This window comes from Rutidosis leptorrhynchoides, chromosome 2 (genome assembly GCF_046630445.1).
Source record: "Rutidosis leptorrhynchoides isolate AG116_Rl617_1_P2 chromosome 2, CSIRO_AGI_Rlap_v1, whole genome shotgun sequence".
Taxonomy (NCBI): Eukaryota; Viridiplantae; Streptophyta; class Magnoliopsida; order Asterales; family Asteraceae; genus Rutidosis; species Rutidosis leptorrhynchoides.
In genome coordinates, this window is record NC_092334.1 from 345,614,011 (window position 1) to 345,686,099 (window position 72,089).

General features: G+C 36.2%; 5 protein-coding genes across 5 annotated transcripts; 1 reads left to right on the plus strand and 4 right to left on the minus strand.

Moving 5' to 3' along the window:
- Positions 1–11,979: 11,979 nt before the first annotated feature.
- On the minus strand, positions 11,980–17,416 carry LOC139891948 (protease Do-like 8, chloroplastic). Its single transcript, XM_071874973.1, has 13 exons — positions 17,087–17,416; positions 15,878–15,999; positions 15,713–15,795; positions 15,488–15,586; positions 15,312–15,378; positions 14,934–15,009; positions 14,752–14,818; positions 14,421–14,638; positions 14,221–14,288; positions 14,066–14,145; positions 13,211–13,297; positions 13,005–13,112; positions 11,980–12,298 (listed from the first exon to the last, which is right to left on the minus strand). The coding sequence occupies exons 1-13, from the start codon at positions 17,278–17,280 to the stop codon at positions 12,173–12,175; spliced, it is 1,395 nt and encodes a 464-aa protein (XP_071731074.1). The 5' UTR covers positions 17,281–17,416; the 3' UTR covers positions 11,980–12,172.
- A 673-nt stretch (positions 17,417–18,089) lies between these two features.
- LOC139888892 (uncharacterized) lies at positions 18,090–19,556 on the minus strand. Its single transcript, XM_071871873.1, has 2 exons — positions 19,115–19,556; positions 18,090–18,586 (listed from the first exon to the last, which is right to left on the minus strand). Exons 1-2 carry the CDS (start codon positions 19,554–19,556, stop codon positions 18,090–18,092), a joined length of 939 nt encoding a protein of 312 aa, XP_071727974.1.
- Positions 19,557–20,029: 473 nt separating this feature from the next.
- LOC139888893 (uncharacterized) lies at positions 20,030–20,674 on the minus strand. The gene has a single exon (XM_071871875.1). The coding sequence runs from the start codon at positions 20,672–20,674 to the stop codon at positions 20,030–20,032; it is 645 nt and encodes a 214-aa protein (XP_071727976.1).
- A 37,241-nt stretch (positions 20,675–57,915) lies between these two features.
- Positions 57,916–58,874, plus strand: LOC139888894 (non-specific lipid-transfer protein AP10-like). The gene is made up of 2 exons (XM_071871876.1): positions 57,916–58,211; positions 58,793–58,874. The coding sequence occupies exons 1-2, from the start codon at positions 57,916–57,918 to the stop codon at positions 58,872–58,874; spliced, it is 378 nt and encodes a 125-aa protein (XP_071727977.1).
- Positions 58,875–64,401: 5,527 nt separating this feature from the next.
- On the minus strand, positions 64,402–67,097 carry LOC139888895 (uncharacterized). The gene is made up of 3 exons (XM_071871877.1): positions 66,771–67,097; positions 65,861–66,653; positions 64,402–65,474 (listed from the first exon to the last, which is right to left on the minus strand). The coding sequence occupies exons 1-3, from the start codon at positions 67,095–67,097 to the stop codon at positions 64,402–64,404; spliced, it is 2,193 nt and encodes a 730-aa protein (XP_071727978.1).
- Between the last annotated feature and the right edge of the window lie 4,992 nt (positions 67,098–72,089).

The window sequence follows — 72,089 nt, forward strand, 5'->3', positions numbered from 1 at the left end:
AAGGGTCACATACATTTATTCATGCTTGCTATTCGTAGAAGCATACTGTTGGTGTAAAACAATTGACGTCGGTTAAGAGGTCATCTTTTTATCGTGAATGCAACTTCTTTTATTACAGCATGTAGTACTTAACCTTGTAATGATCCTGTTGTTGATGATTCGTACACGATGGTTTTGTATGGGGCATCACATTTGGTATCAGAGCATCGATTGTAGGGAATTAGGTTGCATTAGTGAGTCTAAGACCGACCCGAGTAGGATTCACTAATAGGACTAATCTACAACTTGCTAGTATACTTGTTTTCGCTGAACTTACTGCATGCTGCTGCTTACTTTTATTGCTACATGCCATACGCTACTACCTGATTTCACTACCGTATGATATTACTTACTTTCGATTGCATGCTACTTCCGTACGATTTGTTATTATTGCCATACTACTTATTGTTATACATGATTTAAACGGTTGGCCTAATACGTGTTTGCTTTATGACTTACTGACATGGAAAATTTATTTTTCCTTGTTCAGATGTCGGATGTTCCACCTGCTATCGTTTTGGGCAGTTTAGACTCACCAGCCACCCCACCTGCTGCTGCTGCTGACACACCGATCCCGCTACCCACGAGTGACCCCGACGCTTCATCTTCCGGGACTAGCAGCCAGGCGCCTGCACCAGTGGCTACTATTGACATATACGTGGACCCTATGGAGATTCCAGCTCCGTCTGCTCCAGGACCCTCGGAGCCATAGCCCCGCATTGGTGGTGTTGTGATTCCCGTGGAGTTCAGGGAAGGGCCATTCTGTAACCATATGCGCATGCCGTGCCGACGCGCTGCTAATGGACGTTTAGTGCCGATTCCGCCAGGCAGACACAGAGAGATGTTGGCCGCCTTCGAACTGCCAGTTCAGCCACCCGTGCCACCACCACATGATTCGGATGACTCATCATCTGCTGATTCTTCATCAGATGATTCTTCATCAGACTCCAGTGATGACGAGGACCCTGCTGATTTACCTATTCAGCCACCCTCCACCCCGCCGAAGAAGCGGTATCGCTTCGACGGTACCATCATTTCGGGGATCAACGGAGGACGAGCCTTCATTGACACATTTGGTCAGCGTCGTAGGGTTACTGCTCGTAAGCGGCTTGTGTCGTACCCTGCCGACCCACAAGTGCGTAAGACACCCCGTTACGTACTGACTATTTCTGGAGCCGGAACGTCTGCACCCCGTTTCGTGTGGTCTGCACCACCCGCACCCCCGGCACCACCCGCACCACCTGAACCGCCTGCCCCACCATCTCCCTCTAACGAGGAACTGAGGAGGGAGGTGGGAATCCTCCGAGCTCGGGTTACTGAGCTCGAGGAGTAGTTGGCTCAGGTTTTAGACATTCTACACCCACCTTCACCGTAGGACCTTTTGTATTAGATTTCATGATGTAATCTAGTTGTAGTTTCATATTTCACTTATGTATTATACAAATCTATCATGATGTATGAAACTTATTATTAATGAATGGAAACTTTGCGATGTTACTTTTTGCACAAGTGTTCTATTTACGTTACTGTATGGTGTTTTGCGGTACTTGTATCAACTTGTGTTACTTAATTAACATGTGTTGTGCCGTTTACATGTTGGTTGTTATATACTATATATTGAATGCTGGATTTTGACTTGAGTCAAAATGTTTGTATAGAACACCATGGCTAACGGTCGATCCACACCTACTGCTGCTCAAATTGAAGAGATGATCCAAGAACGTGTAGCCGCAGCCATTGCGGAAATGCAACCCCAAGCTCCACCGCCACTGCCACCACCACCGGTTATTCAACCCGTTCGAAATGGGTGTACTTACAAGGAATTCCAGAGCTGTAAACCACTTAACTTCAGCGGTACTGAGGGACCGGTTGGTCTCACCAGATGGTTCGAGAAACTTGAATCAGTATTCCGAGTTAGCAACTGTTCGGAGGACAGCAAAACCAAATTTACTTCTTGCACGCTATCTGACAGCGCGCTCACATGGTGGAACACAATGGCACAGGCACAAGGAATTGATGAGGCGTATGCTACGCCATGGGAGGAATTTAAGTGTGCCATGATTGAGGAGTATTGTCCGAGAACCGAAATCCAAAAGATGGAAATGGAATTCATGCAGTTAAAGGCCGTTGGGAACGACCTTGATGGTTACAACAGGAGATTTTTGGAACTAGCCCTGATGTGTCCGACAATGGTCACCCCATAATTCAATCGAATGGAAAGGTACTTCTAGGGACTCCCTAAGAGCATTAAGGGAAATGTTACCTCATCCAAGCCACCGAATGTTCCCGAAGCGATGCGCATGGCGCATACTTTGATGAATCAAATAACCATTGATGAATCGGAGAAAACTAAGACTGAAACGGGTACTAGTGAGAAGCGCAAATGGGATAACCACAACAACAACAACAGGGGAAGAAATTATGAACAGAACCCGTCGAAATGACATGAGGGTTTCAGAGGAAACAACAATGGTGGAAACCCCAACCCCAACAACAATACCAACTCAAACCCGAACTACAAGGGAACCCTACCTCAATGCAAGAGGTGTTACAAACACCACACTGGGTATTGCAATGTTGTCTGCGAGAAGTGCCAACGGTCTGGGCATGTTGGAAAAGACTGCAAGGTCACCACTTTGAATGGGAAGCCGAACCCCACAGGGCCAAGGAAGTGTTACGAATGCGGGCAGACAGGCCATTTCATAAATGCGTGTCCAAATAAGCGAAAAGATGGCGGACCACCGCGCGCTAGAGCTTTCAATGTTAATGCAAGGGACGCACGCGAAAACCCCGACTTGGTGACAGGTATATTCAAAATCAACAATCTTTTAGCTTCTGTCTTGTTTGATACTGGTGCGGATAGAAATTATGTATGTAGACATTTTTGCGATAAGATTAATTGGTCATTAGTCCCATTAAAAGAGAGTATGCTTGTCGAAGTTGCCAATGGAAAACTTGAAAAGGTTGACCATATTAGTCATGGAGCTATTATCAACATAGCTGGTGCAGATTTAGAAATTGATTTGATACCTATCAAACTGAGAAGTTTTGACGTGATCGTCGGTATGGATTGGTTGAGCAAGATAAGGGCCGATATTATCTGTGGAGATAAAGCACTTCGCATACCACAAGGAGATGGTGAACCACTGGTGATCTATGGAGAGAGATGTACCTCGAAGTTAAACCTCATTAGTTGCGTGAAAGCGCAAAAGATTATGAAGAAGGGACGTTTTGCTGTCCTAGCACATGTGAAAACGGTAGAAACTGAGGTGGAGAGCGTGAACGACGTTCGCATTGTGAACGAATTTTACGATGTCTTCCCAGAAGAATTTCCTGGATTACCGCCGCAGAGAGCAGTAGAGTTTCAGATTGATTTAGTGCCGTGCACCTTATAGACTCGCACCTTCCGAGATGCAAGAATTACAGAGTCAACTACAAGAACTACTTGACCGTGGATTTATCCAACCAAGTTTCTCACCTTGAGGCGCACCTGTGTTGTTTGTGAAGAAGAAGGATGGATCCTTCCGTATGTGTATCGACTACCGTGAACTCAACAAATTGACTATCAAGAATCGGTATCCTCTTCCACGAATTGACGATCTTTTTGATCAACTACAAGGATCGAGTGTCTACTCAAAGATCGATTTGCGATCCGGTTATCACCAGTTGAGGGTGAAGGAAAGTGACGTGATGAAAACTGCGTTCAGGACCCGTTATGGTCATTATGAGTTTCTCGTGATGCCATTCGGTTTGACAAATGCAACTGCCGTGTTCATGGACCTTATGAATCGAGTCTGCAAGCCGTACTTGGATAAGTTTGTTATCGTATTCATAGATGATATCCTCATCTACTCAAAGAGCGAAGAAGAACATGAGCAACACCTCCGACTAGTACTTGAACTCTTGAGACAAGAGCAACTTTACGCCAAATTCTCCAAGTGTGAATTTTGGTTGAAGGAAGTACAATTTCTGGGTCATGTTGTGAGCGACCAGGGTATCAAAGTTGATCCCACCAAGATTGAAGCCATCAGCAAGTGGGAGACCCCCACTACTCCGACGCATATTCGCCAATTCCTAGGTCTCGCCAGTTACTACCGAAGGTTCATTGAAGGATTTTCTCTGATTGCGCGTCCTCTGACCGCACTGACTCACAAGGGCAAGAAGTTCATTTGGGAACCCGCACACGAATCATCATTTCAAACTTTGAAGAAGAAGTTAACCACCGTACCTATCCTATCACTTCCTGAGGGCAGTGACGACTTTGTTGTTTATTGTGATGCATCGAAAAGTGGTTTTGGTTGTGTAATGATGCAACGATCAAAAGTTATTGCCTATGCCTCCCGCCAATTGAAGATTCACGAGCGGAACTACACTACTCACGATCTTGAACTTGGAGCCGTTGTCTTTGCACTCAAATTGTGGAGACACTATTTGTATGGAACTAAGAGCACTATCTTCACCGATCACAAGAGTCTCCAACATATATTCGATCAGAAGCAACTGAATATGAGACAGCGTCGATGGATCGAGACGCTCAACGACTACGATTGTGAACTCCGTTATCATCCTGGCAAGGCCAATGTTGTAGCTGACACTTTAAGCCGAAAGGAGAGGACGGCACCTCTTCGTGTTAGGGCTCTGAACATCACCATTCATTCGAACCTCAACAGTCAGATCAGAGTAGCCCAAGATGAGGCTCTCAAGGAGGAGAATATATCTCACGAACATTTGAACATACTTGTCTCTCGATTCAAGGTTAGGGAGTCTGGACTCCGATGTTATGCCGGAAGAATTTGGGTACCACTTTATGGAGATCTACGGAACCTTATACTTAATGAAGCACACAAATTGAGATATTCGATTCACCCCGGAGCAGGCAAAATGTACCACGACCTTAAATAACAGTATTGGTGGCCGAATCTTAAGAAGGACGTTGCGACTTATGTTGGGAAGTGTTTGACTTGCTCGAAGGTTAAAGCCGAGCATCAGAGACCTTCTAGTTTACTGCAACAACCGGAGATCCCACAATGGAAGTGGGAAAGGATCACAATGGATTTTATCACCAAGCTGCCAAAGACGGTGGGCGGATACGATACCATTTGGGTTATTGTTGACCGCCTCACCAAATCTGCGCACTTCCTAGCGATGAAGGAAACAGATACGATGGAAAGACTTGCTCAACTATACATCAAGGAGGTTGTATCTCGTCACGGTGTACATTTATCGATCATCTCAGATCGCGATCCCCGTTTTGCTTCTAGATTTTGGCGTTCTTTGCAAGAAGCCATGGGAACTCGTCTTGACATGAGTACTGCTTATCACCCTCAGACTGACGGGCAAAGTGAACGAACGATTCAGACCTTGGAAGACATGTTGCGTGCATGTGTTATTGATTTTGGAAAAGCCTGGGAAAGGCATTTGCCACTAGCCGAATTCTCGTACAACAACAGTTATCACTCGAGCATTAATGCTGCACCTTTTGAAGCATTGTATGGCCGCAAGTGCCGATCTCCTATTTGTTGGGCCGAAGTAGGCGAAAAGCAAATCACCGGACCCGAGGTAGTCCATGAAACAACGGAGAAGATTGCTTAGATTCAAGCTAGACTTAAGACTGCCCGCGATCGCCAAAAGAGTTATGCTGATCTTAAACGTAAAGACTTTGAATTCAACGTTGGTGACCGTGTAATGTTGAAGGTTGCACCTTGGAAGGGTGTGATTTGCTTTGGAAAATGTGGAAAGCTAAACCCGCGATACATTGGTCCTTTCAAAATTTTGGAACGTGTTGGACCCGTTGCTTACCGTTTGGATCTACCAGCACAATTGAGCTCAGTTCATCCTACCTTCCACGTGTCAAACTTGAAGAAGTGCCTTGCGGCACCGGAACTTATCATACCACTGGAAGAACTTACAATTGACGACAAACTCCACTTTGTGGAAAAACCAGTTGAAATTATGGATCGTGAGATCAAAACTTTGAAACGTAACAAGATTCCGATCGTTCGAGTGCGATGGAATGCCAAACGAGGACCTGAGTTTACTTGGGAGCGAGAGGATCAAATGATGCTGAAGTATCCTCACCTTTTCCCGACTCCTCCATCTACTTCAGCTAAAATTTCGGGATGAAATTTTCTTTAACAGGTGGGTAATGTAACGACCCTGGATTTTCCAACGTTTATTTATTAATAATTATTATTATTAATACGTGTGATTAAATGAATGTATGTTATTACATTTACATGTTACCATGACTAAACGTACTTGACTTTAATTTCCCGAAACGTCTTTGTGACACCCGAGACTTACACGAATAATATTTTTAAATATTATTTACATTCATGATTTATTTTATTAATCATTTTAATTAACTAAGGTTATTAGTTAGTTACTTGGGCTTTAATTAGTTTAACTTGTGAATTAATGGAACTTGGGCTTGTTTAGTGTAATGGACTCATGAATTTAGATTTGTAAGCCCACCCTACATCACACATGGACTTAACTAGCCCATTCTTCTTCATGTAAGTACCACTTAGGAATTTAACTAGTTAGTTTTACTTGAAGGAATCTTGTTAGCTCATAATCCCCATGAAACCCCATCTATTAACCACCCTTTTGAACTTTAACATGCTAGTAACCATTAAACCTTACCCTCCCTCCATTTTTCTGCTGGAAAACCATAGCCGAAGGCTCCCATATGGAGTGTTTTGTTTTCATTTTTCATCACTTCATTCACTAGCATTCTCTCATTCAAAACACGCACACAAATTCCTCTCAACTTTTCTCTTCTTTTTCTCTCTAAATTGTAAGTACCAAGAACTTTCTTCTCTTCTTTTTCTTTGGCCAAAACCGTGGCCTTACACCACAAAATCATCATCATCATTTGTTGTTTGCTACTTGTTCTTGATTATTATTTAGTTACATGTATTTGTTAGTTACTTTACTTACTAGTTTCCAAGAACCAAACTTTCTAGTTTGATTCTTCATTTTATCTTGTTATAACAAGAACAACAAGAACATAAACTTACTAGTTATGTTCTACATATACTTTCTTAAAGGATTGCAAGTTCATGTGTTGATTAAAATCATACTTGTGATTCATGAAGTAAACTTTAAAGTTTACTTTCTTAAAGATCAAACTTTGGTTTGAATCTTTAAAGTATGAACAACCATGAACAAATTACTTGTTTACTTAGTTTACTTCTTCATTTTATACACTTTAATTTCATGTTTGTTGTTGTTGTTGGTCAAGTACTACAAGTTAGTCTTGATCTCATACTTTCTTGAAACTTAAAGTTAACTTTAAAGATTCAAGAACATGGAAGTGTAACTCTTTATTTATAACTTTACATACTTGTGTTGGATTTAACTTAATAACCTTAGATCTAGACTTTTGGGTCTTGGATCTTCAAGATCTAACTAAGAACTATGTTCTACATCTTAAGATCTTGATTAGTTAGTTTATTTTCAAGTTTATAGTTCCATATTACTTTTACATTTCAAGTATGTGTTAGATCTAAGACTTTGATGTAACTTTGGTTCATCAAAACACTTGCAACACTTAAGTGAGTTGTGCTTCATGTCTTAGACTTGCACTTGGGTTATGATGGTCAAACCATGGTAAAGATGATGTAAACACATCAATGAGTTGTACACTTGAAGCTATAGGCATCAAGGATGAGAACCATGATGAACATCAAGCACCAAACTCACCGGAACCCATTATTTTTCTGCTTTCTGTCTTCTACCTACTGTTTTCTGGTTTCTGTAACAGACCAGTAGACCTGGGCTGTTGTGATTATGATTTTCAAATATCTCTGTTCGAGTATATAACTTTTCATATAGGACTCGTCTTAATCCGAGTTACGGTTTAGGATTTATGGCCCTCCGATCGTCACTATGTCCTTTTAACGTTGTGCAGAAATTTCTGACCTACTCGCACTTAGACCGTCGCCACGGTCAAACGAAGACGAGTTTGCCTCTGTAAATTTTACCACACTTAAAGGACTCATATACGGAGCCATGGCCACTGGTCTCACCTTAATTAAGTAAGGGTAGAGGCCGTGGTGACTGATCGAAATCAGCCTTTGTTTTAAACTACTTTCATAAACGAAACTTACTTTACACCTTTTGTTAAATGATGAATGATGATGACCTTTAAGACCTTATTTACATACTTTTAAACCTATTCGGACGATTTACTGACTTAGTACTATTTGACTTAGGTTGAGGACCCGTTTGGACGACCTTCATTACTTGTTTACTTTCCGAGTCGTACTTTACCGCTACTTTATCATTGTGAGTTATAGCATTCCCTTTTTACTTTAACTTATTTTGGGAACTGAGAATACATGCGAATTTTATGTTTTATATACTAGGCACGAGTACTTAAACTTATATATGTGTGGGTTATATAACGGCAGAAATATTCCCTTTAGCTCGGTAACGTTTAGTCATTGGTTTTTGAACCGGTGAACGCGAATCTTAGATATGGATCCATAGGATTTGACATCCCCACTCGGGCTAGTCGCGCTAGCATTTAACGTGTGTTTAATACTTCGTAAACATACGCACTTGCCAAGTGTACTTTCAGGGGGTATAAACGTTAAGTTAGTTACCAAGTGCCCACGGTTAACATATACTTTATCATACTGTTTTGAAACGCTCTTTGTAGCACTGAAATCTCGTGGCCTACCTTACATACTGTTATACTTAAACTATAGCTCACCAACCTTTGTGTTGACGTTTTTAAGCATGTTTTTCTCAGGTGCTTAAGGTTATTTGCTTCCGCTGTCGTGCTAGTCTTGCCGTAGACACCCGCTGCTCTAGTGTTATCACCAAATGAACTGTTTAACTGCATTCAAACTTTAATACATTTGAACTATGTTTTGTAACGACCTAAGGGTCACATACATTTATTCATGCTTGCTATTCGTAGAAGCATACTGTTGGTGTAAAACAATTGACGTCGGTTAAGACGTCATCTTTTTATCGTGAATGCAACTTCTTTTATTACAGCATGTAGTACTTAACCTTGTAATGATCCTGTTGTTGATGATTCGTACACGATAGTTTTGTACGGGGCATCACACAAGTGCTCCTACCCATCTAGTCTAACAACTAGCTAGCTTCACAGTCACAATACCTGTAAAAAGGTAAACAACAAGAGGGGTAAGCATAAAGCTTAGTGAATGCAATAATTATACATATACATATATAATCTACTTACTTGCAAACACTTACACAAATACCGCATACGAGCTAGCAATTCAACAACCATGCAACCACAATGCATAAACTAAATATCCGCAATTCACAATAAGCTAACATCGCCAATAGCATATAGTTCACAATTTAATATGCTAAAACTACAACACAAACATGGTTAACCAATCGTACAAGGGAATGGTGCTCGCGAAAGACCATCGGTGTTCACAACATCCGTTAGTGTACTTAACACGTCGTATCACTACCCCCCCCCCCCCCCGGGTGGTGTCTTAACATGTCGACACTTCACCCATCATTCTTCCCAGAGTGGTGTCTTAACACGTCGACACTTCACTCGTCACGTGAAATGTGGTGTCTTAACACGTCGACACTTCACTCGTCACGTGAAATGTGGTGTCTTAACACGTCGACACTTCACATCTCACGCTACACAAGTAAATACATCATATACATACCCGTATAATTATTCCACTCACCTTGGAATGCCCACACAAGTCATGTATAACATGATCTCCGTTCACATATCTGAGCAAGCAACCACCTATATCACACATAGGCACATAATACACATAAATATATAATCTCTAAAAGAGAATCTGACACAATCATCCGTTAGCCGAGGGATCACACCTTGCTCGTCAAAATCAGCTCATTTAACACCTAATGGACACAAACCAATTACCACTTCAGGTGGGTAATTCAAACTCACTCTACAAAGTACAATTTAGCCCAAATTTTACTTAACACTAATTAGACCAACCTAGGTCCCGACACTAGATTACTACTTAGGTAGTGATCATTTCAAACCTTCATTTACACAAAAACCACAAAACGTGCAATATTGACCCATATTGCGTTTGACCACGTTTGACTTGTTAAAATATCACTTTGACTCAAAATCACTTCTCATATGCGATTACTTTCAAAAACGCCATTTAACACTTAACACAAGTGTTTGAACATCCATTGATCAAAACTAGTGTCATCATCAAATTTGACCCAATTCAATTTACCCATTTTGACACAAGTCACAAAAACGCCCATAATCACTAACGACTAGTGATTATATTTCCAAAACACCAATTAACATTTAAACCAAGTATTTACATACTTGATTCACCAAAACTTGACTCAAATTTTAGTTTGACATTAAATCAAAGTCAACACCCATTTTGACCAACAACATGTTCTTAAGATCACCAAAATCACTCACAAACTTACAACCTAGTGATTTAACACCCAAACCATGAGAAATACTTCCAAATTCGTCATCTAACCCTAAAATCACAATAATCGGGTTTACTTACAAAATACATACAACAAAACCCCCAATTTCATGAGAAATAGGGTTTATAACCCTAACTAGAACAACCCTAACCCCAAATCAAAATCAAAGTAATTAAATCGAATCTAGGGTTTACCTCAACTCCAAAACCGAGCTAGTAGCTAGAAACATCAAGGAGAACCAAGACCCGCTTCCAATTTGGGCAAAAATCACCATCTTCATCACCCATTCAAGCTTTCTTACTCTAAAACTCTCATCTCTATCTCTAAAGTTTTGGTTGGTGAGACTAAGGATGAAAATGACGATAAGATAAGCTTGGAACCAGTTTTGTGGCCAAAACCCGGCCCTAAAGTGAAAAGACCACTTTGCCCCTTTAAAACCCCTAAAAACGAAGGCATTCTGTCAGCTCCTTTGCGCGCTGTGCATTCAAACGCGCGCCGCAAACTACAACTGAAAACGAAGGCAGCCAGCTTTTCTGATTCTGAAGTTCAGGGACTGAGGTTGACTGATTTTTGATTCTGATGTAAATTCTGAAAATGCATAAGTGTTAGGTTGACTTTTAATGGCAGTTTCTGATGCACACATTTACTGACACTTTCAAAAACATTTTCTGATGCACAACATTCAGGATCTTACATGATTCAGAAAAAAAAATTCTTTTTTTTAAACTGGTTTGTTAACATACATCTGATGTATGTTAACAGGTGTTCATACACCAGATGTATGATAACAAAAAAAATGAAGTTTGATTAATGAAAAACATTGTTTATAGTTTAGTAATTAGGGTGTAAAAATTAGGGTTTAGAATGAGTTTTTTTTTTCTCTTGGCTCTCGAGTAGAGGGAGGGACGATCGCGGGTTCTATACTCGCGGCCCGCGGGTGGAGTAGTGACTTCCTTCTAATCTAGGGTTCGAGGAATGATTGTCTACACTCTACCTCCCCCGTACCCTGCATTCGTGGAATTGGGTATTGTTGTTGTTGTTGTTGTTGTTGTTGTGAATAAGGTTTTAATACGAACGGTTTAGAGTTTAGGGTTTTGGGTTTAGGGACTAATTAAACATTCATCACATGAAATCACATTAATCTAATTAAAACATTACTCATGATAAATGTTATCATTTATTTCTTTGAGCGTTTTTCCGTCAAAATAATAACATTCATCACAAACTGTCATTTTCAAATGTTCATATTTTCATGTGATCTTAATTTTTTAAAAAAAAAAAATTCAAAAAAAACTAAAAAATAAAAAATTTACTTTCTCCATTCTCAAAAAAAGTGATTCTCTTTCGATGATGACTCTTATATTAATAATATTGTACTAATCACATAATAATATATAAAGGATGAAACATAATAGGAGTTCTATCAAATATGAGGTTTCATATTTCATTTCATAATCAAATAGTTAATGGTAACATTGTTTATTGATTGACGGGATCCTGGAGACAAGGATGTAATAAAATTGTTTAAATGATCATGTTAATATTTTGGTTGACTCCTATTTTCAACTCAATATACATATATTATTCAATGAAAGGATAGAATCGACATATCGACATATCTATAATGTAAAAGCTAGTACAATTTACATTTACAAAACAAAATAATTGAAAGGGATATATTATCTCATGAAGTCTCCTCTAAAGCAATAGCCATCTCCATTGTCTTATCACCTCTTTGGATCTTTAAAAGGACCTCATCTCCCACACTATAATCATCTAATGCCTTTAGAAACTCTGCTTTATTCCTAACCTAAATACATCAATTATTACAAATATCACTTTGCCAGTCATTTAGCATTTTTACGTTCAAACAAGTTAGTTATAATTTTTAGTAAGGGTTTAAGTTATAAATAAGCTATATACTTTTACTTTTGTTCCAATGTAGGCTATATACCCAGAAAAATACCAGTGTAGGTCACATACTTTCAAAAAGTGTTTATAATGTAGGCTATTGGTGACCGATTACCCGTGTGTGCAGTACCTAAAGCTAACGGACGTTAACAAGAATCATTCATAGATCGAATTGATTAGAGTTTCAGGTTTCTGATTACTCCTTCAAGCTCCGTGTCCGTGTTGCATCAGATCGTTTAAAAATTCATCTCTGAACAGCATATCCAAAAGTCAAAGTTTATGAGATTTTGGTCAACAATTCAATTGGATCGTTTCTCGAATTTTCAGGTCTTGATTTTAGTTCACAAGTGTTAGGTGATGGAATTAGAACAACTTTCATTTAGAAATCGTATCCTAAAAGCGCCTAAATCTCAAATTTTTTTAACGTTCGTTAGCTTTAGGGACTGTACATGCGGGTAACCGGTCACCAATAGCCTACATTAGAATAGTTTTTGAAAGTATACAACCTACACTGGTATTTTTCTGAGTATATAGCCTACATTGGAACAAAAGTGAAAGTATATAGCCTATTTATAGCTTAAACCCTTTTAGTAAAGATAACTCACGGGCTTGTTGTCGATTGCTACAATGATGTCACCGAGAACAATATTACCAGCAAATCCCCTGGTAGTTGGAAGTAAACCAACTCTTGCTGCCACACTATTTGCAGGAACCTAAAAAACGATAAATAAAACTTATGAGAAAAAGAAAAAGAAAAAAAAAAACCGCGAAACATGAAATAAGGCGGTGAACTATAACCAACGAAATATACCAACAGAACAAGTGCTCCATTTCTAACATTAAGTTGATTTGCAACAAGATCGGGAGCAATTTCAATATTTAATCCAGCACGAACAACCTGACATACATGATAAATGATATTAACAGAACGTAACCCAAATAAGATTTTCATGATGAACTATGACAATGAAATAAATGCAGCAACAAATCCTAAATTTTTAATAGCTAATCATGTTTATTTATTGATATAACTAGAGCACAAGTCAAATGAGTAAAAGTACTGTAGCCAAATGCGAAATGAGTCATAGGTTGATGCGCTATATGTTTGCTACAAGTAAAATCAAATGCTCACAAAACTGAATTATCACGAAAACAAAGATGGCGCCATTATATAATCGAATAAGAAAAGTGAAAACGGGTCAACTCAACCTCTCATAAAGTACTGATATTCACAAAATTACTCAACTCACAACCCACCCATTTTTGTACCCAAGACAGAGGTTGTAAAAGTCACGAGTTGGGAGGAGTCAGGCGTTGACCAACGTTTGACTCTTAATAATAAAATAGTTTAACATAAATACAGAGTATATTACACACAAATATATCATACTCTAAACATAATATTTCAAACATAGATCTATGGCACCACAATCTAACTTTAAAACATATGAATATTTTTTATCTAACTCTGACTTTGACAGACTCGGCCGACAAGCCCAACTTTGACCGACTTTGACCTGACCTTTTAGCGTTGACCAACATTTAAGGCGTTTTTGGGCGAGTCGAGATGGGCTAGTCGCCAAACCAACACGTCGGTCGACTCGGCCAACTTTTACAACAATGCCTGAGGTAGGATAAATTTGAATGAGAAAGAAAAATAACTTACTCTCCCAAACTGAATCAACTGAGGTACAATTTTTACAACTGTCGACGAAGGGATAGCGAACCCGACACCAGCTGAAGTCCCTGTCAAGTCAAAAAGATTTATGCAATTAACGTTTTGCATATTATTAGATCAACAAACCACTAGTGCACAAGTACCTGTTTGAGTGAATATTGCAGTGTTTATTCCAATTAAGTTTCCTTTAGAATCCAACAATGGTCCTCCACTGCCAACATCATAAATGTAAAGATGCTTGATTTTACAATTTACAAATGAATAAGTGGACATAATATTCTTCATCAAACGTGTGTATCCATTTCTTTAACTATATAATGATTAGCAATGGAGAAAAAGTGACCTGTTTCCAGGGTTGATGGCAGCATCTGTTTGAATTCCGCCACCAATCGTGACACCAGTTTGACTAAATATGTCTCTATTGAGACCACTAATAACCCCGACTGTCAGTGTGTGATCAAACCCAAATGGGTTTCCGATGGCTAAACATTGCTGCCCAACTTTTAAGATAGAAGACTGGCCCACCTTCATAGGCCTCAACAGTTCCACAGGTGCTTCCACCTAAATCATTGACATATCATACAATAATGAATCATATATGAACTAAATATTATTTTAAAATTTGATGGAAACCAGAAAACACAGAGTTACAAATAAATATGGAAATTTTAAACCTGTAAGACAGCAAGGTCTTTAGATCGATCTGCACCAATTAGCTTGGCTTCAAAATTCTTTTGTACCCTTTAGATGTGTTATAAACAACGGATGAGGTGATTCATGAAAATTATTGAATACAAATACGCTAGAAATGGCAATTCAAAAAAAAAAAAAAAAAAAGCTAGAAATGTAGGCTTACCCTTCCGAGGCAAGAATATTAACACGGGCTACAACATCTCCAGGTTTCGGATTACTGGATAGAGAATTGCCAATTACTGTAAACAAGCAAAAATGAGGAACAAGTTTACAAGAAATTATATAACAGAATAACAATCAATGAATGGTTTGTATGATATGTCGGCAAATATAGTATAATACACCTTTAAAATATAATTTTTAAAAGAAACATGTCCACACACCATAATAAAAGCAATGAGGAAAGATGTAGGCACTTCAACCCGACCCAACCCATACCGATTCACCCAGTACCCAACCCACCCATTTAGCCACTGATCCAGTAAAAGCCAATGTATCTTATTTAGTGGTTACTAGAACACAAAACATCACATGTCCGTACCATGGTAATTTGTGACAATGTGGCCTTCATTGTCCCAAACGACTCCAGAACCATTTCCTTCAGGAATCTGCCAACGATTTACATATCGGATAACACTATTACAGACCAACAATCAGGAAGATACTAAGCAACTGTGTAAAAGAACAAGTATACGTGAAATGTTCATTCACAATTACCTCAACTACCCCTGTAACGTTAAGCTGAGGCCGTAGAGTTACATCGAATATATTGACAACAGAGTAAGTGTTGTTCTCAAATAGCTTGACAATTCTTTCCTGCCAAGCATACACATATCAATTTACCTGCCATAAACATCCATTATATAACAAAGGTAATATATACAAGACAACTACTTTAACAATAAAAGAATTAATTATAAATAACAAACGGTTCATGCAAACCTCTGGTGGAAAAAGTGGCCCAGAAGGAATAATAATGGGTGTTACTTGTTCAATTGTCACAGATGGGTCTCCCATAGCATTAACTGAACAACCAGTGTTTTATATAAGAAACGATATCACATATAAAACCATAAATTAACTGAAAATAGGATGGCTTGTTCGAACCTGATGAGTACCTTGAAGGAGGACAATATAAAGGCACTAATAAAGTCGTTAACAACGTTCTGCGCGTCAAAGGAAATCCCCTTGTAACATCTCCCAAATCTTTCATTGTTTTTTCACCAACTCTATAAACATTCAACACAAAATATATATACATGAGGAAGCTCCAAAGTATACACAAAATGTAACTCGTGATCATATTAAAAAGTGCTATGAGCAACCAAACTTAATATGAATTGAGTGCAAATATAACACGGCATGACAATGCACATAATACACGGCATGACAATATAACACGGTATGGCAATGCATAATCAAACTTAATTATACTTGGCTCGACTTGTTATCTGAAATCAAATCGAGCAATGCATAACACACGGTATGCAATATTACATGGTTATCAAATCGAGCAATGCATAACACACGGTATGCAATATCACATGGTTATCAAGAAGGCTCAACTCTTAAGGAGATATGTCAATGCACATATAAAACTAGACTTAAGTACACAAAAATGTACTAATTATTTATGGGGAGTGATATGTACACAACCTCAATTTGTTATGTACACAACCAGAATGCTTTACAGTGTTGTACTGTACAACACTGTAAAGCATGATGGTTGTGTACATAACAAAAATAGGTTGCGTACATATCATCACCCATTATTTATGCTCCCACATTCATAGTGTATATAAAACTATTTAGGCTTCCATTGTGTTTATTGAACTTGTTATTCATTGATGTTGTATGTAACTTTTGGTACTTTCACTTCATGTGGCATGATTACAAATTTTCAGATAACCAAAATACATACAATCGCAACAAACTGAGAATATATTACATACAATGTTACTCAGAGTAATTTGTTGCTTATTGTGAAAGTCATAACATAAATGATTACATATCCGTGTACTTAAGCCTTAACAAAACTATTATTGTAAATTGAAAATCATATTCCTAAATATTACATATAGAAACATAGATAAATCATACATATATGTCAAATATGATTAAATTGAAGTCACAGCAATTAATTATAACCTAAGCACCTGTAACTTTTTCAAATCTTACATATGTTACAATTCATTAACACAATCAATTACAAACAAGTCACATCACAGAATTTGTTAACAGCAAATTATTAATTATGCAAGCAATTAAGAGATTCATATAAGTATACATTGAATTGAATTGAATATATTACTGTACGTTTTAGTGATAATGCGAAGAGGAGGTGAGGCAGAGTCTTGGTGATGATGTGTGCCGGAGTTGGAGGAGCAAACGGATGAAATTCCGTCGAAACAGAGTTTCCGGCGACCAACGAAACGGCGTGGCGGAGTTATAGATGTGAGTTCCGGTTGAGGTGATAGCATGTAACCATTCCATGCCATTACCACTAACATTTTATCAATGAAGTGAAACCCTCAAATTTTTGATTTCTTTCTTTAGTTTATAGATAGATAGATAGATAGATAGATAGATAGATAGATAGAAAGGAAAGTGTGAATTTTTGCTCTGTTGTCGCACAAACGATAATACTCCTTATCGCTGTTACTCCTAAAATATCTATCTATAAACAAGGTACTTGCTCCTTCCCAATTTAAACAACACAATTTACTATTACTTGTAGTATAGTATTTTTTTTTTTTTTACTTTTAAAAAAGGATGTAAACTTTTATTAAACACGAAAAGATACAACGAAGAGTTCAAAGGCAAACCTTGAGCTAAAGATTACACGAGAAGTTGCAAAGAAAAAGCAACAAATAACTACCACTAAACTATATACATGATCAAATTCAATTTAGGTAATGACTAGGGTTGGATAACCATGTAACCCAATCGAGTTTCATGTATTTTGATTTATTCGTGATCCACTGGAATGACATAATTTTGATTTCATTAAGCGCGACCGGTCCACTCCAACTCTTCCTTTGAAACACCATGTTGTTACAATTTTTCCATAAGCGATATGTACAAACCCATTTTGTGGCTTGCCATACCTTACCACCACGATCATTAGACGAAATGTTCGGATCTTCCATGATGATTTCTTGCACACTATAACTCGAAAAATTACCAAGCCCCCACCATTTGAATAATCTTTCCCAAATATCAAGGGCATGCTTACAAAAGATGAGCATATGGTCCACCGTTTGGAGATCGTCATCGCAAAGGAGGCATCGAATACTATGAAGATAGATACCCCTTTTATCTATTTCAACCCTAACCGGCAACCTTTTTTTAACGCCCTCCAAATGAATATTTCAACTTTTTTAGGGACTAGATTATTACGGGTAAGGACTTGGAATGAAGCAATGTTACCGAGCAGTTTATCGTTGATCATGGAAGCTAGAATCTTGACCTCGAACACTCCTTTCGCGCTGTCTGACCAGCTCCAAGAATCATCCTTGCTGGGGTCGATGTTAACAGCAGCAACCTTATCCTGAATCTGAGTCAACTCACCCGAAGAAGGACTTGAGGGAACCCGTATCCATGACCAATTGAACCGCAAACCCGAATCATTACACGACACACGATCCTTGAAAGTAGCTTCTTTATTGCTTTCTAATCGAAACAGTCTCGAAAAAAGAGTACACATCTTGCCTTCATTGCACCATTGTTCGTTCCAAAAAGAAGTTGATCCGCCATCACCAATGTTCTTGACAAAAGAGCTCTTGAATTGGATTTGAAGATCTTCAATTAATGTAACTGTTCAGACAATATCCCGCCAAGTGCCTAATGTTGTTTAATGAGTAAACTCATCATCCAACATTAAACCACCACAACGACCATAAATACTACGAATAACCTTGGCCCAAAGGGAGGTGGGTTCGGTTTTGAACCTCCACCACCATTTTCCCAATAAGGCTAAGTTTTTTGCACGTAAAGAACCAATATTCAACCCCCCCCCCCCCCGGTTCCCGTAGGAGTTTAGGACATTTTCCCATTTTACCCATGAAATTTTTGTATTTGTTGCCCGACCCGCCCTAAAAAACGCTCTTCTCACACTCTCAAGTAATTTTATCACACTCGGCGGAGCACGAAAGAGCGAAAAGTAGTACAACTGAAGACTATTTAGAACCGATTTGATGAGAACCAATCTTCCACCAAAAGACAACGTCCGCATTTTTCAACCCGAGAGACGGTTATTAAACTTGTCGATAACCGTACGCCAATCATTTATTTTGTTCATCTTTGACCCAATCGGTAATCTGAGGTAAGTACATGGGAACTTACCTACTTGACAACCTATGTAACAAGCAACAAGGTTGATTTCCACTTCTTCCACTCCTATACCAAATACACTACTTTTTTGAAAGTTAACTTTTAAGCCCGAGGCGAGTTCAAAACATTTCAATAAGTTTCCAAGACTACTAACGTTCCGCCTACTCCATTCCTCAAAAAAGATAGTGTCATCCGCATATTGAAGGTGGAAAACTAACACTTTATCAAACCCGACTTCGACACCCTTGAACATCCCTTTATCCGTGGCTACTTTTGTAAGGATATTTAGACCCTCGGCCGCTAAAATAAATAAGAAGGGAGATAACGGGTCTCCTTGACGAACACCTCGGCCAATTGAGAATTCATGAGATGGTGATCCATTAATGAGGATAGAAATCGAGGCCGAGGTAAGGCAACTTAAAATCCATTTCCTCCACTTATCCCCGAACCCCATACTTTTCATGACTTCTAAAATGAAGCACCAATTAATGCTATCGAAAGATTTTTCGAAATTCACTTTGAAGATTATGCCCTTCTTACGATTTACTTTCAAAAAATCAATTGTTTCATTAGCAATTACGACTCCATCGAGAATATAGCACCCTTTTAAGAAGGCACTTTGTTCAGGCCCAACAAGTGCGGGGATTACATTTCGAAGGCGATTAGAGAGTATTTTCGAGACTATTTTATAGTAACTCTCGATCAAGTTAATAGGACAAAAATCCCCGAGCCCTTCCGGATTTACTTTTTTGGGGATAAGGGTCACGAACGATGCATTACATCCTTTGGATATTTCACCCTTTTCCCAAAACCAATTCAAAGCTTCGACTAGATCTTTTTTAATAACATCCCAAATTTTTTTGTAAAATTTTATATTGAACCCATCCGGCCCGGGTGCTTTATTGCTCCCACAATCGTTAACCGCTTCTAAGATTTCTGTTCAGTGAATTTGACTTCAAGTGATTCAGCATCATGATGTGATATGGAAGGATAACTCAGGTCAGACAAGGATGGTCTGAACCCATCCTTTTCTTCGAATAAAGAGCTGAAATGTCTTACGGCTTCTTCTTTGATATCAAGCGGATTTTCATTCCAACATCCATTAATCGTGAGTCCCCGAATGTTACATTTATTGTAATTATTGCGGATAATAGCATGAATAAATTTAGTATTCTCATCACCGTCTATGGCCCAACGAATTCGAGATTTTTGTTTTAGCATTCTTTTCTTCATATTTTCTTTTGTCATCCACGCTTTCCTGTTCTCTTTCCACGACTGTAATTCACTATCCGAGAGCGGACTTGTTTCAGCTTTTAGTTCTAGGTTAAGGGCAGCAATTTTTAACTCTTCTATCTCATCGTCTATCTTGCCAAATTTCTTTTTGCTCCAAGCCTTTAAGGCACCCTTAACATTCTTTAATTTATTAAGAAGCCAACAGTCTCTACGCGTGCCTATATTGGGTTGTTCGGCCCATGCTTCAGAAACTATTTTTAAGCACTCCGGATCGTCCATCCATAAATCAAAGATTTTAAATGGCTTTGGGCAAAAATCTTTGATCTCATCTTTTAGCATAAGTGGACAGTGATTCGAGGTTAGTCAGTCCATGGCAACAACAGACAAATTACCCCAGACCGAATTAAACTTATGCGAAACAAGAAATCTATCGATTTTACTAAATTTAATCCCATTATCACAAACCCGTGTAAATTTTCTTCCACCGATTGGAACATCAATCAAATTGTTCTTGACAATAAAGTCGTTGAACATTCGAGCATCGAGCCTCAATAAAAACGCAGTTCAATCTTTCAGATTCTTCTCTAACTTCGTTAAAATCTCCGCACAAAACCCACGCTTCATCAGGTTGTTTCTCAATTAAATCGGAAAGTGATTCTCACATCCTTTTCTTGTTAGTGTCGTCGTTTGGTCCATATACATTCACCACATTGAGCTTTGTTCCGTTCGATTTCCATATACCTCGTACACCAATAATGTAGAGACCCGTCCTAATCCATCTGGACGAAGTCCATATCGATTATAAACGATTCACAATAGTTGATTACATCGCGAGGTACTTGACCTCTATATGATACATTTTACAAACATTGCATTCGTTTTTAAAAGACAAACTTGCTTTACATCGAAAGTTGACGGCATGCATACCATTTCATAATATATCCAACTATAATTGACTTAGTAATAATCTTGATGAACTCGACGACTCGAATGCAACGTCTTTTGAAATATGTCATGATTGACTCCAAGTAATATCTCTAAAATGAGCAAATGCACAGCGAAAGATTTCTTTAACACCTGAGAAATAACATGCTTTAAAGTGTCAACCAAAAGGTTGGTGAGTTCATTAGTTTAACATAAATAATCATTTCCATCATTTTAATAGACCACAAGATTTTTATTTTCAGTTCAATAAATATACGTCCCATGCATAGAGACAAAAATATCATTCATATGGATTGAACACCTGGTAACCGACGTTAACTTTAATGCATAGAATATCCCCAAATAGAACCTCTCGTCTGTTTAATAATAATCTCGAAGTACTAAAGCATTCGTACCCCGAATGGGACTTGTCAAGGTCCATAGATCTATCTTTAGGATTCGCGTCAATCAGGGGCCATTTCCCTAAATTCTTAGGTTACCAGTCTTGAAGGGCGATATTCGGTTAATAATCCAACCATATAATGTAGTTTTGATTACTTGTGTCTATTCCGTAAAACATTTATAAAAGCAGCGCATGTATTCTCAGTCCCAAAAATATATATTGCAAAAGCGTTTAAAAAGGGAGCAAATGAAACTCACGATACTGTATTTTGTAGTAAAAATACATATGACGTCATTGAACAATGCAGGGTTGGCATCGGATTCACGAACCTATATCATTTATATTTATATTAACACATATAATGGTAATCGAACAATTTATATATTATTAGTTTATTAATTGTTACTTTAATTATGTTTTTCGTTAATAACCTAATTAATTTCATTTATTAATATTTATTGTAAAAATATTAATATAGTTATGTGATATGTAGTAAATATGATTTCATGTAGCTAATAGTTATTTCATAAAATAATATTGATAATAATAGATAAAAAAGTTTACTCATTCTATAATAATAATAATAATAATAATAATAATAATAATAATAATAATAATAATAATAATAATAATAATAATAATAATAATAATAATAATAATAATAGTTATAATAATAATAATAATAATAATAATAATAATAATAATAATAATAATAATAATAATAATAATAATAATAGTTATAATAATAATAATGATAATTTTTATAAAAATGATTCTTTTAATACTAATGATAATATTATTAATAATTATACCTACATAATCTTAAAAATAATAATAAGTAATAAATAATAATAATAATAATAATAATAATAATAATGATATTAATGATAATACTAATATTACTTAATAATAACTATTAATCCTAATAATTATAATGATAATGTAAATATTATTAATACTTATACTATTAATGATACGATGATAATAATAATAATAACAATAATAATAATAATAATGGTATTAGTATTACTCATCATACATCTCGTTCACGTCTACCATCATAATCATCACTACTAAATTTTCAAAGAATCATAAATTTCATTTAATCATCTTAAAACACCAAAGCCCACTTATCAATATATTAAGTCCATCTTGCCCATATGCACCCAAGTACTCCTAGCCCATCACATAAGTTAAAGACATGCGGCCCAATCTAATAAGAGCCCATTTAGCCAACTAGTCCACTAATTCGTTTTTAATTTAGATAACCTGTTTTATTTTATCTTCTTTTGTCAATGAGAAAAAGTAATGAACAAGAAGCTGTCACTTTCTTTACAGCTCAATATCTAACATAAAATCACTCATCATGTATCATTTTCTCCATTGATTTCGTCACCATCCATGTTCCGTTCCTTCCTTCTTCTCACCACCATTTTAATTAACCATCACCCAGTTTATGTACAATAGCTTGGTTGAACCGTTGTTCATTGAGAGAAAAAAAAAATAATTCGCTGCAGTAGCAGTTGTGTAGATTTTACGGTGGTGGTGTTAAGGTGGTGATGAATGAACCGGTGGTGGTGTTGTACCGAATCAAAACAGACAAAAACAGAAAGCATACAAGGCGAGTAGGAGTAATAATTAACAAGAGTTGCAGGTGTCGTTTGTGGAAGTGACTATGGTGGTGAAGTTGTGTTGCTTTGTTTGGCCAGAAAAAGAGAACAAGGAGACGAGTAAAAGACAGAAGGTAACTGCAGTAACCGGTTTAAAGGTTTCAATTTTTGTGTTGCAATCATTCCAAATCAAATTTGTGTGTGTGGGTTTCATACCACAACAGAAATAATAGAAGATTGTATTAGTGGTTTTGTGGTGATTACGAAACAAGAGATGGTTTCAACAAGAGAGAAGGAGGAAGGTGAAAATGGAGGGTGGTTGAGGTAGTTTTGATGAGAGAAAAAGTAAGAGAGAGAGAGAGAGAGTGAGAAACGAATCATGGGTGCTCGATGAAGGTGATCTAGAGAGATGTTCTCGATGGTGATGGTGACTGTAACATAAATCGATTCCTAGTGATGAAATGGGTTTCGAATTTGAAATTTTGTGAGGGTGGTGGCTCGATGGTGTCAAGTGGTGTTTTGAAGATGATAAAAATCGATGGTTGATGATTGTGTGGTGATGGGTTCACAAAAAAAAAGCAGCACATTTTAGGTGATGGTGGTTGATTGTTCCAAAAAGGTGATGGTTTGTTGTTGGTCGATGATGAACAGAAAGCATAAATTATGGTGGTCGATGGTGTGTGTGTTTAAGGGTTGATGGTGTTTGACGGTTGAAGAAGAAATCGATGGTTTGTGGGTTGTCGAATAGTGACGTTCTTGTGTAATCATTCATGGGTTTAACCGAGACAACCAAGTAGTCGATAGTGTATGATAAGGAAGAAGGAAGTAGATGTGTTTTGTGTATTTCTAAAAGCGGTACAGCCAAGTTGATCGAATATGTGATGAATGAGTAAAACTTACAGTACTAGTTTCAAATCAAATCATATGAAATCCATTCATATGTGCAAGTGTGTGTTATATAATATACTAAAGTAATAATTATATTATATAATAATAATAAGATGCAATGAATCATAATCGTGTTAAAATAAGCTTAGCAGCCTCCCATATTAAATTTATTTGCCGACACTTTAAACGGACTGAGCTTCGTACCCCGTTGTTAATCAAGGGCGGATAAAAGTGTTCAGAAAAAATTCCATATTTTTAAATTAACTATATTTATTTATTTTGGTCATTATGGTATAAAATTCGGTTATTAACTATTAAATAAAAATTACATTAATTATTCACTCCTAACCCCAAGTAAAATATAAAAAATTTTAAAATTTAACAAGTAGCTCCTAAATACATTTTTACTAAGCCTAAAATTTATAGAACACATTTTTGTATCACCGTTTATTTTAAAATAATATAAGTTTAATTTTAACTTACTTACAATTGATCGAATGACAATTGAGCGTTATTGTCGCTTACAAAATAAATTCGAAACTATATATATATTCAATATATTTCATTTACATATATAAGTATGTTTTAAATAATAATCATATATATTATTTTATTTTACATTATTAAGTCTAACAATTACTTCATATAATATTTCAATTTATATTTTTAATTATTATTATTATTATATATATATATATATATATATATATACACACACACACATATCTATTTACAATTAATTGTTCGTGAATCGTCGAGAGCAGTCGAAGGTCAATTGAATATACTAAAATAGTTCAAAAATTTTGAGACGCAATATAACGGACTTTGCTTATCGTGTCGAAATCATATAAAGATTAAGTTTAAATTTGGTCGAAAATTCCCGGGTCATCACAGTACCTACCCGTTAAAGAAATTTCGTCCCGAAATTTGAGTGAGGTCTGATTATATACATAGCATTGTATATGTATATTTTATTGGCTAATGGCCAAAGGCAAAACTACACGAATTATAATGCAAAGTTATGGAATATTCGCTGAAAGTAAGTACAGCGGTTATGTTTTCGCATTAATACAAGACCGCGGTTTAATCCGCCGAGTTTCTGCGGATAGTTAAGTAACTTGCAAACCGCGGATATTTCGAATACTATAAATAGGGAGCTTGGCCTCTCATTTATAGGTTGTTGATTCTCTGCCATTTTGCCCAAGCCTTTGTAATTTCCACTTGTGATCTTGCCCAAGGGATTTTTTACATCGCGCAAAGGTGAAATATGCTAATTAACAATCAAGACCGGGTCGGGGTGGTTGATCACTTGATAGTTAAAGTGAAAGACGATCATCGGGGCCCAAAATAGTCATCAAACATTCCATCCTCCATTATAATCTTATTGCACTCAATCCGTAATTAAGTAACATCATTAATTAAGGATTGATCAATTGGTGCCATCCGTGGGACACGTTTTACAAATTAAACTGAAATTTTTTTGTTTCGTGCCATCAAACAATTAATTTGTCGGTTTAATTTCAATCGTGTTTTTGTTATGATGATTTGCAGGTGCATACATCTAAAATCGGCGGTGAATTTCTTGATTGCTTAGAATAATGAGTAATATTGGAAATAATAGTGATGTAGTAGTCGCTGTGCGAGCGATTGCCCAAAAAAGAGGAAAAAAGCGAAAGTCCGCTAAAATGTATCATAATTGGCAATTTACGCCAATTAGTTTCCCGAAAATGCAGAGCGATGATTTTTCTGAAATGCCAATAGTAGTATCATGCAAAATCGCGGACGCTGACATTACAGTCATGAAAGTTCATGTTGACAATGGCAGTAGCGTCGATATTATTTACGAACAATGCTTCGCTCAATTGCCAGAAAGTATTAAAACAAACCTGCAAACAACAGCAGTTTCGCTAACCGGTTTTGTAGGGGAATCTTCATTATCTATAGGTGTTTTGCCATTAAACATCGAGTTAGCTGATGTTAATGATGATGCTTTGGTGCAACAAGTGCGATTAGATTTTTATGTTATGCGAGCCTCATCTCGCTATAACATGTTGCTGGGAAGAACCGCTATAAGTAAATTTGGAATTGTCCCGTCCACAATTCATGGCATGATTAAGTTTCCAACATATAAGGGAGTCGCCACAATATGTTCAATGAGCATAATGCCTATTTGTGCGACTGTTAACGTAAAAACCGCAGGGCAAGAACCTGTTGATGGTGCGGATGCTATGGAAATAATTAATCTCGCATATCCAGAGCAGAAAATCAAAGTAGGACGCAATGTTAGCGCAGATACTAGGAAGCAAATTGTACAATTACTTGTCCAGTATATGGATGTTTTTGCCTGGTGCGAAAACGATATGACTGGTGTTCCACGTCATATTGCAGAACACAGGCTCAATGTAAATCCGGCTCTAAAGCCTATAGTGCAAAAGCGAAGGGGTATGGCTCCAGAACGTGTAACATGGCTGTGTGAAGAAGTCACAAAATTGGTGAGAGCTGGAATTTTGCGCGAAGTCCAATACCAATCTTGGATTGCGAATCCGGTGTTGGTGAAAAAACCTGATGGTTCCTAGAGAATGTGTATTGATTACAAAGATTTGAATAAAGCGTGCTCCAAGGATAACTATCTGCTCCCAGAAATCGATTTAAAAGTAGAATCTTTACATGCTTTTCCATATAAATGTTTCCTGGACGCGGTAAGAGGTTATCATCAGATTCCTATGGCGCAAGAAGACGCAGATAAAACCGCATTTCATACGGGCAAAGGCATATATTGCTATATAGTGATGCCTTTTGGTTTAATCAATGCGGGTGCAACATATCAACGGTTGATTGATACCGCATTTGATAAACAAATAGGGCGTAATCTTGAAGCTTATGTAGATGATTTAGTCATCAAAAGCACGACGCAAGAGTGAATCATTGAAGATATGCGCGAAACATTTGACAAGTTGCGAAAAATAAACATGAAGATTAATCCGCTAAAATGTAGTTTTGGCGAAACGGAGGGGAAATTTTTGGGATATCTTGTTACAGAACAAGGTATTCAAGCTAATCCAAAAAAGATCGTGGCCATAGAAAATATGACCGCGCCAGAAACGGTTAAGGAAGTGCAAAGTTTGACGGGCAAATTAGCAGCATTAACGCGTTTCTTGTCTAAAGCCGCTGAAAGGCAGTTGCCATTTTTCAAAACCCTAAAAGGTTGCTTGAAGCAAAAGAATTTTTTTTTGGTCCAGCGAAGCAGAATCTGCGTTTCAAGAGATGAAAAAGTTGTTAAAAACTTTGCCTACACTAACAGCACCGGTTCATGGCGAAACTCTTTATCTTTATATCTCAGTAGCAAACGAAGCTTTTGGCTCAGTTTTGATCGCAAAAAGGAACAAAATACAAAAGCCAGTGTATTTTGTTAGTAAAGCTCTTACGGGAAGTGAAATAAACTATGCGCCGATTGAAAAGTTTGTATATGCGCTCATTTTAACAACGCGAAGGCTACGAAGATATTTTCAAGGGCATCCGGTGCATGTATTAACTAATCTGCCAATCAGGAAAGTCTTAACAAAGCCATAGATATCTGGTAGACTTGCATTATGGGCGGTAGAATTAGGTGCTTATCAAATATCTTACCTTCCGCGTAGCGCAGAAAAAGGACAAGTTATGGCGGATTATCTCGCTGAACTGTCTGGAGAGTTGGAGGTGATTAACGAGAGAACCTCACTAAAACCTGAACACGGCGAAACTTGGGATTTATTTACTGATGGTGCATCGTGTACAGAAGGTGCAGGTGCGGGTTTACTTTTGGCAAGTTCAAGTGGTGAGGAGCATACTTACGCATTACGGTTTAATTTTGACGTGACAAACAATGAGGCAGAGTATGAGGCATTGCTTACAGGCTTAAATATTGCGTGAAAGATGAATATTGTTAAGTTGCGTGCATTCACGGATTCGCAGCTAGTAACAAATCAGTTTAGCGGAACTTTTGAAGCACATGATCCTTCTATGCAGAAGTACTTGCAGTTATTAAAGGAAACTGTAGCGCGTTTTGAACATTTTGAACTCGCGCAAGTGCCAAGAAGTCAAAACAAGAAAGCGGATGCTTTAAGCAAATTAGCCGCTTTAACTTTTTCGCATTTTCAAAAGCAAGTATGGGTTGAAGAATTGCCAAGTAAGTCGATAGATAGTGACTTGATGGTTGCATCTGTTATAGAAGAATAGCCAAACTGGATGGAGCCAATCCTACAATATATCCGTAGCAATATTCTGCCAAAGGATAGTCGCGAAGCTCGTTTAGTGCGAGAGCGAACGCAAATGTATATCATTCAAGATGATATCTTATATCGCAAATCATACTGCGGACCAATGATGCGATGTGTTGGCCCAATCGAGGCAGAAATGATTGTTGAAGAAGTACATAATGGTACTTGTGCACTGCATTCTGGTTACAAAACTATCGCAGCAAAAATTATGCGGATGGGATACTTTTGGCCATCCCTATACCGCGATGTAGCTAAAATTGTTAAACGCTGTAAAAGTTGCCAACGGCATGCTCCGCAGAATCGAATGCCGCGACATGACATGATCCCCGTTAATTCGCCGTGGCCATTTAATAAATGGGCTATTGACATTGTAGGGCCATTTCCTGCAGGGCCCGGCAATGTTAAATTTCTCATCGTTGCAATCGATTATTTTACCAAATGGGTTGAAGCTAAGGCGGCTCGCACTATTACTGGTGTGCAAGTGCGAAATTTTGTTTGGGAGTACATTGTTTGCAGGTTTGGTATTCCGCGAGAATTGGTTAGCGATAACGGTGCACAAATAGCGAAAGATCCTTTCAAGACATGGTGCGCTGATCTAAATATAATACAAAAGTTTACGTCAGTGGCGCACCTGCAAGCCAATGTATTGTGCGAAGTAACCAACCGCGATATTGTCAGCGGTATTAAAAAGAGGTTATGTGAAAGGCAAACTGGTTGGGTAGATGAATTACTTAATGTGTTATGGGCACATCGCACTACTTTCAAAAAGAGTACAGGTGAAACACCTTTTAGTTTGGTGTATGGTTCTGAGGCAGTAATCCCCGCAGAAATTCTGGTACCAACGCATCGAATTGCTAACTTTGATAACGAAGCAAATGATGCTACGTTGAGCGAAAATCTAAATTTCATAGAAGAGCGGAGATTAATGGCGGCTATCAGAGAAGCGAATAATAAACAGCAAATCGCTAAATATTATAATAAAAGAGTGTGTGCTTTATCCTTCGCTATAGGTGAATGGGTGCTGCGAAATAATGAAGCAAGCAGAGCAGAAAAGCCTGGTAAATTGGGTCCTAATTGGGAAGGTCCTTATCATATTGTGGCAATTAATGCGGCAGGATCATATAAGCTCGCAGATATGGAAGGGCGAACTTTACCTAATGCATGGCATGCTGTTTTGTTAAAGCGATATTATGCATAGTTTTGCGGAAACTATCAGATATATATGTATAAAGTGCGAAATTGGATGCAAGACATATGGCTAATGTACTTATTAAGTGTTCTTGTTTTTAATTTTTTGCAAGTCTTGATCACACTTGACGAAATTTCAAAAATAAACACTTGTAAAAGTATGTGAAAAGCTTATAGATGAAATGCGAATAGTTATGAAACGTTTTGCAGTCTGTTTCATAATGTTATAGTATTTCACAATGTTTAAAAAGCAAAGTGATGAAATTGCCCACTTTAGCATGCAAATTATTGCGAAAGGAGTGATATATCCTAAATATTTGATCTTGCCAATATTTAGATGCTTCGCAATGCTAATTAATAGCCTAAGGATCATTTCGGCGGACTTAGAAGATTCATAACGTATAAGCATATACGCATACAGATTGTTTCATAAAAGTACGCATTTGTAATGTGCACAATAATATATGTTGAAAATTGCAAAGGACAAGATTGTGTTATGAATATTAATGATAAAAGCGCTATATAAATAAATAGTACTCGCGAATAAATATGAAAAAATAAAGTTGCATTGATAACGGCGCAGAGATAGCTGCGCGCTAATTTCTACAATATTTTATTCTAGCTTAGACAAGTCAAGATCAAAGATGTCTTTTAAAGTGGCATCATCTTGTTGACTTATTGCAGTAACTTTGTCGATTGGAATATCCGCTAAGCTTGCTTGTGCAGTAGCAGCTGCTTCGCGTGCATCTGCAAGTGAACAAACGCGATCTCCAATGGCGGGAGGTAGTGGATCTGGTATGGTGCAATGTGGAGCAATTTCATCCAGAAACTCTACTCTCTCGCGCAGTCGTAAAGAAGCTGCATAAGTGGAAAACAGAACATTCACGGGACGTGAATTGAGAACCTTTTTAGCAAACTCCGGTAGGTGTTGGCGGAGTTGCGTGAACTCAAGCTTCGCGGAAGCTGCTGCAGCCACAGCGGTGTCTCTCTCTGCAGTAAGCCTTGAAACCTCCTCTTGCAATGAAGAGATTGTGGTTTCAAAATTCTTTTGTTTGTCAGCTGCAGTAGACACCTGTAGTTTCAATTCATCTACCGCGGTTTTGGCCGCGGCAAGAGGAAAGGTCAACACAGCGTTTCTCGCTGTTTTCAGCCTTGATCCTCTCAGCATTGTACTTTTGATGTTCAGCTCCAAGCACATTGAAAAATTGTTCTTGCCGGCGTATCATATCGTACGCCAAGTTGAAGCACATATAGAAGTTTTGCACGAAACTGTTGTGCGCATCAAGCGCAGAAAGTTTGGAGAATTCGCGGCGAAGCTTGCCGGGAATTTCTAATTTCATTTGCTGACGCTGATCCAGAGCAGCGCTAGAAGATGTATAGGTATAACCGGATAGGCCGTCAATCCGCACTCCATAAGAATCAGGGGGAGTGAGGAGTAGCTCGGTGATTTGTGCCGCAGAATCTGGGCTAGAAAACACAGGGTTAAAGGGCGAGTCTCCTGCAAAAAATGCAAATGTTATATCAATAAACGTACATATTTCATAAAATGATATGCGTTAAACATGATTGATTCATACCAGTTTGCTGGCCTCCTTCATAATCCGTTATGATCGGATTATCGTATAAAGGAGCACTTTGCTTGAGCTTCTTGCTCTGCATTGATGGTGGTGTTTGAAATGGTCGTTTTGCAGAGCCTGTTTGTGATGACGGTGATTTTGTCATCAAATCAACAAGGGGAATGGCCTGTTTCTCCTGTTTGATTTCATGACCGCCGATTTAGCCTCCGGACTAGTCAGCAATTTGTTAATCAAGGCCTTGGGGTCCACCTTGCGATCGACTTCGTCAGTCTTCATTTTTAATTAAAGTGGAGAGGTTGTGATTGAAGAATTCGTAAGGGTTAAGCGTGAAGGTATGTAATTGCGAATTGTGGTGAGGAAAGCAGATGGAGAATTATGTGATTATGAGGCACGATATATATAGGGGAAACAAGGACGGTAATTGATTGCGTTAATTAACCGTTGTGACAACTCAAACGGTAATATTGGCTGCAATGGATAAAAATGGTAACTAGGTTAATGCGAAATTCCTCAATACGAATATTGGCTGCGATAACTGCGAATTTTTAGAATTTATCATGATACATTTGTTTCGCAATATGTATCATAATAAACTGGGGGGACTTGATCATATACATAGCATTGTATATGTATATTTTATTGGCCAAAGGCAAAACTACGCGAATTATAATGCAAAGTTATAGAATATTCGCTGAAAGTAAGTACAGCGGTTATGTTTTCGCATTAATACAAGACCGCGGTTTAATCCGCTGAGTTTCCGCGGATAGTTAAGTAACTCACAAACCGCGGATATTTCGAATACTATAAATAGGGAGCTTGGCCTATCATTTATAGGTTGTTGATTCTCTGCCATTTTGCTCAAGCCTTTGTAATTTCCACTTGTGATCTTGCCCAAGGGATTTTTTACATCGCGCAAAGGTGAAATATGCTAACTAACAATCAAGACCGGGTCGGGGTGGTTGATCACTTGATAGTTAAAGTGAAAGATGATCATCGGGGCCCAAAATAGTCATGAAACATTCCATCCTCCATTATAATCTTATTGCACTCAATCCGTAATTAAGTAACATCATTAATTAAGGATTGATCAAGGTCGTCATGGCTAACAATAAAAATGTTTTCGTGATGAATATGAGTTGATAAATAGAGTTTTATCATTATTGAGTAATATAGATAAAACGATTTGATTATGTAAAGCGTACGAGTGAAGCTGTTACAAAGATTGAGATAGAGCTTTAACTTTTTGACGTAGTCACGGTGGATTTCCGGAATTCCAGAGATTTAAAGAAAATCTTCGAAATCTAAGAGATTTGATTCTTCAGCGAATAAAGAGATTAAGATCTCTATAATTAAATACGGTGATCTGCCTCGATTTTTCTATCAGATATTTCACTATAAATTAACTTCTTCCGTTCCGTTACTTTTACCATTCCTATACTCAATTCCCAAATTCAAAAGATTGTAAGGAATGCTTAACCCAGTTCTGATCCTTGTCCTTATCCTTACTATCACAACAATCATCCTCCTTTCCAACTCCCACCAGAGGAATCTATTTTCTTCTACCTCGCCCTTGGGGTTACATTGTTTTTAATTCTCCCGTGTCTTTATGTTGCGATAAACATTGATATACACGGTTTGTAGTTTATGTGTTGTTATCGGGCTTTATATCTTCCCTTATACTTCGAAATCCTTGCTTCTGCTTTCTATAATCATTGTCATCCCCAGTTAATACTCCCCCTATTTGCTACGATTTATACTCAAATTTCTATTTCGGAGCTTTGTCCCTTCGTTTCTTCTTCTTGCGATTTGGGCATCTCTTGTAATGGTCCAGAATTTATAGATATAAGTTTCAAAATGAATATTGTTAATGTCCTAAGAATGAAACGATAATAGCACAATTTGACTTGTCAAATTACCAGAATTCAAGGAAAGATGGGATTATTAAGAAAATATGTTCTTGATATGTTTATAGATTAGACAGAACGTAGGAGTCGTGTAATATGGCACATGATGACGTTATGATCTGTGAATCATCACGTTCCATTTAGAAACTTAGTATGACTTAATGTAATATAATCACGTTGATCAAGTGTCATTATATTATACTAACTCATGCACCAGTTCCCAACATTACTTCAATAACATTCATATTTTAAGCTCGAAAGTTTACAGAATATAGAAACTAACAGTTTCTATATGATGTAACACTATTAGCACGAAGAGATTAATGATTTCAGATAAGAATAGTTATGAAAATATCTTCAGAAATATGGAGGATATTTATAATGAAAGATACGATGATATCTTGGAATTTCTAATATCGAAGGATGGTGAAAAAAATTTGTCCGCAAGAGTTTGGAGTCAGAAGCAAGATATTCGCTAAAGATTTCATCAGAAACAGAATCATCAGGATTCTTAATGTACAAGTTTAGTCCTTGTGATTTGTTCAGAGACTCCTTCGTAGTTTGCTCAATCAGTTTTTTTTTTTTCAATACCAAATTTTCTATCGAGCGTTCCCAACATTCCACTCTTTATTATCAAACTTTTGGCCGTTTAGACCATCTACGATTTTGCTGTTTCCTCTGCATTTAATGCTACCATATCTGAATCATTGGTTATCAATTCAAGGTGGTTTCAAGAGAATTGTGTTTTTAGATGATCAAACGCTGATGGTAATATGGTGGAATATAAAAGGTTCCCCGGTAACAATAAAAGAGCACGCATATATATCAAAGTTATAATAAGGTTGTTTTGAATGAAAAGTCGAAGTTGTGTTGTTGGAGCTGTGACAAAATTTGCTACTTTGAAAGGAATTTCCAAGTTATTTTGGGTAATAATAACACTAAGGAATTTACATAGCTACGTGTTAAACGTTTACTCATGTTCCGAGTGTTTTTAGGTGCATGACTATATGCATCAACCTTTTCTTCCGTAGATGGAGTGCGGTTGGTTCATCCTCTCGATTGAGGTGTTTTCAAGAATCATGAAAGGTTTATACGCAGATTGTAATCGTCAAGATACAAATGAGGTTTAAGATGAAATCAAGTGGCAAACTTGAAGGATTATTTAGTTTCATATATTATAATCAATATTTTAATTCATTTTAATTGTCCAACATTATTAGTCCACAGTCGATAGTCCACAGTTAACAATTCAATAATTCATATATATATATATATATATATATATATATATATATATATAATATTCGAATTAATTAATACGTATCTTGACCCGTGTACATGTCTCAGACTCGATCACAACTCAAAGTATATATATTATTATAGAATCAACCTCAACCCTGTATAGAGAACTCAATCATTACTGCATATAGAGTGTCTATGGTTATTCCAAATAATATATATATATGCGTCGATATGATATGTCAAAACCTTGTATACGTGTCCCGATATTTAAAGTGCGTAAAATAAATACAGAAATTAAATGACGATAAATAAAATGCGTAAAGTAAATAACAGAATTAAATGACGATAAATAAAATTGCGATAATTAAATTGCGATAAATAAACTGCGATAAATAAAATGTAATCAGTTAGCTAGGAACAGTTAGCTCGGATTTTGTTAGCGTGGATTCTTAATAAAATTTTCTCATGGTTAATTTGTTTGTTTCTAACAAATTTTTATTTTTGTCCAATGTTTTCTTCATTATGCCACTTGTTGGATTCTGATAGATCAAAATCCAAATATGAAATTGAATGAAAAGGGTTATTCTGCGGTGAACGGATACGTATATCGGTGGTTGTAAATAGGATAGTAAATGACTGTTGAATTAGATTTGAAAGAATGTACAGTGTACTTATTAATGTGAAATCTAAATATTCCTTAGGTATTACCTACCCGTTAAAATATTTTCATCATTAACAGTTTGTACGAAAGAATTTTTAATTACAATCTTTATGAAAATATACTTACATATATATTTTCTTCAGATGTAATCATGGATTTAATGAGTCAATATGCTATTAAACTCATTTGATTTATCATTAGAACAATACTATATAATCTCTAAAACATTAGAGATTACATAATCGCCATGTCGAACGAAGATAAATGATGTAGAACGATTCGTAGATTGATGATTATGCTCGAGGTACATAATGGGATATTGAGGCATAGATTGTTGATGGTACTGGTTCCGTTATTGATGGTACTGTTGGTGTCGGTGATGTTGCTGAAGCTGGTATGTTTTGCACCATATTTTCCAAGGCTACAACTCAGGCGCGAAGCTCGTTGACTTCTTATATTATTCCGGGATGATTGTCGGTCAGAACGAGCGGATGAATGAGGTTTAGAATCTGAGATAGTATATAATCATGGCGAGATATTCGGGTAATGAGGGCGAAAATAGTGTTTCGGATTGGTTCGCCGGTGAATGCTTCAGGTTCTTCGCCAAGAGTGCAGAAGGGATCGCCTTCTTCTCGTCTCCATCGGTTAAGTCGACTACAAACCCATTAAATGAATTGGGGATGGATGATTGGTTGGTTCATTCTGGTGACACGGCTTTCGGAGTTTAGGTGAATATCCATGTCAGAATAGCTGTCGGAATAACTATCGGAATAGCTATCGAAATCTGAGGGACTCGAACTGGTTGAAGGATTCATCTCGTACGATCAGATGAAGGATTTTCGATAAGAAATAGATTATAGGATGTAGATTAGTACCCTGCAATACATAATTTACATATGCATATATAATACTAAAATCCAATAAGTTACAGAGGAATCTACGGAATACGACAGGCAAAGTTTACAATAACAGATACGCTAAGATATGGATTTGTCTATGTACTATTCATGCAATCAATGTAGTAAGATGTGTCTAGACTAAGAATGATAAGCAGATGATTTCCGACTAGAAATGATAAGCAAAACTTTTGACATGCAGAGAAAGTCGAAGTCCAGACTCACTAATGCATCTAAACAACTATCAGTTAGACACACTAATACAAGACCTGGTTCGCTAAGACCACCGCTCTGATACCAACTGTAGAGACCCGTCCTAATCCATCTGGACAAAGTCCATATCGATTATAAACGATTCACAATAGTTGATTACATCGCGAGGTACTTGACCTCTATATGATACATTTTACAAACATTGCATTCGTTTTTAAAAGACAAACTTGCTTTACATCGAAGTTGACGGCATGCATACCATTTCATAATATATCCAACTATAATTGACTTAGTAATAATCTTGATGAACTCGACGACTCGAATGCAACGTCTTTTGAAATATGTCATGATTGACTCCAAGTAATATTTCTAAAATGAGCAAATGCACAGCGGAAGATTTCTTTAATACCTGAGAAATAACATGCTTTAAAGTGTCAACCAAAAGGTTAGTGAGTTCATTAGTTTAACATAAATAATCATTTCCATCATTTTAATAGACCACAAGATTTTCATTTTCAGTTCAATAAATATACGTCACATGCATAGAGACAAAAATATCATTCATATAGATTGAACACCTGGTAACCGACGTTAACTTTAATGCATAGAATATCCTCAAACAGAACCTCTCGTCTATTTAATAATAATCTAGAAGTACTAAAGCATTCGTACCCCGAATGGGACTTATCAAGGTCCATAGATCTATCTTTAGGATTCGCGTCAATCAGAGGTCATTTCCCTAAATTCTTAGGTTACCAGACTAGAAGGGCGATATTCGGTTAATAATCCAACCATATAATGTAGTTTTGATTACTTGTGTCTATTCCGTAAAATATTTATAAAAGCAGCGCATGTATTCTCAGTCCCAAAAATATATATTGCAAAAGCGTTTAAAAAGGGAGCAAATGAAACTCACGATACTGTATTTTGTAGTAAAAATACATATGATGTCATTGAACAATGCAGGGTTGGCCTCGGATTCACGAACCTATATCATTTATATTTATATTAACACATATAATGGTAATCGAATAATTTATATATTATTAGTGTATTAATTGTTACTTTAATTATGTTTTTCGTTAATAACCTAATTAATTTCATTTATTAATATTTATTGTAAAAATATTAATATAGTTATGTGATGTGTAGTAAATATGATTTCATGTAGCTAATAGTTATTTCATAAAATAATATTGATAATAATAGATAAAAAAGTTTACTCATTCTATAATAATAATAATAATAATAATAATAATAATAATAATAATAATAATAATAATAATAATAATAATAATAATAATAATACTAATAATAATAATAATAATAATAGTTATAATAATAATAATGATAATTTTTATAAAAATGATTCTTTTAATACTAACTAGTTGTGGAGCCCTCGCTTCGCGTCGGGGGATCCGTTTTGAATGCGAGTTAAAAAAAGTCTTGATCTATTTTGTAAAAAAAAAAAATTTCGACATAACATTGAAGGGTTGTTCCTTTTGTGAAAGTTGCTGCTTTTAGCGTTCGGGTTTTATTTAAAAAAAAGTTAGTAAAGTGGGGGTTCGATTTGTATTTTAATAAAAGTTAGTGGGTTAAGTTTGTGAAATTTGAAAAAACTTTACGTATAAAGTGGGGGTTCGATTTGTATTTTAATAAAAGTTAGGGGGTTAAGTTTGTGAAAATTGAATATTAGTAAAAAAAAAAAGTTACTAAAGTGGGGTTTCTATTTGTATTTTAATAAAAGTTAGGGGGTTAAGTTTGTGAAGTTTTGAGGAAAATATACGTATAAAGTGGGGGGTTCGATTTATATGTTAATGAAAGTTAAGGGGTTAAGTTTGGAAAAAGTGGAGAAATGAATAGTACTATTCATTTCAACTTTAGCTTTTAGATATAGGTATATAATATATAATGATAATGATAATGTTATTAATAATTATACCTACATAATCTTAAAAATAATAATAAGTAATAAATAATAATAATAATAATAATAATAATAATAATAATAATAATAATAATAATAATAATAATGATAATACTAATATTACTTAATAATAACTATTATTCCTAATAATTATAATGATAATGTAAATATTATTAATACTTATACTATTAATGATACGATAATAATAATAATAATAATAACAATAATAATAATAATAATAATGGTATTAGTATTACTACCTCAAAGAAGTAGTCCTAAAAAAAATGCCCAAGTCCGGGTTTGAACCCGTGACATTCCGCTAACCCGTTAACGCCTTTAATTATTGAACCATTTCAGTCCTTCTGAATCAATCAGACACCCGTAATATTTATCATCATACATCTCGTTCACGTCTACCATCATAATCATCACTACTAAATTTTCAAAGAATCATAAATTTCATTTAATCATCTTAAAACACCAAAGCCCACTTATCAATATATTAAGTCCATCTTGCCCATATGCACCCAAGTACTCCTAGCCCATCACATAAGTTAAAGACATGCGGCCCAATCTAATAAGAGCCCATTTAGCCAACTAGTCCACTAATTCGTTTTTAATTTAGATAACCTGTTTTATTTTATCTTCTTTTGTCAATGAGAAAAATCAATGAACAAGAATCTGTCACTTTCTTTACAGCTCAATATCTAACATAAAATCACTCATCATGTATCATTTTCTCCATTGATGTCATCACCATCCATGTTCCGTTCCTTCCTTCTTCTCGCCACCATTTTAATTAACCATCACCCAGTTTATGTACAATAGCTTAGTCGAACCGTTGTTCATTGAGAGAAAAAAAAAATAATTCGCTGCAGTAGCAGTTGTGTAGATTTTACGGTGATGGTGTTAAGGTGGTGATGAATGAACCGGTGGTGGTGTTGTACCGAATCAAAACAGACAAAAACAGAAAGCATACAAGGCGAGTAGGAGTAATAATTAACAAGAGTTGCAGGTGTCATTTGTGGAAGTGACTATGGTGGTGAAGTTGTGTTGCTTTGTTTGGCCAGAAAAAGAGAACAAGGAGACGAGTAAAAGACAGAAGGTAACTGCAGTAACCGGTTTAAAGGTTTCAATTTTTGTGTTGCAATCATTCCAAGTCAAATTTGTGTGTGTGGGTTTCATACCACAACAGAAATAATAGAAGATTGTATTAGCAGTTTTGTGGTGATTACGAAACAAGAGATGGTTTTAACAAGAGAGAAGGAGGAAGGTGAAAATGGAGGGTGGTTGAGGTAGTTTTGATGAGAGAAAAAGTAAGAGAGAGAGAGAGTGAGAAACAAATCATGGGTGCTCGATGAAGGTGATCTAGAGAGATGTTCTCGATGGTGATGGTGACTGTAACATAAACCGATTCCTAGTGATGAAATGGGTTTCGAATTTGAAAGTTTGTGAGGGTGGTGGCTCGATGGTTTCAAGTGGTGTTTTGAAGATGATAAAAATCGATGGTTGATGATTGTGTGGTGATGGGTTCACGAAAAAAAAAAGCAGCACATTTTAGGTAATGGTGGTTGATTGTTCCAAAAAGGTGATGGTTTGTTGTTGGTCGATGATGAACAGAAAGCATAAATTATGGTGGTCGATGGTGTGTGTGTTTAAGGGTTGATGGTGTTTGACGGTTGAAGAAGAAATCGATGGTTTGTGGGTTGTCGAATAGTGACGTTCTCGTGTAATCATTCATGGGTTTAACCGAGACAACCAAGTAGTCTATAGTGTATGATAAGGAAGAAGGAAGAAGGAAGAAGGAAATAGATGTGTTTTGTGTATTTCTAAAAGTGGTACAGCCAAGTTGATCGAATATGTGATGAAGGAGTAAAACTTACAGTACTAGTTTCAAATCAAATCATATGAAATCCATTCATATCTGCAAGTGTGTGTTATATAATATACTAAAGTAATAATTATATTATATAATAATAATAAGATGCAATGAATCATAATCGTGTTAAAATAAGCTTAGCAGCCTCCCATATTAAATTTATTTGCCGACACTTTAAACGGATTGGGCTTCGTACCCCGTTGTTAATCAAGGACGGATAAAAGTGTTCAGAAAAAATTCTATATTTTTAAATTAACTATATTTATTTATTTTGATCATTATGGTATAAAATTCGATTATTAACTATTAAATAAAAATTACATTAATTATTCACTCCCAACCCCAAGTAAAATATAAAAAAATTTAAAATTTAACAAGTAGCTCCTAAATACATTTTTACTAAGTCTAAAATTTATAGAACACATTTTCGTATCACCGTTTATTTTAAAATAATATAAGTTTAATTTTAACTTACTTACAATCGATCGAATGACAATTAAGCGTTATTGTCGCTTACAAAATAAATTCGAAACTATATATATATTCAATATATTTCATTTACATATATAAATATGTTTTAAATAATAATCATATATATTATTTTATTTTACATTATTAAGTCTAACAATTACTTCATATAATATTTCAATTTATATTTTTAATTATTATATATATATATATATATATATATATATATATATATATATATATATATATATATATATATACACACACATATCTATTTACAATTAATTGTTCGTGAATCGTCGAGAGCAGTCGAAGGTCAATTGAATATACTAAAATAGTTCAAAAATTCTGAGACGCAATATAACGGACTTTGCTTATCGTGTCGAAATCATATAAAGATTAAGTTTAAATTTGGTCGAAAATTCCCGGGTCATCACAAATAACATGAACACAAATAATAACATCATCAGTATCGAATACACTAGTATCCCAAATCAAAGTTGTCCACCCGATTTCCCGACCATTGGTTGTTGTATGAATTCACAATCATTCGAACCCCAAAACCTTTGGATCCACGACAAATCTACAACATGTAGTTTTGACTCTTGTATGGCAAAGAAAGACTGTTTTTCTTTGTTCAAAAAACATTTTGTAGGCCCGTATTTACTATCCATTCCCGACCCAAAACCCCTAATATTGTAAGTTATAATCTTCATTAAAAAAAAGAAAAGATTCGAAGGAGTGGAATCAACAGACACTTACATTCCAGAGGGTTTCCTCTGCCACTTCTGTAACGACCAGACTTTTTCGACTTTTAATTATATTTATTACTTTCACGAAACTGCGTATTTGTGCGTACTAATTTTGATTTAATTCTGGGATCATTAATTATGTCAATTACTTTCGTTAATGCCTTACAACGTGTTTTTAAGTACTTAGTTGCTTAACATGATCCTTGAATGCATTTACGACCGTTAGTGTCATTTATTGTTTAAAGCGAGCTACGTACTTGGTACACGTTAAACTTTTGTCATAATTGGAATATTATGACTACGTAAACATAATTTTTATTTATTCACGACCATTACTTGGCTTTATGGTTCCTTAATTATGCTTAGTGTTTACTAATGCTTACTAGTTACCTTAATGGACTTAACACTTTAATGGACTTCCATGACCCAACCTACTCAACTTAGTGGACTACTTAATGGATTAATTAGCCCATGTAATCATAATTAGCCCATGTAAATAATGAGACAACTAACTTGCATGCTTATGTACCAAGGCTTGCATTATGTCTCAAACCACCCAACATGTCAACATCTCCATGTACCACCACCATGGGCCACACCATGCCACATCACATGAGACCAAAATGGTCCCCCTTGCTCCCAAACCGTCGGCCACCACCCCACCCTCACCATCAATTAATTTTATTTTCTTTTCTTTCTTTGTTAAATACCCACACTTCATTCATTTGCTCAAACACACACTTCTCTCTACTTTCTCACTCTAAAGTTTTCTCTCTAAATTACTTGAAGAACTTTTAAGTTCTTGATTTCTTTTTCTTTCTTTTCTTACTTTAATTCATGAATCATCATCATCATGAACAAAGATTCAAGTTTTGTAACTTGAATCTTCATTACTCTTGTAAGATTCAACTTTGTTTTGAAGAATCTTTAAGAATGTAAAGGATTCAAGCTTTTTAGCTTTGAATCTTCATAATCTTGTTAGATCTAAGTTACTAACTTAAGATCTCTTTAATTGTGTTAAAAGATCAAAACTCATGTTTATGATCTTCATGTAACTTGTAGATCCAACACTTTACTTTATGGATCTTCAAGAAAGTTTGAAATACAAGCTTACTAGCTTGATGTTTCTTCAAAAAGTTAGTTAAAGATCCAAGTTTACTAAATTATGATCTTCTTTAATTTGTTGTACTTTACTTTTGTGACTTGTGTTTTCTTGAAACAAAAGATACAAGCTTACTAGCTTGAGATCTCATAAGTGTTGTTAGGAACCCAAGCTCTCTAGCTTAGGGTTTCATTTTTGTGTTTGATCTAAGTTGTGTAACTTATGGTCTTCTACTTTGTTTAAACAAAAGTTCATTAGCTTGTGTTCATATTACTTTACAAGATCTAAGTTTCATAACTTATGGTTGTGTAAAAGTTGAAAGTCTAAGTGTTATGACTTAGGGTTTCACCAAGAACATGAGATTTAGACTTTGTAGTCTAAGGTCTTTAATATTTAGCTAAGATCTAAGTTCTATAGCTTAAGGTCTTGCTTATTTAGTTTGATTCAAAGTTTATAGCTTAATAGAAATTGTACTTGTGTTAAAACTAAGAAATTGATGTAACTTTGGTTCATCACCTTGCTCAAACTCTCACATGAGTTGTGTTTTATTTCTTAGTCTTAACTTTGTGTGTTGATGGTTAAACCTTGGTTAAAGTGATGCTAAAACATCAAGAGTTGTACACTTGAAGCTTACACGCATCAAGGATGAGAATCGTGATGAGCATCAAACACCAAGAATCCCACCAGAGCACTTGTTTTCTGTTTTTCAAGGTCTGATCAGGCCCCTGAGCTTCTGTAAAAGTTAATTTCCAGATAGTTCGGTTCGAGTAGATGACTTTTCGTTTAAGATTCGTCTTAATCTGATATACGATTTAGGATTTATAGCCTTCCGAAAGTCACTACGCCCTTGTAACGACGTGCTGAACATTCTGACCTACTCGCGTTTGGACCGTCACCACAGCCAAACGACATCGAGTTCGGATCTAAAAATTGGACAGCCTCATATACGGAGCCTTGGCCACTGACCGCGCATCATTTCAGTTTATATAGAGGTCGTAGCAGCTGAACGAAGTCAGCCCTTATTTCGATCTCTATTCTTGATTGAAAACTTACTTTACTTTTTACGTACGATGATGATGATGATACTTAAGACTTAATTTATTTATTTATAAACCTTTTGGGGCAATTTACTGACTTATTAACCTTTGACTTAGGTTGACGACCTTTCGAACCGACTTACTCGCTTACTTATTCATACCGATTTTACCGCACTATCACTCTGAGTTATAGCTCCCTTTTTACTTCAACTATTTTTGGGACTGAGAATACATGCGCTTTTTATGTTTTACTTACTAGGCACGAGTACTTAAACTATATATATGTGTGGGTGATATAACGGCATAAAATTTCCCCTTAGCTCGGTAACGTTTAGTCATTGGTTTTTGAACCGGTGAACGCGAATCTTAGATATGGATCCATAGGGTTTGACATCCCCACTCGGGCTAGTCGTGCTAGCATTTAACGGGTGTTTAATACTTCGTAAACTTACGCACTCGCCAAGTGTACTTTTAGGGGGTGATATTTACGTTAACTTAGTTTCCAAGTGCCCATGCTTAAGCATATAATTTTCATACAGTTTTGAATAAGAAATCTCGTGGCCTACATTTCATTATTGTTACAATTAAACTATAGCTCACCAACATTCGTGTTGACTTTTAAGCATGTTATTTCTCAGGTGCTTAGACGTATGTTGGTTCCGCTGTACTAGACTCTCGGTGTTAGATTTCCGCTGCTTATTTAGAGATGTCTCAAACATGGAATTTTTTACTTTGCATTCAAAACTTATGTTACATTTGAACAATGGCTTTGTAATGACCTTCGTGTCACGTACTTGTGTTAACGCTTCCTATTCGTAGAAGCATGCTATCTTTTGTAAAACGCTATCTTTTATGAATGCAAACTTGTTTTAAAACAGCATATAGTGTTGTAACCTTGTGATGGACCTATTGTTGATGATCCGTACACGTAAATTTTGTACGGGTCATCACATTTGGTATCAGAGCTTTGGTTGTAGGGAATTAGGTTGCATTAGTGAGTCTTGACCGAGCCGAGTAGGATTCGCTAATAGGACTAATCTACAACTTGCTTATTTACTAGTTACTGCGGAACTTGCTGCATGCTACTGCTTACTTTTACTGCTATGTGAACTTACTGTATGCTGCTGTTTATTCTCACTACTGCATGCTACTATCTGTCTTTGATTGCATGTTACTTTTGTTTAATACTGTTAATATTGTCATGCTATGTACTGCTAGGATGCTGTAGTGCCTAGTTACGTGCTTGCTATATGTCTTACTGACATGGAAAAAGTTATTTTTCCTTGTTCATATGTCGAACATACCACCTATTATCGTTGATTTGGAGAGTGACTCAGATTCATCTGCTGCTTCGCCTACTATTGTTGCTGATTCACCGCTACTCTCCGACGACTCTGGCGATTCGTCTTCTGGAGATAGTGGACACGCGCTTGACCTGATGGATGTCTCGGACGGAGACAAGGATCCAGAGAAGATTCCAGCTCCACCCAGCCCTAGGCTCCCGGGGCCACAGCACCATTCCGGTGGTTTTGTGATCCCTGGGGGAAACGGGGACGGTCCTTTCCGTAATGAGCGTGGACATTGGGTTAGACGCATCGCTGACGGACGAGTCGTGCTGATTCCACCTGGCAGATATCGACTTATGACCACCGGCCAGGCACATCCACCCTCAGATGATTCAGACGATTCATCATCCGATGACACCAGCGAGGAGGATCCCGAGGAGGATTCTGAGGAGGACTCCAAGGAGGAGCTCGTGCAACCACCCTCTACCCCGCCGAAGAAGCGGTACCGCTTCGATGGTACTGTTATTCCAGGGGTTAATGGAGGTAAGTAGTTCATGAACGCACGTGGACTGATGGTTAGGGTCACCGCCCGTAAGCGGGTTGTGCCATATCCTGCTGATCCATTCGTGCGTAAGGTCGCTCGTTATACGCCTTCTACTTCTGGCACTACACCATCTGCACCACCGGCGCCACTTGCACCATCTGTACCATCTGCACCACCTGTCCCACCAGCATCTCCCACCGTCGAGGAACTGACGAGGGAAGTGCATACCCTCCGTGCTCGGGTAACTGAGCTCGAGGACCAGATGACCCAACTGATGGACATCATTTACCCACCATCACCATAGGGCTATTGTAATAGATTCCACTATGTAATCCCGTTAGTAGTTTCTTGTTTTATTCATGTATTGTACGAACCTTATGGAGATGTATGCAACTTTCTTATTAATGAATGGAACTTAATGTTGTTTAATTATTGTACGATGTTTATTTAAGTTATTGCATGTTGGCTTTTGTGCTATCTGCTGCTATTTGCCATGCTTAGTTATCATGTTTTGTGTTGATTCCATATTGGTTACCATATACTATAATATTATGACTTATTGAATGCTGGATTTTGACTTAAGTCAAAATTTTGTTTAGAAGATCAATGGCAAATGGAAAAGTTCCAAGGGACATGCCCACAGCAGCTTAGATTGAGGAGATGATAGCTGCTAGAGTAGCCGCAGCTATGGCAGATGTCAACCCCCAAGCTCCACCGGCTAACCAGAACATTCTGAACGGATGCACTTATAAGGAATTTCAGAGCTGCAAGCCCCACAATTTCAGTGGTACTGAAGGGTCAATTGGGTTGACTAGATGGTTTGAAAAGTTGGAAGCTGTTTTTCCCGTGAGTAACTGCTCCGAAGTGAACAAAACTAAGTACGACTCCTGCACGCTGTCGGATGGTGCTTTAACTTGGTGGAACACACTCGCCCAAGCTCGGGGAATTGACGAGGCTTATGCTACACCATGGGAGGAGTTTAAGCAGGCTATGATCGAGGAGTACTACCCCAAAACTGAAATTCAGTAAATGGAAGCGGAGTTTTGGGAACTGAAAGTTGTAGGGACTGATCTTGATGGCTATAACTGAAGGTACTTGGAGTTAGCTTTGATGTGCCCCACGATGGTTACTCCTGAATTTAAACGAATGGAACGGTATTTGTGGGGACTTCCCAAGACCATTCAGGAAAATGTCACCTCTTCGAAACCAGCAGATGTCCCGGAAGCTATGCGCATGGCACACACCCTGATGAATCAAATTACCCAACAAGAGCCAGAAAAGGTGAAATCGGAGTTGGGAGCTAGTAATGGGAAACGTAAGTGGGACGGAAACAAGGGAAAATTCTTTGATTAAAACCCAGCTAAGAGGTATGAGAATTTCAAGGGAAACAATGACTGGAGGAACCCTAACCCGAACCCTAGCTCGAACCCTAACTACAAAGGTAGCCTTTCGCGGTGCAAGAGATGCTACAAGCATCATACTGATTACTGCAACGTGGTATGTGAAAAGTGTAAGCGGACTGGACATATCGACAAGGATTGTAAGATCAACACCTCAACTATGAGAACGAATCCGAATGGGCCAAAGAAATGCTTTGAATGCGGCCAGCAAGGTCACTTTAAGAATGAATGTCTGAACAAGAAGAAGGATGGTGGGCCAGCACGTGGAAGAGTCTTCAACATGAACGCCACGGATGCCCGTGAGGATCCTGACTTGGTCACAAGTACATTCACTATTAATAAACTATTAGCTTCTGTCTTGTTTGATACTGGTGCCGATAGGATTTATGTAGATAGACACTTTTGCTCTAAGATAGATTGGTCGTTAGTACCTTTGAAGGAGAGTATGCTTGTTGAAGTAGCCAATGGGAAACTTGAGAAAGTTGACCAAATTAGCCGAGGAGGTATTATAAACTTAGCTGGAGTGGAATTTGTGATAGATTTGATACCCATTAAGTTGGGAAGCTTTGATGTGATAGTTGGCATGGACTGGTTGTCCAAAGTACAAGCAGAAGTCATCTGTGGAGAAAAGATTATTCGTATACCACGCGAAGACGGTGTGCCATTAATTGTATACGGGGAGAGATGTAGCCCAAAGTTGAACCTTATTAATTGCATGAAGGCACAAAAGATTATGAAAAAGGGGAGTTTTGTTGTTCTGGCGCACATAAAGGAGTTAGAAACGGAGGAGAAAAGCGTAGATGATCTACGAATTGTGAACGAATTTCCCGACGTCTTTCCAGAAGAATTGCCAGGATTACCCCCACCGAGATCAGTAGAGTTTCATATTGATCTAGTACCAGGAGCCGCACCTGTAGCTCGCGCACCTTATCGACTCGCACCGTCCGAAATGTAAGAGTTGCAGAGTCAACTACAAGAACTGCTAGACTGTGGATTCATCCAACCAAGCTCTTCGCCTTGGGGCGCACCTGTTTTATTTGTAAAGAAGAAGGATAGATCTTTCCGTATGTGTATTGATTACCGCGAACTTAGCAAGTTGACGATCAAGAATTGGTATCCCCTTCCCAGGATTGACGACCTATTTGATCAGCTGCAAGGATCTAGCGTTTACTCTAAGATCGATTTGTGATCCGGTTATCACCAGTTGAGGGTGAAGGAGAGCGATGTACTTAAGACTGCGTTCCGAACTCGTTATGGTCATTATGAGTTTCTTGTGATGCCATTCGGTTTAACTAACGCACCTGCTGTGTTTATGGACCTCATGAATCATGTATGCAAGCCGTACCTAGACAAATTCGTTATCGTCTTCATAGATGATATCCTAATCTACTCTAAAAGCGAAGAAGAACACGAACAACATCTCCAACTCGTGCTTGAGCTCTTAAGACAAGAGCAACTCTATGCCAAATTCTCCAAGTGTGAATTTTGGTTGAAGAAAGTTTAATTTCTTGGCCATGTCGTAAGTGATCAAGGTATCAAAGTCGATCCCGCAAAGATCGAAGCCATCAGTAAGTGGGAAGGTCTCGCCGGTTACTATCGAAGGTTCATTGAAGGTTTCTCTCTGATTGCATGTCCATTAACAGCATTGACTCACAAAGGGAAGAAGTTCGTTTGGACAACCGAACAAGAGTCGGCGTTTCAAACCCTGAAGCAGAAATTAACCACCGCTCCTATCTTATCCCTTCTCGAAGGCAGTGATGATTTTGTTGTGTATTGCGATGCCTCGAAACATGGTTTTGGGTGTGTATTGATGCAACAGACGAAAGTTATTGCTTATGCCTCTCTTCAACTGAAGATTCACGAGCGAAATTACACAACGCACGATCTCGAACTTGGAGCTGTCGTCTTTGCGCTCAAACTGTGGAGACACTACCTTTATGGAACTAAGAGCACTATCTTCACCGACCACAAAAGCCTCCAACACATATTCGATCAGAAATAACTGAACATGAGACAGCGACGGTGGATCGAGACGCTGAACGACTATGATTGTGAACCTCATTACCATCCTGGAAAGGCAAATGTTGTAGCCGATGCTTTGAGCCGAAAGGAAAGAATGGTACCTCTTCGTGTCCGAGCCTTGAACATCACCATCCATTCGAATCTCAATAGCCAAATCCGAATAGCCCAAGATGAGGGTCTCAAAGAGGAGAATGTTTCTCATGAACATTTGAACATTCTCGTCTCACGATTCGAGGTTAAGGAGACTGGACTCTGATATTTTGCCGGAAGAATTTGGGTGCCTAGCTATGGGGATTTAAGAAGCCTCATCCTAGACGAAGCCCACAAGTTAAGATATTCGATTCATCCAGGAGCCGGTAAGATGTACCACGATCTCAAGGAATAGTATTGGTGGCCAAATCTTAAGAAAGATGTTGCTACTTACGTTGGGAAGTGTTTGACTTGTTCAAAGGTTAAGACCGAACATCAAAGGCCATCCGGGTTACTTCAGCAACCCGAAATCCCGCAATGGAAGTGGAAAAGGATAACAATGGACTTTATTACGAAACTACCAAAGACGATGGGCGGATACGATACCATCTGGGTTATTATTGATCGTCTTACCAAATCTACTCACTTCCCAGCCATGAAAGAAACTGATACGATGGAAAAACTCGCTCAACTATACATAAAGGAAATTGTATCTCGTCATGGTGTGTCCTTATCGATTATTTCAGACCGAGATGCCCGTTTCACCTCTAGATTTTGGCGTTCCTTACAAGAAGCTTTGGGAACACGTCTCGACATGAGTACCGCATATCACCCGCAGACTGACGGACAAAGCGAACGCACGATTCAAACTTTGGAGGACATGTTGCGTGCTTGTGTTATTGATTTCGGAAAAGCTTGGGAAAAGCATTTGCCGCTAGCCGAATTTTCTTACAACAACAGCTATCATTCGAGTATTAATGCCGCACCTTTCGAAGCGTTGTATGACCGCAAGTGCCGTTCTCCTATTTGTTGGGCCGAAGTGGGTGAAAAGAAAATCACCGGACCCGAACTCGTTCATGAAACAACCGAGAAGATTGTTCAAATTCAAGCAAGGCCCAAGACGGCCCGTGATCGCCAGAAGAGCTATGCCGACCTTAAACGTAAAGATTTCGAATTCCAAATGGGTGACCGCGTAATGTTGAAAGTAGCACCTTGGAAAGGTGTAATCCGTTTTGGAAAGCGTGGAAAGTTAAATCCGCGATACATTGGTCCTTTTGAAATCTTGGAGCGTATTGGACCCGTTGCTTACCGTTTGGATCTTCCGACACAATTGAGCTCCGTTCATCCTACTTTTCACGTGTCGAATCTGAAGAAATGTCTTACTGAACCAGAACTTGTCATCCCTCTCGATGAGCTTACGATTGATGACAAACTCCACTTCGTGAAAGAACCCGTTGAAATTATGGACCGTGAGGTCAAGACCTTGAAACGCAACAAGATTCCGATCGTCCAAGTCCAATGGAATACAAAATGAGGACCTGAGTTTACTTGGGAGCGAGAGGATCAGATGATGCAGAAGTATCCTCACCTTTTCCCGACTCCACCACCTACCTCAGCTTAAATTTTGGGACGAAATTTTCTTTAACAGGTGGGTAATGTAACGACCCGACCTTTTCGACCTTTTCGACTTTAAATTTTCTTTAACAGGTGCGTACTAATTTAGATTTTATTCTGGGATCATTAATTATGTTAATTACTTTCTTTAATGCCTTACAACGTGTTTTTAAGTACTTAGTTGCTTAACATGATCCTTGAATGCATTTACGACCGTTAGTGTCACTTATTGTTTAAAGCGAGCTACGTACTTGGTACACGTTAAACTTTTGTCATAATTGGAATATTATGACTATGTAAACATAATATTTTTTTATTCACGACCATTACTTGGCTTTATGGTTCCTTAATTATGCTTAGTGTTTACTAATGCTTACTAGTTACCTTATTGGACTTAACACTTTAATGGACTTCCATGGCTCAACCTACTCAACTTAGTGGACTACTTAATGGATTAATTAGCCCATGTAATCATAATTAGCCCATGTAATCATAATTAGCCCATGTAAATAATGAGACAACTAACTTGCTTGCTTATGTACCAAGGCTTGCATTATGTCTCAAACCACCCAACATGTCAACATCTCCATGTACCACCACCATGGACCACACCATGCCACACCACATAAGACAAAAATGGTTCCCCCTGCTCCCAAACCGTCGGCCACCACCCCACCCTCACCATCATTTAATTTTTTTTTCTTTCTTTGTTAAATACCCACACTTCATTCATTTGCTCAAACACACACTTCTCTCTACTTTCTCACTCTAAAGTTTTCTCTCTAAATTACTTGAAGAACTTTTAAGTTCTTAATTTCTTTTTCTTTCTTTTCTTACTTTAATTCATGAATCATCATCATCATGAACAAAGATTCAAGTTTTGTAACTTGAATCTTCATTACTCTTGTAAGATTCAATTTTGTTTTGAAGAATCTTCAAGAACGTGAAGGATTCATGCTTTTTAGCTTTGAATCTTCATAATCTTGTTAGATTTAAGTTACTAACTTAAGATCTCTTTAATTGTGTTAAAAGATCAAAACTCATGTTTTTGATCATCATGTAACTTGTAGATCCAACAGTTTACTTTATGGATCTTCAAGAAAGTTTGAAATACAAGCTTACTAGCTTGATGTTTCTACAAAAATTTAGTTAAAGATCCAAGTTTACTAAGTTATGATCTTCTTTAATTTGTTGTACTTTAGTTTTGTGACTTGTGTTTTCTTGAAACAAAAGATACAAGCTTACTAGCTTGAGATCTCATAAGTGTTGTTAGGAATCCAAGCTCTCTAGCTTAGGGTTTCATTTTTGTGTTTGATCTAAGTTGTGTAACTTTTGGTCTTCTACTTCGTTTAAACAAAAGTTCATTAGCTTGTGTTCATATTACTTTACAAGATCTAAATTTCATAACTTATGGTTGTGTAAAAGTTGAAATTCTAAGTGTTATGACTTAGGGTTTCACCAAGAACATGAGATCTAGACTTTGTAGTCTAAGGTCTTTAATATTTAGCTAAGATCTAAGTTCTATAGCTTAAGGTCTTGCTTATTTAGTTTGATTCAAAGTTTATAGCTTAATAGAAATTGTACTTGTGTTAAAACTAAGAAATTGATGTAACTTTGGTTCATCACCTTGCTCAAACTCTCACATGAGTTGTGTTTTATTTTTTAGTCTTAAATTTATGTGTTTATGGTTAAACCTTGGTTAAAGTGATGCTAAAATATCAAGAGTTGTACACTTGAAGCTTACACGCATCAAGGATGAGAACCGTGATGAGCATCAAACACCAAGAATCCCACCGGAGCACTTGTTTTCTGTTTTTCAAGGTCTGATTAGGCCCCTAAACTTCTGGAAAAGTGGATTTCCAGATATTTTGGTTCGATTAGATGACTTTTCGTTTAAGACTCGTCTTAATCTGATATACGGCTTAGGATTTATAGCCTTCCGAAAGTCACTACGCCCTTGTAACGACGTGCTGAACATTCTGACCTACTCGCGCTTGGACCGTCGCCACGGCCAAATGACATCGAGTTAGGATCTGAAAATAGGATAGCAGTAAAAGGACTCACATATGGAGCCTTGGCCACTGACCGTGCATTATTTCAGTTTATATAGAGGTCGTAGCAGCTGAACGAATTCAGCCCTTGTTTCGATCTCTATTCTTGATTGAAAACTTACTTTACTTTTTACGTACGACGATGATGATGATGATACTTAAGACTTAATTTATTTATTTATAATCCTTTTGGGACGATTTACTGATTTAGTAACCTTTGACTTAGGTTGACGACCTTTCGGACCAACTTACTCGCTTACTTATTCGTACCGATTTTACTACACTATCACTGTAAGTTATAGCTCCCTTTTTACTTCAACTATTTTTGGGACTGAGAATACATGCGCTTTTTATGTTTTACTTACTAGGCATGAGTACTTAAACTATATATATGTGTGGGTGATATAACGGCATAAAATTTCCCCTTAGCTCGGTAACGTTTAGTCATTGGTTTTTGAACCGGTGAACGCGAATCTTAGATATGGATCCATAGGGTTTGACATCCCCACTCGGGCTAGTCGCGCTAGCATTTAACGGGTGTTTAATACTTCGTAAACTTACGCACTCGCCAAATGTACTTTTAGGGGGTGATATTTACGTTAAGTTAGTTATCAAGTGCCCACGGTTAAGCATATACTTTTCATACAGTTTTGAATACGAAATCTCGTAGCCTACATTTCATTATTGTTACAATCAAACTATAGCTCACCAACATTCGTGTTGACTCTTAAGCATGTTATTTCTCAGGTGCTTAGACGTATGTTGCTTCCGCTGTACTAGACTCTCGGTGTTAGATTTCCGCTGCTTATTTAGAGATGTCTTAAACATGGAACTTTTTACTTTGCATTCAAAACTTATGTTACATTTGAACAATAGCTTTGTAATGACCTTCGTGTCACGTACTTGTGTTAACGCTTCCTATTCGTAGAAGCATGCTATCTTTTGTAAAACGCTATCTTTTATGAATACAAACTTGTTTTAAAACAGCATATAGTGTTATAACCTTGTGATGGACCTGTTGTTGATGATCCATACACGTAAATTTTGTACGGGGCATCACAACTTCAGTCCAAGTTGGCAACCATAATCGTACACTCCGTCTGAGTTTAGAGAGTTGAGAGAACAAGAGCCTCCTGTGGTATCTTTGGATTTAGCATTGCCAACAGATCCATTCGAGTGCCTGGAATTACCATTAGAATGACTTTTTTCTTTGGACCCAGTATTCTGTAGATTCTTATCACTTTCGGATCTTAATTCGCACGAAGTACATCGAGATCGAAGATTGCCTTGATTGTTTCTTGCGCTATTTTTGAGATTCATCATACGGGAGGACGTTTTCCATCTTCGAATATGTGACCAACAACAATCTTTTTTGATTGAACCTACCTCTCGTACGTTAACTTTTAGAGTATTCGATTGGGTAGCAGTTTTCCTTCTCACGGTTTTGGGCGTTTGATTGGTGTTATTGGGTCTGTTTGAAGGTCCAATGTTTTTAGGAGAGATGGGACAGCCCATAGAGACATCCTGGAGCCCACACGTTCCTTCTTTATTGTTACATTGGCCCAGATCCTTCTTCACTTCATCTTGGGGCCTGGTACATTTGAATAGCTATTGACCTCTTGGACATTTAATATATTATTGGGCTTCAGATGGCCCAATGGGCTGGGAGGACTTAATTCATTAACTTCAATGGTTTCATCCACATGCTCCTCTAAATCCTCATCGGTATTCGTTATCTCAATACGTTCCTTTTGTTCACAGGTGTAGTTAATATGTAGGGTTTTGTTCTCATCATTATCTGTAGGTTTATGGTTATTGGAAATAGACTTGGGGTTTTTGGAAGTTGCACAATCTGGGTCTTTTGTGTTCTCAATATCATTAGTTTTCTCGTACTTTGCATCTTTTGCCCAACACCCTGACTCTTCATCTCCATGCGTATTGTTTGACTGATTCCAGAAAGGACTACTGGATTTTTGACTGAGATCTTCGTCGTTATTGTTTCCTTCTTCAAGAATATCATTAAGGAAGTTCCCTTCATCTTTTTCTTCCTCATCTGATACCTCAAATGTATCATCTACGAATTCGTCATCGGTGTTGTTGTCTATCAGATCAATAAATTAGGACTTATCTGTTGACCCAAACTCCACCCGAATCTCCCTGTTCGAATCCTCTTTTATACTAACATAACAAAGTTCATCTCCATCTTTTAATTTAACATTCCCATCGTAACTTACTGTCTTGCATCTAGAGTGAATAAGGACACTTGGTAAGATTTTGGTTCGCTTCTTCTATCTCATAGTTTTCCATATCTAAGATTCTTCCCCACCAACCAGCTATTTTTCGCAATGTGTTTTCGTTCCAGCGTGTGACCGGAACACCAACAATATCAACCCAAAACAGTTTCCCGGATGATCGGAACGGACTTCCATCGAGAATTTTGACAAGGTTACACCATTTGAAAATAGCATGTCCTTTATTTGAAATAATGTTGTTGGCAGCATCAATGGAATTACAAACTATAAGCATATCCATTCCACCCAGGTACTTTAAAGAGAAGTTGGACAAACCCTCGGCTTTGCACAAATCTTCGAATTGAAAGAAGAGGTCAAGAGTTTTTAACTCACAGATTATTGATCTTCCGAAAATGGATGTGTTCCTTTCTTTCACTGTGATGAGTCTCTCATCTGTGTAGATATTTGTTGACTTAACTTCAACTCCCTTAGTTTCTTTTTTCTCTACTAACTTCTCCCTTAGATCTTCTACACCTCTTTGTTTAGTTAATTTTTCCCTTAAATCGACATTAGGGTATCTCACGTTCAGTGTCGGAAGCAGGATTTTTCTTCATCGGGGGCGAAAATTTTTTTTAAAACCGTAGCAATTTTTTTGGCAAAATACGGAGTTTTTGGGACAAAAATTGGAGGTTTTTAGGCAAAATATTGAGGTTTTTGGATAAAATTTGAAGGTTTGTGGGTAAAATTTAGAGAATTGTGGACAAAATTTGAAGGTTTTGAGGCAAAATATATAGGTTTTGGGGCAAATGACTTTTGGGTTTGGGGCAAATGACTTTTGGATTGGGGGCAAAATAAAAAAAATCCAATTTTTTACACTAAAATTTCAAAATCGACTAGGGGCGGGCGCCCCCTGCCCCCGCCCCCCCTAAATTCGCCCCTGCTCACGTTTGAATTTCTTGCTACATCACAGAATCTTCTATCGTCCCTGTAGGCACTATTAACAGACGCCTGGTTCATCTTGTTTTTTTTCTGATTGTTGATCGTAGTTGTTATTGATACCCGACCCATCTCGATCTCTTGCTTTGAAGATTTTGATTGTGGAACCTTCAAACTTGATCTTTTCCAACGATTGTAACATACTGTCCGCACCAGTAACATGACCGTATCTTACAAAGTCAAAGCGACAGCCGTTCCTTAATCTTTTTCCGGCTACATACACATCCCTGAGTTCTCCATATGCTTTGAATGACTTCTATAAATTTGTGATTCCCCAATTCTCCGGGAAGTTGAAAAACATGAACGAGGTTAGTTAGATTCCGAATAGTCTCACGAATCGATCTTGAAGTTTCCCGTTGTACCGGTTTCGCTCCGCCGTTGCTCCGTCATTGTTTCATTCAGTACTTCTAACAAAAATTTATTTTAATTTTTCAAAAGTTTTCTTTTCCATTTTAATGGTTTATATACTACTACGAATTAGTTCATAACGCGCAATATTGTAGATTTTGATACTATTAATTTAGAGATACTTAACAAATAATTAATATATAGTAATAACTAACCCTCGCTTCGCGCCGGTGGTTCGGTTTTCAATGTATTTTATTGCGTTTAGTTTGTAAAATTATTTCGTGGCTAACGATGATGTCGTTGAAGCGCAACTCGAGTCGAACTAAAAGGTATAATCCACGAAAGATTTAAATGTTATTTTAAATTAACAATATATGTGCATCTCCGCGTTTCGCTATGAAATTGTCGACTTTTAAAAATTTAACGCAAAATCAACGTGTATGAAAAGTACGTCAAATATTTAGCGTTTTTTTAAAAAGCGTCCGTTTTGCGTATAGTTAGTGACATTGTGTTCCTAAAATTATTTCGAGTTTAACGATGGTGTCGAAAAAATTTAACTCGAAGATATGGCCCGTTGAATATTTGGGTGGAGTTTATTTAAGAGTTTTTATGAAAATAAGTATTTGACACTTTACCCCCTGGTTGGGGGATCGATTTTAATATTTGAACAAAGTGTGAGGACTTTTTTTTGGGAAAAAAAAGGTGAAAAAAATGAGAGAACGAAAACGCCCTTGATTACTATTCATCATTTTTTGTCTATTAGATAGTATATAAATATAAATAAATATTGAAAGTATAGGTAAGTAGTCATTCATCAATGTATTCTTAAATTTAACAAAAGAATATGATCAAAGAATATAATTGATTCGAAGTGTATTTGAAAGATAATATATTTATTGTTTAAAACAGTATAATATGGATTGAAATATGTGAATAGACGTTTAATTGTTATTGTTATAGATGTCAAAATAATTGATAAATAAATAAAAAAAAAATGAAATTATGAGTGTCAAATAATGTCGATGCAATCTCGAATAAAAAACAGTTGAGAATAAAAGAGATTTTTTGTTCTGAAAATAGCAACCTAAAGCTTATCAACAAAGCATGAAACAAAAACTTGGTAGATTATAGCCAAAGAGCAACTTGAATCTATGTAGATGGCAAAATGACTCGTACCCGATGGAAAAATCCGAAACCCATTATAATTGAGTCGGGTCTGACCCGAGTCCATCGGGTCATGGGCCGGGTATGGGGATGGTTACAAAAAATTTCCGGGTTCGGGTTCGGGTATGATTTTGGATACAAACTCATTTACTCGACCCGTATACCCGACCCGCATACCCGTATACCTAGCCCGAGGAATTTTAATAATAATTTTTATCTAAAATTTTAGTATTAGTATTATATTGTTAATGTATGAAAGATTTTTCTTATTTGTTTTGAAAACGAGTATAATTTTATTCAATATAATCCTATACAACAAGTTTTCGAGATGTGATATTTTATATACTTTGTGTATTTGAGTATTTAAAAAACTTTTCAATCAACTTTTTGTATGTAATATTTTATAATACTTTAAACATGAAGTAGTTAAGTTATTTTTCGATATTTTAATTTGGTAACTTATTGAAAAATAAATACAGAATGACTAATCGGGTATACCCGTGGGAAAATTCGAAACCCGATAGTATGTAAGTAAATGGGGACCCGACGGGTTTCGGGCCGGGTTTGGGGCGGGGTTTCTTAATCGGATTCGGGTCCGGGATTACCTAAACCCGACCCAAACCCGACCCGATGACATCCCTAAATCCATGACACAACAAAAACAACTCAAGTAGAAAAAGAGTTACACGGTAGACATCTTAAAAAGTATCACTAACTTCGTTATTTTAAGATGTTTAACTTATAATAGATGTTACACAAACGTCATACATGAATATACACAACTTAAAACAATATAAAGACAAGTCAAGAACAAGTTCACATCATACTATTACATCACCACAACTACTAGCTACACACTTAAACATAATGTCATCGATTTTAAAGGCTTATCGTCTTACTTCGCATACTTACACCCCCGCGGCTTCCTATATATTCGGCACGCTAGCTACCTCTACTCAACACTCGAAACAGATAAGATCGATTGAAGATGAAAGGCGTGGTGATAGTTGTGGTTACAACACTAGCAATGGTCGGGTTCATGGTGCACCCAAGTGAATCAATAACTTGTCTTGATGTTGAGGGGTTTCTTGCACCATGCTTACCCTGCCTTAGGCAAGGTGGAGAGCCACCACAAGAATGTTGTAACGGGTTGAAGGGGCTTGAAGCCTCATGTAGGACTAAATCTGATAGGCAAATTGCTTGCAATTGTTGTAAAACTGCTGCGATTACTTTTCAAATTAGGGAACAGTTCGCTGAGGTCCTCCCTGATAAATGTGGAGTTCATATTTCCATACCAATTAGTCCTACGGTTGACTGTTCCAGGTACATGGCTAAGACGCTGAATAGCATTTAACATGTTTGTTTGTAACCTTTAAATTAAAGATAAATTGTGCTCAATGAAACAAAAGCTGTGCTGAACTATTGAGAATTGAAATTATATATATATATATATATATATATATATATATATATATATATATATATATATATATATATATATATATATATATATATATATATATATTTATATATATATATTAACCACTAAATCTTATAATAACCTCCTTAAATTATATCCGGAAATCAAATATTAATTAATTTATTTATACTCGGAAAGGTTAATACGATAATTTATATCCTAATTAAAAACGATGTTCAATCAGAACCTTTGAATCAGATATATTATGGATCATTCAACGTTTAACTATTATCTGATGCTTAATTGTTGATTTAGTTATGCTAATGATTTATAACTTTTATTGTTATTTTGTTGGTGCAGTGTTTCCTTCTAGGGAGATGATATTTCCAACATCCAATTTACTTGTTCCATCAAAATTTACTAAAAAGCCCTTAATGATAAGTTTACAAAAATTATTTAAAGTTTTTTGTTAAATTATATGTAGGGATATTTTGGGAACAAACCATAATTCAATGGTGGAACAAGTAAAATGGAGTGTAGATATATCATCTCCCTTCCTTCTATGAACAGAATTACTACAAATTGCATGGCAGTTGGATACTACCTGGTCTCGTTGAATAAACATGAGTTATTTTGTTGACTATAGTACTTACAAAAAATAATTAAGACAATCTTGTAGTTTCAAAAATATTTAATAATGTACCAAGTTTTTAGAAATGGATCGACTTGCCTTACAATCTACAATTCTACATGATATTTATTTATTCTTTTTTCTTTTCTACATGAACATGATATTTATCGACGAACATATTTCACTTCAAATATCTAAAAAAATATTTTAAATACATGTTTTACTTCAAAATTACAAACCTAACCGAAATCGAATCTATATTCAATTTGAAATATATTTTAAATACATGTTTTACTTCAAAATTACAAAGCTAACCGAAACTGAATCTATATTCAATTCCGTTTTGTTTAAAACCAATATAACATAATCATAAAATTAATTTATGGTTTTAATCTATGATTATTTTGGTTAAATGATAATTATTTTGGTTTTAGTCATAACCAAACCGAATGATAATTAACTATATTAGTTATTTTGTCTTCACTTTAACCAATTCGTCAAAGTGAAACTGAAAATCATACTAAACACCAAATTCATTTTTACACCGAACTAAAAACCGAGTAAAATTTGGTTTATTTTTTTCCGATTTGAATTTGACTCATTTTTGATAAATATATCATGAACATGCATTGTTTGATAGTAATTAAAATTCAGTAAATTAAAATGAAACAAGAAATATTGAATGGGCAAGTTTGAGCTGTTGGAGTATTGGGTCATATCCTAGTGATCAAGCATATTTTTACCATAGGGTTTAATATGCCTGCTCAATACGTAGAGGGGTTTAAGGATCTTAGAACGTGGCTCTCCGGTCCGGCTACCGTGAATAACCCTGGCCGACATGATGATGTCGGCAGGGTGGCCAAGTGATTAAGTCCACCTCCGATAACGGTCGTCGATCAAGAGGCCCCAAATAAGGTCGTAGGTACTAGCTTACGAAAGACTAACCTGTTAACCTTGAAAAGATGCTGAATGATGCTTTTTTACGTAATGTGTATCGTAGGTGATAGTTACGTAATATGCTGTGTCCGTTGAATGATGATTAGGGTTTGTATTTATAGGCAAACCCTAATTCTAGAACCGTCCCAGATCATGATAATCTCATCCATAACTGACTCCCCCGAATCACGGATATAATTATGGAAAAGATATTTACTTGACAGCTAAGCAACCGCCGTACCGGGAACAAAGGCATTCGCACGCCGCATAACACACACAAGAACACGCATACGCGCAATTGTGATTGCCCGCATACATATGTGGTGCGCCTGCGAGTTGCGGTATCATTATATAATTAACCTCCAAAATAGGAAAATAAACACTCTGTGTTTTTCAATATGCTCCAAAGTTTCAAATTATTAGATTTCATATGTTCTAACAACTAGCAAACACATGTTTCCACTTCCATGACATAATAGTAACCACATCCGTACATGACATTAGAGATAAGAGATTTTTTAAAAACATTAAATTATATTTTTTTTGGGTATTGTAGTTTAATTGACGGTGGCTAATTGTAGGCTAGAAACACTAATGATTGGTTGTTTGTGAGGATTTTAACCCATATGTTTTATCACTGAAATTTTACCGTTTTAATTAGAAGAATACTAAAAGATAATAGTAAAATGATAAATATGTTTGAAAGCACATCGTTTTCTTAAATAAGTTTTTAAAATACAAGTGTCTGTTGCTATCGTCACTTTGTTACGAACTATGTAATTTTTAATAAACGCTTGTATCGTATGTATGACGATCTTGAGAAGTTCATGGTTCGGTGGACTTCCGATACCAAATAAAAGTACCTGTTTTGTGTTTAGTTGATTATATATGTTACCATATGTAATGTAAAATAAAATGTGTTTCATAAGACATAAAGAAAAAAAAAATGTATTAACTAAATAAGAGTAATGATATCTATCTATCTATCTACATATATAAAAAAGAAATTTGTTTAACTTACTTGTCAACAAAACCATTTTTAAAATGATTAATGACAAGTGGAATTTACACTTGTCAAATTCTCAATAAAATCCATTAAATAAATGATTAATCTCTATCTCTATCTCTACTATATATAATAACAAATACAAAAATAGGTCATTAAAATCTGTAACTTCTAATCTTAATCCTCCATTCATAAGCTATCATTAAATCTACACCATTAAAAAGTTCATGTCATGATTATGACCTGGTAATCTCCAAAATTAGTAATAGTGAGACTAAAATACCCTTAAAAAAAAAAAAACACGGGATAGGGGTTCTAAAGAATATCATTCATTCCCTCGTTCTTTCTTCACTTCAGGAAAAAACCCTAAATTTATCCCTAAAAAGAAAAACAAACGACTAAAATCAAAAGAGTGAATGATTTTGATTTCGATCCGAACTAAACAACAATATTAATCGGAGAACAATATAAATGGAGATTCCGAATAGGATGTATTATTAAGTTTCGATTGATTGAAGTTCTCAAATCAATAAGCTACATTCGACTATTATGTGAAGATTATCGTTTTAATCTTGAACCTAATGTCTAGAAACTCAGGTAATCACATCTTATTTCAACTTCCTGTTGTATCGATCATAATTTTTTATCGATTTATGAAACCAGTGAGTTTGAATTATTGTATTGAGATTCTGTGATCCATATGTGTTGTGTTTCTCTTTTTTTTTTTTTTTTTTTTTTTTTTTTTTTGATATTATCTCTGATAATGAATAAAGATGAAGAAAGTTTTGATGTTCAAAAAATATTGTGTGTATTTAATTATTAAGTTTTTCGTGTACAGTGATCATGAAAAGTGATAAAAGTTTCTCATGTACAGTGACTGCTTAAAAAATTAGTAGGTATGTACATCATTATATATAGTGCCTATTTCTTCTCAAATAAGAAGATAAGCATTTTTCAGGAGTGCTGACGAGATTGATTTTGTGGGTATGTGCATATGAACATATAGGGTCCAAATGGGTCGACTTCACCAGGACCATGTGACGAGATTGGCCATAAATGTGTTGTATGTAGATGCAGCGGAAGAGTAGATGCTCTTGATTGTTGTGGAAATGTCACTTTTTTCATCTTCTTCCTCAGGAATACACAACTAAAGATAGATGGATAACAACCTTATATTGGGAACAGGTTCGTCCGATATAAAAAGGGCGTATTAAGTGGTACATTTAGTTTTATTCTAACAACTCTTTTACCATAATAGTTTTCATATGTAGGTCAAAATCACTTATTTGTGTGTACCTCATATGATATAGAATTTACAGGGAAGTGGAATCCAACATAACATCAAATATTAGTACTAACCATACATTAGTAATGTAGGTAATACTACAGTTCTATTTTGAATTCCCAAGTGTCGACTTTTAATTACGTACTTTATGTCAAAAAGTGCAATCTGGCCAAAATCTATGATTGTTAATAAAGTTGACTTATGATAATGTTTAGATCTTTAAGACATGGATTTATGTCAAAGACATCAATAACATCTACAAAAAGCTGTATATGAGGTGTACATTGTATATTGGTAATAAAATAAGGGAATATGATGCAATTTTGTGAGTGCGTTACAAATATTATAGTTAATGAAATGACTCTGTTGTCATATTAATTTAACTTGTGTTGAGTATTGACAGGGCTTATGGAATAAAGCAGGTGACCATGAATAATTAGCTTCGACTTTTGAAGGATATGGTATTTCAACTGAGGTGGCCAACATTTTCGAAAATCGACTGGGCGGGATTGTTGCTGGTTTGCTTGACCTAACTATTGGTGAGGCACTCACAAGTCACAACCTTTGTTAGATTATGGAGACATTTATACAAAACGAGAAAAAAAAAAAAAAAAAAAAAACTGTTCCAACACTTGCACGGATTTTGCAGATTTCGGGAAGGTGGAAAGCATGGCTAGTTGATAAACAAGATGATTACTTGTCATGATGAAGATTCCTAGCTAGTTGTCATGGTGTTCTTGTTTTCTCCTATATATAGAACTCATTGTATGCAATTGTAACACACCACATACAGATTCTCAGTAATAAACACTCTCTAGTTGGTCCGTGGACTAAAGCAATCACACCGATTGCATATAACCACGTTATATCTTGTGTCGTTCTTACATTTACGCATTTATTATCTTTCGTTCATTAAGTGGGTTTGAGTGATCTTGATAGAATCACTACTCGGCTAGTAGTCTTGTAGAATTACTAGCGTTGTTTGGGTCCTAATATCCTAACAACCTTATCCTGGTCTTGCTTGGTACTTTGGTTATACATGGCTTGTGTGGAATTTGAGTTGAGTTCCTTGATGAGTTTAATTCACTAAAGCTTGTTCTACTTTGGGCAGGTATTAAAAACGGGTCAATAAGGTTGTCAATGAATCTTACAAACAATCTCAAGGTTCATATTCTTTCCTTTTCCAGTTATTCATTAGTAATCAGAAAGGTTTCTAAGGATGGAGCTGACTTTCGAAACTAATATTCATCATATTTACTGTAATATCCTGCCTTTTTCCGTTTAATTATTTTAAGTCAGTTAATTAATTATAACATCTCTCGTTTACTCTACGTATTTAAGGTAATTCGTTTGGTTAATTCGCGCACCCGCTGCTAAACTTAAGGGACTAAACTTACAAAGTGACCAAAGTTTTGATTAAATTGAAGTCACAGCATTTAATTATAACCTAAGCGCCTGTAACTTTTTCAAATCTTACATATGTTACAATTCATTAACACGATCAATTACAAACAAGTCACAACACAAAATTATGTAATAGCAAATTAATTACAAACAAGTCACAACACAAAATTATGTAATAGCAAATTATTAATTATGTAAGCAATTAAGAGATTTATATAAGTATACATTGAATGAATTGAATTGAATATATTACTGTACGTTTTAGTGATAATGCGAAGAGGAGGTGAGGCAGAGTCTTGGTGATGATGTGTGCCGGAGTTGGAGGAGCAAAGGGATGAAATTCTGTCGAAACAAAGTTTCCGGCGACCAACGAAACGGCGTGGCGGAGTTATAGATGTGAGTTCCGGTTGAGGTGATAGCATGTAACCATTCCATGCCATTACCACTAACATTTTATCAATGAAGTGAAACCCTTAAATTTTTGATTTCTTTCTTTAGTTTATAGATAGATAGATAGATAGAAAGGAAAGTGTGAATCTTTGCTCTGTTGTCGCACAAACGATGCTAGTACTCCTTATCGCTGTTACTCCTAAAATATCTATCTATAAACAAGGTACTTGCTCCTTCCCAATTTAAACAACACAATTTAATAATTATTACTCATATTATAGTAAATTTTTTTTTTTTTTTTTGAAAAGCAATCACACTTTTATTAAACACGAAAACATACAAGGAAGAGTTCAAAGGCAATACCTTGAGCTAAAGATTACACGAGAAGTTGCAAAGAAAAAGCAACAAATAACTACCACTAAACTATATACATGATCAAATTCAATTTAGGTAATGACTAGGGTTGGATAACCATGTAAGCCAATCGAGTTTCATGTATTTTGATTTATTCGTGATCCACTGGAATGACATAATTTTGATTTCATTAAGCGCGACCGGTCCACTCCAACTCTTCCTTTGAAATATCATGTTGTTACGATTTTTCCATAAGCGATATGTACAAACCCATTTTGTGGCTTGCCATACCTTACCACCACGATCATTAGACGAAATGTTCGGATCTTCCATGATGATTTCTTGCACACTATAACTCCAAAAATTACCAAGCCCCCACCATTTGAATAATCTTTCCCAAATATCAAGGGCATGCTTACAAAAAGATGAGCATATGGTCCACCGCTTGGAGATCGTCATCGCAAAGGGGGCATCGAATACTATGAAGATCGATACCCCTTTTATCGATTTCAACCCTAACCGGCAACCTTTTTTTAACGCCCTCCAAATGAATATTTCAACTTTTTTAGGGACAAGATTATTACGGGTAAGGACTTGGAATGAAGCAATGTTACCGAGCAGTTTATCGTTGATCATGGAAGCGGGAATTTTGACCTCGAACACTCCTTTCGCGCTGTCTGACCAGCTCCAAGAATCATCCTTGCTGGGGTCGACGTTAACAGCAACAACCTTATCCTGAATCTGAGTCAACTCACCCGAAGAACGACCTGAGGGAACCCGTATCCATGACCAATTGAACCGCAAACCCGAATCATTACACGACACACGATCCTTGAAAGTAGCTTCTTTGTTGCTTTGTAATCGAAACAGTCTCGAAAAAAGAGTACACATCTTGCCTTCATTGCACCATTGTTCGTTCCAAAAAGAAGTTGATCCGCCGTCACCAATGTTCTTGACAAAAGAGCTCTTGAATTGGATTTGAAGATCTTCAATTAATGTAACTGTTAAGACAATATTCTGCCAAGTGCCTAATGTTGTTTGATGAGTAAACTCATCATCCAACATTAAACCATCACAACGACCATAAATACTACGAATAACCTTGGCCCAAAGGGAGGTGGGTTCGGTTTTGAACCTCCACCACCATTTTCCCAATAAGGCTAAGTTTTTTGCACGTAAAGAACCAATATTCAAACCCCCCCCCCCCCCCCCCCCCCCCCCCCCCCGGTTCCCGTAGGAGTTTAGGACATTTTCCCATTTTACCCATGAAATTTTTGTATTTGTGCCCGACCCGCCCTAAAAAACGCTCTTCTCACACTCTCAAGTAATTTTATCACACTCGGCGGAGCACGAAAGAGCGAAAAGTAGTACAATTGAAGACTATTTAGAACCGATTTGATGAGAACCAATCTTCCACCAAAAGACAACGTCCGCATTTTTCAACCCGAGAGACGGTTATTAAACTTGTCGATAACTGTACTCCAATCATTTATTTTGTTCATCTTTGACCCAATCGGTAATCTGAGCTAAGTACATGGGAACTTACCTACTTGACAACCTATGTAACAAGCAACAAGGTTGATTTCCACTTCTTTCACTCCTATACCAAATACACTACTTTTTTGAAAGTTAACTTTTAAGCCCGAGGCGAGTTCAAAACATTTCAACAAGTTTCCAAGACTATTAACGTTCCGCCTACTCCATTCCTCAAAAAAGATAGTGTCATCCGCATATTGAAGGTGGAAAACTAACACTTTATCAAACCCGACTTCGACACCCTTGAACATCCCTTTATCCGTGGCTACTTTTGTAAGGATATTTAGACCCTCGGCCGCTAAAATAAATAAGAAGGGAGATAATTGGTCTCCTTGGCGAACACCTCGGCCAATTGAGAATTCATGAGATGGTGATCCATTAATGAGGATAGAAATCGAGGCCGAGGTAAGCCAACTTAAAATCCATTTCCTACACTTATCCCCGAACCCCACACTTTTCATGACTTCTAAACGGAAGCACCAATTAATGCTATCGAACGATTTTTCGAAATTTACTTTGAAGATTATGCCCTTCTTACGATTTACTTTCAAAAAATCAATTGTTTCATTAGCAATTACGAATCCATCGAGAATATAGCGCCCTTTTAAGAAGGCACATTGTTCAGGCCCAACAATTGCGGGGATTACTTTTCGAAGGCGATTAGAGAGTATTTTCGAGACTATTTTATAGTAACTCTCGATCAAGTTAATAGGACAAAAATCCCCGAGCCCTTCCGGATTTACTTTTTTGGGGATAAGGGTCACGAACGATGCATTACATCCTTTGGATATTTCACCCTTTTCCTAAAACTAATTCAAAGCTTCAACTAGATCTTTTTTAATAACATCCCAAATTTTATTGTAAAATTTCATATTGAACCCATCCGGCCTGGGTGCTTTATAGCTCCCACAATCGTTAACCGCTTCTAAGATTTCTGTTTTAGTGAATTTGACTTCAAGTGATTCAGCATCATGATGTGATATGGAAGGATAACTCAGGTCAGATAAGGATGGTCTGAACCCATTCTTTTCTTCGAATAAAGAGCTGAAATGTCTTACGGCTTCTTCTTTGATATCAAGCGGATTTTCATTCCAACATCCATTAATCGTGAGTCCCCGAATGTTACATTTATTGTAATTATTGCGAATAATAGCATGAATAAATTTAGTATTCTCATCACCGTCTATGGCCCAACGAATTCGATATTTTTGTTTTAGCATTCTTTTCTTCATATTTTCTTTTGCCATCCATGCTTTCCTGTTCTCTTTCCACGACTGTAATTCACTATCCGAGAGTGGACTTGTTTCAGCTTTTAGTTCTAGGTTAAGGGCAGCAATTTTCAACTCTTCTATCTTGTGACGACCCGGGAATTTCCGACTAAATTTAAACTTAATCTTTATATGATTTCGACACGATTAGCAAAGTCTGTAATGTTGAGTCTAAAAATTCTGAACTAATTTCATATATGCAATTACCCTTTTGACAAATTTCGACGATTCACGAACCATGATTTGTAAATATATATATATATATATATATATATATATATATATATATATATATATATATATATATATATATATATATATATATATATATATATATATATATATATATATATATATATAAGTAAGTATAAATATTTACATATATAAATATTAATAAATCGATTGTTATTATAAATTATATGTAATATCAATAGCTTAAACTTACTTACAAATAAAAATTTCTATATTATTATCACTTTCATTAAAATGAATATTAATAATAATATTAGTATTAATAATATAATATATAGATATAAAATTTAAATATGTAACTTGTTATTACTAGTAATATTATTATGTTTTGTCATTAAGAATCATTATTATTATTATATATTATTATTATTACTATTGTTATAAAAATAAAATAAGTTATTAATATTATTAAAAATATCATTATTATGATAAATATTATTATTATTAGGATAATTATTATTAATTGTACTATTATTATTATGTTATTATTGTTAATAATATTCAGTATTATCATTGTGTATTTTTAATAAAATGATTACTATTAATTTCATCTTTATAAAAGGAAAATCAAGGAAAGAAATTCAATTCAGATTGCTAGCATCTATGAATGTGATCTTGTCAATAACTTTTTTATAAGAATCGATCTCCATACACAAGATAACAAAATCAGTTTGCAATCCCTTTCATCTTTTTATTTTTTTTATTAATTCTGTACTGGATGAACAATTGCTGTCGACCTCTTCTTGCTACATATCAAACAATCCTATCTGTTATCCTCACAAACCCCACAACTCACAAACTTAACCACCAACAACCTTGTACCACTCGTGCCATTCGAACAAAACTCAAATATACCTCCTTGCTTTATCTTATATCATCATATGTATGTATATATGTGAAATACATATATGGATATCGAACTGCCACTTATCTCTTGCTACTATTTCTGTCACCATCCCCAAGAACCATCGAAACCACCATGAGCCACGACACCACCTTCAACCTTCTTCAATCAAGTTTGAATAGGTGGCTGTGATATATTTCTTGTTAATTAATGACAACTACTTGTGTTGCTTTTCCAAATCATTTGGCACGCCTCCTTCTTTACTTTATGGCCGACCCACATTATAAAATGATGAGTGGAGGGTAGACCCGCTGTATAAAGTGGCGATTGAAATTGTGCTTTGAAAAATTATTAATACCGAAGGAGCCATGGATATTCATACCCACAATTTGTTGTGGTCCCGTTGTGACACTAGAACATGTAAGCAATTACTTAAAGTTATTAAAGCTTAGATTTTGGGAAAATTATACATCTTGTTAAATAAGCTCAACCATTCGATAATGCTTTATGATGAGTGACGATGTGATGATGATGTTTAGTGGTTTATGTGAACGAATTTTAAAAGATAAAGTGATGTTTGATGATGAAATGATATTGTGGTTCGTTCTACTACTGCTATCCTACGGTCCACTTTAATTAAATACTACGAAATCCAATCAACAACTACTCATTAATCTTGGATCGTATGGATGAGGGTTAGTTAGTGGGATGCTAAAGGTTATTGTAGGGTCAGTGTATGAAAACAAATATAGAGAGGTTAAATGACGAGCTGTTTCCCTCTTTTCAATATCTAAACAACTAATCAGATTTTCTATATTGGACTGTAAAGGGACGTGAGCTGTTATTTCAGTGGACCGAGAATTTCAATTAGGATTATGATTGGGCCTTAAACCTACTTGATGTAATTCGGGCTGAATCTTTTTGGATTTCTAGTGGGCCGAATGAATTAAATGGTGAAACATAAACTGCGTGTCCCTTTTTTCTTTCTGTTTCTCCTTTCGTTCCCAAATCTTTTATTGCCCAACGAATGATGCAAGATGATGATAAAATGATGAGTGTGTACATGTTATGATGATATAACAATGATGTATGATATAAGAATGATGACAATAGTAGATCATGATAATGATGATGAAATGATAAGGGTTTGATGAGGATGAACTAGTTATCATGCGGTTTAATACCAAGACAAATCGTTGGTTCATAAGTTTAAAGGTGTTAACGAGTTAGCGGGACGTTGCAGGTTCAAACCCGGACTTGGGCATTTTTTTTAAGGGCTACTTCTTTGAGGTAGTATTACAAATACCATTATTATTATTATTATTATTATTATTATTATTATTATTATTATTATTATTATTATTATTATTATTATTATTATTATTATTATTATTATTATTATTATTATTATTATTATTATTATTATTATTATTATTATTATTATTAAGGTTATTATTAGTATTATTATTACTATTAATATTATTAATAGTATTATAAGCATTATTATTAAATATTATCATTAAGGTTATTATTAGTAGTATTATGATTAAAATCATTATTATTATTATTATTATTATTATTATTATTATTATCATTATTATTATTTTTTCACTATTTTAGTATTAAAAATATACTTTAATAAATAAAGGACATTTATGTAAAAATATATTGTACATCTATATTGATATTAAATACTAGCTTATTAAATAAAATGTTATTATAAATAAGTTACAAATAATATATAAATATATTTTAATTTAAATCATATATATAAATAATAAATCTTAATACATAACTAAATATATATAAAAATTATTTGATTACGATTATATGTATTAATATACACAAATGATATAGGTTCGTGAATCTGAGGTCAACCCTACATTTGTTCAATGTCGTCATATACACTTATTCAATGACGTCATATGTATTTTTACTACAAAATACATTAGGTGAGTTTCATTTGCTCCCTTTTTAAATGCTTTTGCAATATATATTTTTGGGACTGAGAATACATGCGCTGCTTTTATAAATGCTTTACGAAATAGACACAAGTGATCAAAACTACATTCTATGGTTGGATTATTAAACCGAATATGCCCCTTATTAGTCTGGTAATCTAAGAATTAGGGAACAGACACCCTAATTGACGCAAAGTCTAAAGATAGATCTATCGGGCCAAACAAGCCCCATCCAAAGTACCGGATGCTTTAGTACTTTGAAATTTATATCATGTCCGAAGGAGGATCCCGGAATGATGGGGATATTCTTATATGCATATTGTGAATGTCGGTTACCAGGTGTTCAATCCATATGAATGATATTTTTGTCTCTATGCATGGGACGTATGTTTATGAGAAATGGAAATATGAAATCTTGTGGTCTATTAAAATTATGAAATGATTATTTATGTTAAACTAATGAACTCACCAACCTTTTGGTTGACACTTTAAAGCATGTTTATTCTCAGGTACGAAAGAAATCTTCCGTTGTGCATTTGCTCATTTTAGAGACATTACTTGGAGTCATTCATGACATATTTCAAAAGACGTTGCATTCGAGTCGTTGAGTTCATCAACATTATTATTAAGTCATTTATAATTTAGATATATTATGAAATGGTATGCATACTTGTCAACTTTTGATGAAATGAAAGTTTGTCTTTTAAAAACGAATGCAATATTTGTAAAATGTATCATTTATAGGTCAAGTACCTCACGATATAATCAACTATTATGAATCGTTTATAATCGATATGGACTTCGTCCGGATGGATTAGGATGGGGCGCTTCAGTTGGTATCAGAGCGGTGGTCTTAGCGAACCAGGTCTTGCATTAGTATGTCTAACTGATAGTTGTTAGGATGCAGTAGTGAGTCTGGACTTCGACCGTGTCTGCATGTCAAAAGTTTTGCTTATCATTTCTAGTCAAAAATCATTTGCTTATCATCCTTAGGAAATTACCTGCTTATCATTCCTAGTCTAGACACATCTTACTGCAATGATTGCATGAATAGTGTATAGACAAAATTCGTATCTTGGCGTATCTGCTAATTCATATCTTAGCATATCTGTTACTGTAGACTTTGCCTGACAGCTTCCGTAGATTCCTCCATAACTTATGGGATTTTAGTATTATATATGCATATGTAAATTATGTATTGCAGGGTACTAATCTACATCCTATAATCTATTTCTTATCGAAAATCCTTCATCTGATCGTACGAGATGAATCCCTCAACCAGTTAAAATTCCTCGGATTTCGATAGCTATTCCGATAGTTATTCCGACAGGTATCCCGACATGGATATTCACCTAAGCTCCGAAAGCAGTGTCACCAGAATGAATCAGCCAATCATCCATCCTCAATTCATTTGATAGGTTCATAGTCGACTTAATCAATGGAGACGCGAAGAAGGTGATCCCTTCCACCAACCGAATTCACCTCTTGGTGAAGAACCCGAAGCACTTATCGATGAACCTATCCGAAACACCATTTTTAGCCTCATTTCCAGAGTAGCTCGACACGATTATATTCTATCCACAATTCTAAACCTTATTCATCTGCCCGTTCTGATCGACAAAATCATCCAGGAGTAATACAAGAAGTTAGCGAACTTCTTGCTCGAGTAATACTTTTGGGAAATATGGTGCAAACTTACCAGCTTCAGCAACATTACCGACATCAACAGTACCATCAGTAACAGCACCAGTACCATCAACAAATCATACCTCAACATCTCATTCTGTACCTCGAGTATAATTTTCGTTCTACGTATCGTTCTACATCATTCTAAATGGTAATTATGTAATCTCTAATGTGTAACACCCAAATATTTATGGTACATAGAGTTATAATGATGTACGTTTAGTGGGT

Excerpts from the sequence above, each read along its gene's own strand:
- LOC139888894 (XM_071871876.1), top strand. The coding sequence starts at position 57,916 with ATGGTCGGGTTCATGGTGCACCCAAGTGAATCAATAACTTGTCTTGAT. Across the intron at positions 58,212-58,792 it reads CCTACGGTTGACTGTTCCAG|GGATATTTTGGGAACAAACC; the intron begins GTACATGGCTAA and ends AATTATATGTAG.
- LOC139888895 (XM_071871877.1), bottom strand. The coding sequence starts at position 67,097 with ATGGCAAAAGAAAATATGAAGAAAAGAATGCTAAAACAAAAATATCGA. Across the intron at positions 66,654-66,770 it reads AAACAGAAATCTTAGAAGCG|GAAAAGGGTGAAATATCCAA; the intron begins GTTAACGATTGT and ends AATTAGTTTTAG. Across the intron at positions 65,475-65,860 it reads TTACATAGGTTGTCAAGTAG|CCTTATTGGGAAAATGGTGG; the intron begins GTAAGTTCCCAT and ends CAAAAAACTTAG.
- LOC139888893 (XM_071871875.1), bottom strand. The coding sequence starts at position 20,674 with ATGCTAAAAGATGAGATCAAAGATTTTTGCCCAAAGCCATTTAAAATC.
- LOC139891948 (XM_071874973.1), bottom strand. The coding sequence starts at position 17,280 with ATGTTAGTGGTAATGGCATGGAATGGTTACATGCTATCACCTCAACCG. Across the intron at positions 14,146-14,220 it reads TGCAATATTCACTCAAACAG|GGACTTCAGCTGGTGTCGGG; the intron begins GTACTTGTGCAC and ends TTGACTTGACAG. Across the intron at positions 13,113-13,210 it reads ATGGAGCACTTGTTCTGTTG|GTTCCTGCAAATAGTGTGGC; the intron begins GTATATTTCGTT and ends ATCGTTTTTTAG.
- LOC139888892 (XM_071871873.1), bottom strand. The coding sequence starts at position 19,556 with ATGGGGTTCGGGGATAAGTGGAGGAAATGGATTTTAAGTTGCCTTACC. Across the intron at positions 18,587-19,114 it reads TTACATAGGTTGTCAAGTAG|TTACATTAATTGAAGATCTT; the intron begins GTAAGTTCCCAT and ends TTGTCTGAACAG.